A 64,737-nucleotide genomic window follows, 5' to 3' on the forward strand; every position below is an offset into this window, starting at 1 on the left:
AATAACAGTAATGGCAGAGCCTCTTATACAGTAGATTGCTTTTAATATGACATACACGTAACACAGTTTTTACCACATGTAAAAACCTGTTCGTGGAAAGGAAACTACACACGTATCGTTATATTTTTAAATAAATACGTTAAAAAAAAACATACATAAATTCTCATTAAATCGTTAATACATGACAGTGGTTTTCCAGAGTGTATTATATACTAGTAGTGTGAAATCATCAAAACAAGTAAACGTTTTCCTCAGTACGCTGTAAAGTAGCCTCTTTACCATTTCTTCTTGTTCTCAGGGAAGAGCCACTTCCATTTGTCGTTCTGTAAGAGGTAAATAAATTCATTATAATACTCATAATAAGTATGACACACAAAAGAATTGTTTCTTTTAATTAAAGTGCTTTGAAAACATTACAAACCTTAAATCCCCAGGACGAGTTGGTCTGTTTGCGTCTCATGTCCTCCAGAGGCTCGTAAGTGTTGCTGCTGGCTTTAGGGTTGATTGGTTCCTTGTGGCTGCGAATCGGCTCATATGTGAAGTCAGCGGGGGCTTCGCCAGGGACCTCGGCATACACAGAATCTGTGCGCTCCTCTGGTATTGACAATCTAGTGTCAAAGGACGTAGTGTGTGGGCTCCCGGGCCTGCCAGCCAGGTGATAAACTGCATTATCACTCAAGTAGTCCAGGCTGTGACTGCTGCTTGGTCTGCTGCCCAAATCTGTCCTCTCTGACTGGGAGCTGCTGCCGTTCCCTTGTCTGACTGGCCTGGGGGAAAGTCTCGGAGGGGTGTCGGGAGGTGCGTTCAGTCTGTAAGACTGCTCCCCGTCAGAACTGCTGTCCAGGAGTGGCAGAGACCTGCTTTTGCTGTCTAGGATGCTGAGCTCCGAGTAAACGGTCTCTGGACGTGACGGAGGACTGCATCTGCCATTGATTTGATCCTTGGAAGTCGAACTCAAATTAGGTCTGGGTAAACTGTCCTGATGCACGTGTTGGTCTCTGGGTGTAACCCTTGGCGACTGCTTCCTGAGCTGGGCGTACAAAACCCCCTCATGCTCGTTGATGGTGGCACTATCGAGGTGCCTGCTCCTTCGAGGCAACGGCGGACCTTCCTGTTTTACAAAACAAGTTTCTAAAAGTCAGTGAGGTGAAATAAACAATGGAACTATTTTCAGCACATTAGTTTGGACAGCAGCTCTATAATTTATTGACTGTATTCACCTCGTGCGCCCTGTTGCCCTTGGGTGGCCGTTTAGGCTGCTCATCTAAACTCGAGTTTATCTGTTTTCGTTGCCTGTTCTTCACAGCGCTGACAGCGGCAACAGGTTTTTCTTTGGGGCTAATCTGGATAACATCATATAGGTCTTCATCCAGGGCCTGAAAGAACAAAACATCACTTGGACCTCTATCTTTCACCTTTGGCATTTAAAGAAAGAACTCAAAAGAAGAGTTTTGTCTCACCTCAAAACACGAATTTGTCAGGTACTCTCCATATGGTTCAATGGGGCTTGTTTTGTAGTAATCTACCAGACTGGGCACTGTGTCGTGTACCTCGGTGTCTCCATAGACTACAAACTGCCCCATTTCATTCTGGTTTATCACAAAGTGTCGACAACGATCCCTGCCTCTGCAACAACAACAACAACAACAAAAAAGTTTGTTAAGCATTGACACATTTTATAGTTGGAGCAAGCTAAAATAACATATATTCACACGACTTTCTGACTTTTGAAACATGAATATCCTCCAATAAAATAAGCCACCAAACAAAAGCTTAGAAGTGGGGTTAGAAAATAGATAGATTTGATGGATTTGACACACATTATCTTTAAGACACTTTATATATACATAAGTCATAATTTCTGGAAGCAAAGCAGTTTACCTTCAGCACAACAACACTACACAACTCCTACTTTAGTGTACTTTAGACTAAACCACCACTCACCTATAGGACAGGATGTACCCGATGGCCTTTTCACTAAGACGGATCAGGAAACAGCCGAGCTCCCTGTCTTTAAGAATTTCTTCAGCATCCCTGTAGACAGACCAACAACAGCTTTAAATTCTCCAAATCCTAACTTTAAAAAGTGTTTCAAAGACATTTGGAGAACATTTACAGGAACAGCCTGGTAGATTATGGGCATAGCGAGGTGGATTGTGTGCTGCACCGTGGAAATTCTATTTCGTTACAGTCCCTTTCCATAAACTTGCCACTGCCAATCACGTAAGTGTGCACTGAATGTGGGTGTGTGTGGGAGGAAAGGCCAGTAGGTGCCAGTGGGTGTGTTACAAAGTGGACACTTTCCATCAGAGGAAAGGTTTATTTTTATTTTTTTTTAATTTTTTGGATACATTTTCACAATATGACCAAAAATAAAAATAAACACATGAACAAAAAGCCTTGTGTCTTTTTACATTACTACATTATATGTTTTTAAATTATATGTAAAGAATTTTTTTTTTAATGTGGCTTTAGCAGCTTAGAGGATATGATTTGGTTTTAGAAAAAAAAAACTGGGTGTAAAAAATGATTATTTCTTAGTTTGCTATTTCCATTTTTTTCCTTTTATGAATCCTTACCGTCTTGTGATGAAGCCCAGGAACCAAGCTGGAAGGAGTCCGTTGCTGACCATGAGTGGCACTTGAGTCTCTATGAACCACTTTGATGTCAGCTCCCTGAGTCTGACTTCAGTCCCGTCTGCGTTAGGATCCCCTGTTGTGTCCCTTTGCTCCATCCTCGTCCGATCCTGATTAAAAACACACCGTCATCCGCTGAAGACAACCAGCATTTATTCCCCAATGTTTGCTGTGTGGCAGCATTTTAACAGTCTAATTTGCTTATTTTCCAGGAGGCGTCAACCACAGCCTGAAAGCAGCTCAATGTTCTCCTAGCTTTAAATGAAAGTCATTGGCTGCTGGAAAAGTACGGTTACACCTGTCTGTGTAAAGCGAGCTTCTAGTTTAGTACACAGCATTTATTTGCTGTTACATGATATCTGATGTTTTAGAGAAAAAATATTCAAAATCCACAATGTTCTTGTTTTACTCAAATAATACTTTGAGGTTTTATAATCTATCTCGAAGTCAAACATCACATAAAAGCAAGTTAGTCACTAAAACAGTCAGCGACTAGTTCGAAAAAGATTTGTAAGCAGTTCTTACCTTGAAGCAAAATTTTAAATAGGTCCTAATGCAGGGAGATTTTGTCTGTTTTTGATCCTTTGGTCTCGACTGTGAAACGCGGCACACCTTTTCAATTCTGGGATACTGTTGTCTGTAAAGTAAACAGCAATTCCTTTCAATCCCTGGAAAGAAAATATCAGAAAATTAATTTAATTATGAATAATTTAATTATAAAGTTCATACAATATTCCTATAAAGTATTTAACAATGGCGAGAGTACATACCTTTCCTTGAGATTGTCACTGTGTGGTTTGAACCCGGTGTCATTTCAGCAAACATTAAAATACTTCTCTTAACTTCTGAACCGTCTCTAATCTCCACCTGAAAGTGTCTTGAGGGAGTATGACACTACATGGGAGATATAGACAGATGACATTTACAATTACACATATTTTTCCACTGGTCTGGAAAGTAGAGGTACATGGCAACGGGCAAGGCGCAGTTCAAACAGTTCATTTGCATCAAAAAGACAGCTGAAGGCTGCTGAACAATGTGAGAGCTTCCTGAAGAGAAACGGAAAGTAAGCTTTACAGAAACTGTGGTTTGTGTGCACACGAGTGCATTGGTTTGCAAGAGGAGATGTTTAACCCACGGAGTGTCTGATTACCAGAGTAATGGGAGATAAGTTGCGTCAGCAGTTGATCTTTTGTGTTTTCTGATCTGGGTTTGAAGTAAGTTCAGATCATTGTTGCTAAAGCTGGACCAAATATGTGTAGGAATGGAAATGTTTGGAAAGACTGTGTATGTTTGAACAGATTTGGAGGGTAGAGGGCGGGGCAATAAACAAAGCCCCAGTAAGACGAGGTATTTCCAAGCTTGTTTTTCAGGTTCACGTACAGTAAATACCTGCTAACTCATTCCCCCCATTGGTTGGGACAGGCGTCATGAATCACCTCCAGCAGTTTTTGCTCTGTGGGGAGCAGTAGGAACTCCCACTGGGGGAGATGCAGTAACGAGAAAGAGTCTGTGTCATAGCGAGCAGGATGAGATGGGATTTCACAACTGGATTTTAACATCACTTACAATTTGGAAACATGTTTCCTGTTTATACACAACAGATCAAACACTTGGGTATTGTGTACAGAAATGTCATTTAGTGTAATTTAATTTAATTTAGACGGATGATCGCAGAGCCAATAACTGAACTGTTATGTTCCACAAATGAGTAAGAGCTGCTGTACAGTACCATGGCCTAGAATTTCAACACTCTCTTAAGGCGGCTCTTGTTGTTCTTTGTGAGTCATTGTGTGCTCCTCTGTGGGAGTAGTAAGGTTTGGGGTTAAATGTTATCACCGGTCCAATGAATCCAATGAACATTACATTCGACCGATCGCGCTGTGTGCTGCACGTAAAAGGATCGGCAGAAATTTATTTTATCTGCAGCACATATAAAAAAAAGGTGCCAGACAGGAGGATGTCTAGGCTGATATTTTTTTTAGCCTAACACATGTGGGTGTGGGTCTTATAAAAGGTCACAAGTCAGTTTAACAAATGCAAAATGTCATTGCAACGGAAGCACATCACCTTTGTTTACAGTGTCCTTTGAAACCTCAGGGCAAAACATGGATCCTAACATCACAAAGAGACTAATACTTCTAATTGTAAGAAAACTAGCAGGTTACTGTTATTACAGTATTACAGTATTGCATTTTGCTTTTTTAAGATGCAGTTTTATCTTTGACATCTCAAGTGGGGAAACATCAGGTGTATTTCCCAGCATAAGACAAATCATCCACTGTTTACCCACAGCACTGGGGCAAAACTAAATCATATTCACATCTGCAACCATTAGTCACCAAAACATCCTGAACATGTGAAACTTCTGCCAGCTCTGAATCCAGGAGACAAATTTCCTGTAATCACTTCAATATCTCCTCTTTCGCACTCTAGTTAAGCGAGCTATGGATTCGACTTAGTCACATATATGCTGTAGGTTTTATGAAAAGTGGAAAGGTACGTCATTTCAGGTGGTGATATTTTATTGGAACATTTCTTTACTTCTTTTTGACTTATCACTTAAAATGTAAATAATGCCACTATTTATGTATTTATTTTCATCCATTATTAGAACAGATTGAGAAAAGTGACAGTGAGATAGAAGAAAGTTAAAGTAGGCTCACTGTGGTTACATGCACTTTAGCACTAACCCAACACCCTGACACACTTTATGGCATCTGTGGCTTTATACTTGCTGCTTATTTTGGAGGTGAAAAAAAATCAACAAAGTATGGCGAGGGTTGTTTGTATCTCCAAAAATGTTCATTTTTAATGCTCTTCAGCTCAAAATCTCTGTGCATTTCTAACATTAGATCACTCTAAACACCTCTCTTAGCCTTAATAGGGCTTTGACTGTCATGTAAGCATGGAAATGCTAAAAACTGGAGGAAGATATATTGATATTATTTGTCATCTTTTTAACCGTCAGCTAGGCAATACAGGCAGCTACTCTGAGGTGACAAAAAGCTCCCAGTGGTTTGGATTTCCAGTAGATCTCTGACCTGCTCACTGTTTATAACTCAGTCACCTGTCAGTCCTTCAGGTGGAGATCTGGTAAATGTTTGTCATTGTCCTAAGGCATTGTAAAACCTGCTTAGATTTATGTTTTTATCTCATGTTTTAGCACACTGAATCTATGTATAATGAAATGTGCTATCTTAATAAAATTACCTGAGCTATTTATTACGTTTTTTAAAATTTACAGCTGCATCCTGACATATTCAGTGTCTGTTCGAGGTAATAGATACAAATTGTGAAACACACACCGCCATAAACAGTACAAAGCAGTTGAAATTAGCATAACAAGAACAAGAATTACAAGATCGGCTGCGTGTGACACGGGCGTGGGTGTGGGCACCGCAGATCATTTTGTGCCGAGGGCAGATAACAGAACACATTTTTATTTCTCTTTCCTATGTAGGCCTCATATCTTTTCTTCTATCTTTTGATTACAGTTTTTTCCTTTACAATTCGTTGGAGGATTGCTGCTCATTAGCCCTCAAAGCTGGCTGCTCATCTGATCACACACCGCCACCTAGCGGCCCACAGAGCCGCTATACTCCACCCCAACCAGCAAACCAACCACGTCATCCCCGGAGCTGAACTACATGTCCCATGCTCCTCTGTCAAAGAAACGGACAGTCATGTGGATGGAAACAGGAGTGGGCATCCGCTGTGCTGCAAGAAGAAGAAACTTCGAGGAAAGATGCACGAAGAGGAGGATGGCAGCGAGGCGCACTCCTGCACGGCTTCGCGATTCGTGAACTCCAGGTCCGTGGATGTGGCCGACATCGAGGGAGCGAAGGAGCAGGCCTCCAAACTGTGCGGCTACTTGAACAAACTATCCGGCAAGGGGCCCTTGAGGGGGTACAAGCCGAAGTGGTTTGTGTATGATCCGAGGAAATGCTATTTGTATTACTTCAAGTCTCCCCAGGATGCCCTGCCGCTCGGACACATCGAAATATGCGATGCGTGTTTCAGCTACGATTTGGACGGGGAAGAGGGTCAGTTTGAGATCCGCACGGCCGACAAAGAGTTTCTACTTAAGGTAGGAACTTTTCTTTCTTTCATTAAACGTGTGTTGACAGCATTGCAACGAGGTCTGCTTTTCGTGTCATTTGTCACTTCCTTTCTCGTTTGGAAAAGGCAGACACGCCCTTCTCTTCTTTCCTTTAAAGAAAACAGATTTAGACTCAGCTGTTTTTAGGCAATAAAGTACATATTTCTGCTCGGCAACAACGGGATCTGATGCGATTCTGACGCGACCAGAAGAAGAAAATCTGTTTGTTTGTTTGTTTGTTTGTTTTTTTAAAAGCCAAATCAATTTCTCGCACAAACCAAGCGCTTAATCAGCGCATTCTCCCAGCTGATTGCCTGAAAACACCGTCAGTCCTCTGTTTTGTGTTTAGACATTTTTACACAGGAGCTCATCTGCCTTCACGGGTCACAGCATCTCATGTGACGGTGTCCTGGTGCTGTCATATGACTGTGACGGGTTCAGCACCAAGACAGGTGCCTCTGGTTTCACTCAGTCAGTTCTAGTCTGTCTTATTTTTTTTAAGTGTCTATGCTTAATACCAAGAGAGAGAGAGAGAGACAGAGAGCTGGAACTGAGACTGAAACCAGTGTCTGTGCTCATTCACATGACAGATCCTAATAGTGTCAAGTTGTCCTCATTTTCCCTTTCCATTTGTCGCTGCCTTGATTTCCTCATGGAGATGCCTTTTAAAACGTCATCTCGCTCACTTTGCTGTGTTTAAAATGGCGTGCTTAAAGATTTCAAAGATCTAAAGTCTAATTGAGTGTGCGTTTGTGTCCTTCTAGGCTCCCAGTAAGCAGGTGATGCACTACTGGCTGCAGCAGTTGCAGCAGAAACGTTGGGAGTACAGTAACATGCGAGGCACTGGTCAGAGAGACAGCTGGAACTCCCCGACGCTGGCCTATCCTCACACCGGCCTTGTAGGCAAAGATAATGGTAGGCAGGTTCGCACGCACTCACACATACAGTGGATATGTTATCAGTCGGTCATTTCATCATATCCGGGCAACAACTGAAAGTTTACACAGGCGCTACAAATCACAAGAGTCTCGGTATTTTGTTACCAAGTTTCTGCAGGAAAGTGTTTGAGTGTTTCGAAAGGGTAAAAGTTCAGATTGACATCATTCGGCTTGTGTTTTGTTTTAAGCAGAAAGCTTTTTGAGCTGTGGCTGTGAAGCCAAGGCGCTGGTATCGTAACCTCACGTCTAAACAAATATAAAGTAGTCAGTCAAGTAATGGTCTGTGACAAAAATGATATGTTTATTTGTTTTCCAATTTTTTTAAAATCTAAATTGTTGAGAGGAGAACAACCAGACTCATTTGAACTGATGGGAAGGAAACAGTAACAGAAGAAAATCCAAAGGATGCAGACGATGGTCTTTCACTTCACAGCATGTCAGATTGACAGGGTCAGAATTTGTCATAAACACCATGAAAGCAGGGTGTCATCTTGCCTTATATCAGTACAGCCTGCTGCGGGTGGCGTTAATAAAAACTGAGTATTGTTTATACTCAGGAAGGCCTTCCTGAGCATTGTTCCTGAGCATTTCCATCCCTTTATTACCACAGCATTTCAGAACACAGTCACCGATGGTGGCTTCCAGTTTGATTGTGTGACATGTCTCAAAGCTCGCATCATGCAAAGCTGATGATTTAAGCGTTTGAATGGTCTTGAAGATCTCAGTGAGTGCTCAAACGTGCTCTCAATCCAACAGAGCACCTTTAGGATGCGCTGTAACGGGAGATTTGCATCATGTGTGCGCAGTAATTGTGTGATGCTGTCATGTCAGCATGGACCAAAATCTCTGAGGAATGTTTCTTGTTGTTATGTAGCTCTAGAAGCAACATGGTGGCCAGCGTGGCCTAGCAAGGTGTACCTAATAAAGTAGCCGATGACTGTATACGCCAGTGCTGATATGTTTGAATGAGTATCTGTTGGACTCTATATAAAATATGAATCTCATTTGTTATCCAGCAGAAGTGGAAAAGAAAATATGTACATTGTTGTTGGGCAATGGACACACGCATTTTTAAACCTGCTTACATTTGAAAACAGGGATTCTTCTGCATGCTTTGTGATTAGCTGAGTGAAACGACCTGTGAATCCTGTTTCCTTTTCCTGTCCATGTCTTTCTTTCCCAGAATGTTCTCGGTGCACATCTGTCTTCAAAAGCAACAAATGCCTTGGTTATCACCGCTTATCAGTGCTGTTGTCGCCGTGTTTCGTCTAACACTCCGCGACTTGTTGATTTCTCTGTCGATTCAGAATGAACACTCTTTTGTTTCTTGTTCTCGTATTTATTTGCGTTTCGCTTTTCGGTCTCGCCTTGAACCTGCTCGGTGCAGTGAAGTGCACGAGAGAGCTGTGAGATCAGCGATGTCTGGCGTCAGCTCAAACCATCCCTCGAGCTGTGTTTTTGTGTCGCACTTTTTATAGCAAAAGACTAACATGCCCGGACTTAGCAAGTCTAAGTAAGCGTCGACTTTTGAAGCTGTAAAAGGAAAGCGTGCTGCAACGTTCAAAAGTTAAAACTGGTTCAGAAGTAGACATAGTAACACATAATAAAGACATAATAAATTAGACATATAAAGGACGTTGGTTTTTATTTTCATTCTTGGAGATGCCACTTCAAAGACTTCAAAGATTTTATCAGAGCCGTGCGAGTCTGATCATAGGTGCGTGGCGCTGGCTGCACTACATGTTGTTGGCCATAGTCTGTGTGTGAAGTCTCACAGCATTATTAATGTCACTACCTCGATGATTTAAAGCCAGGTGTGGCATGGGTCGATGAGAAATGGAGGCCTGCCGCACACTCATATGGAAGTGATTTGTCACTCGCAAGGTAGGCCAGCACATCCGCTGCTTAGTCATCCTTTTTATTTTTTTAGTCTAACTGGAAGCATAATATATGAAAACGAAGCAGTATTCATTGAAGCTTAACAAATAGAGCCTGACATCATGAACTCATCAGGAAAGTGTTTACTGAAGTCACAGACAAAGGAAGCAGAAAGAGGTGTTTTCCCACAGACAGACTTCATTTTTCCAAGTATGACTCAGACACCCCCTGCTGGCAGTTTAAACCACTTCTGCAGTAGCATCACTTTTTATGACACATCTAACAAATAAAAAAGCTTCTTTTTACTAATTAATTTCATGTTAAGAAGGGGGTTGGTGGTCTCAGAAAGAAGCAATCGTTAGAAAGCAGGTATTGACTCTCATAGGTTTCACCCGGCTGTGCATCTTCTTTTTGGGAAGTCAGTCTTTGGTGTCATTTTGATTTGATTTTTGTTTAGTTAGAACAGATAATTAAGTTCTTTTGGTCTTTTTTTTTTCTCAGATGCTTTCAGCTTTGAGAAGCCATGTGAAACCATGGAGAAGGTCCGCAGTGATTTTTCCATGGACGACGAAACAGAGGGCGCTGGAATGGTGGGAGCCCAGACAGCCAGAGGGCCCTCCACGAACCCCCTCAATTTCTCCCTGAAAAACTTTGGCACGGAGCTCAGGTAAGTGTAACGAAAGCTTTCCAGGAAATAATCTGTACCCAGACGGGGTTTAAAACGCAAGTATACAGCTCTATAAAATCTTGTTCTTTTTCTCTTTTTTTTTAAGGTCGCCGCCAAACAGGCACGACTAGTTTGTCTGCTGTGTTGAGCAAAGAAAGCACTTCTTAGTTCATCCAGACACTGGTTGCAGTAGAGGAAATGGTTACATCCATGGTTCACTTGTTTTTCTAGTATGCAACCATCAGCAGTTCCCCTTTTTGAGATGTACAACACATCTATTGAAAAGAGGCAACATGCTGCAATCCTAAAAATGTGACATGTAGACTGGAGTTTGCTTTGTATGTGTCCCTTATTAAGGGAGTCATGGAGTCCCAGAGTTTCACTGCTCCTAAACCCACACCACGGTGCCTTTTATACACAGTAACAAAGGTATCAGTATAGTAGCTGCCTGATATGTGACTGAATCTGCGAGAATTGCAGCTCTCGGAGCTAGAAACCCCTCCCCCTGATTAGAAAAGAAGTGGCTTTAGAATACTTCAGTACTGTGATGTTAACTGCTTTTATCACATTTATACCCATAAAGTTTGAGAAAAGCACGAGTGCTCTTTAGTCACTTTGGTTTTGCCAGGTGGAAGTCAGAAACGTGTGGTTTAAACACATCCGATATCTATAAAAATATATAGAGAGAGCTGATGTGTGAGGCAGACTTGCGCTTCATTGTGTTGCATACAGCAGAAACAGTTGTTGACATGTTGCAAGGGTGAGGTGTGAAAAACAAGTTTGACACCATTAGCTTTACTTTTTCCTCCAAATGTTAGTTTCTTGCAAAAATGCCTTTGTGTTTATTATCTTTGTTTTTTCTCTGTTTGTCCGACGCTGCAATCTCGTCGGCCTTTCGCAGCAGCATCAGTTTTCCTCTGTGGTTCATCGTAGATCTCTGTGGATTTGTCACTTTTCATACCGTGCTTTCTTTAATCTCTAAAGACCCTTTTTTTTGTTGCAATGAAATGTGTGAGAAACCTGTGAAATAAAAAAAATAAAATAAAAAAATAAATGATCTCCTTATTTCTGTCAGGAACTCCATGTCTCACCTGCGTGGGGGACGACGCAGCGTGTTTTACACTAGCAACAGTCCCTCGGAGGAATGGGAGCTCGTGGATCCGCCAAAGGACTTTACTGAACAGAAACATCATCCGGACACACACAGACGTACGTCCACTCCCACCCACCCTTCTGCCAGGGTTTAACACTCATCCTCAGCGTACATTTTTCCCAAGGGTCACAGATAACAGCTGATGGACTTGTGTTTTCCCTCAGATTCCTTTGGATCGGCGTTTACCTTTGATTTTGTGCGCAACCCCTCACGGCCTAAGAAGCTTTTGCTGGGCTCTGGAAAGTTAGGCCGCAGTGCCGAAAGCTCGCCGGTGGAATGTAACGGCAGCAAGTCTTTGGAAATGCAGCTTCGCCTCCAGAGCCAGCAGCAGCAGGAAGAACTGAGTCGCTTGCAGCAGGAAGAGGCTAAACTCAAGGAAGAGCTGGCCACCCAGAAGGTATAGTTGGATCTCTTCTACTACTGTTATTTATAACAGCATAACACATGTCTATGGATTGGATCGGATAAAAATGTAATATTCTGTTTCTACTGAAAGTGAATGATCCCTGTTTGTAGTGTCAGACACCACAAGCCTAGGTTTGTGGTGTCTGACCAAGTGCCTTGGTATAATACTGATACTCTCACTATTACGAGAAGTCAGCAAATGATTAGTCATGTTTTAGCAAGAAGCAAAGAAACAGCAGACAGCATTCACAGCTCTCGCACTCCTTCCCTTTATTTTCTGTTCTCTTTTTTTCCCTCTATTTTAAGGTTGGCTGATTGGTCAAAACCGCTGTGACTAGGCAGAAGAGTGAATACTTGCTTAGTGAATACCTTTTTTACCGCTGTGCTTTACTTCCTGGTCAAAAGATTGATAGTTGTTTTCCCATGAAGTCTGTACCAGGAGCATGATAACGAAAAAAAGTGTAACAAATTTATGTTTTCTGTAAATAATAGGGCTGCCACAAACGATTATTTTTGCGATTAGTCGACTAATCAGATCATGCATCCATTGGATGTAAAACGTACAGCTTATTGACCCTGTGCACGAGAAAATGCTAACTTCCTGGTTTGAGACCGGATGTGGGGTTGTACATTTACGGTAGCTTTACTTTGCGGTCAATCACTACTGCGAAGATATACTCCAAAATTGATGTCCAAAACTCGAAAACGGAAAGATCGCGATAAGTTACAAGAGCAGAAGGTGGGAACACTCACCACTGTTGTGTCATAAAAAAATCTAATGATCAATTTTGACGTTTAAAGAGTTTAGATCGATCAGTTGTTTACATCACTCAACACAAGCAGAACTGCATCACTGCAGCAGAAGACACATCGTCCACATTCAGAAGCACATCTCTGTATAGTGACTGGTCTTATGATTTAAACAGGCAAATGTTCAGCATTCAAACTACAGGTGAAGAATAGTCAAACCAGATGTTTCCCGTTATGTCGATATCATCTAGTCAAGTACACACCCGCACAGCATGTTAACAAACTGTGAAAAAAGCCACACAAAAAATGAAAGATTGCTGGTAAGGGTTTCTCTACATTAGTATTTACGAAGGGTATGTTGTGACTTACCTTCAAAATTACAGTGGTCACGTGGTTCACCTTTCACCTCGCTGTTTCGCGGATTTTTTTAGTGCAAGTTTGCATGCTTATTTTTGTTTTTACGTCACATTGTGTCCTGCGTCCCGATCGCTGCAGACAATCTCCTCCGTGACGTCTCTCCTGTACAGTACAGAATCGCTGCATCGATCGCTAGCAGTGTGACTCTGAAGTGCAGTACTGTATGTCCACGATGTCCACGAAACGTTTTGCACCGTCAAAAAATAAAATTGGCTACTTGATTTCACCTATCTCTGGTTATTTTTAGACTATAACACCCGCAATAAACAAGGGACAGCTGAGAAATATAACATTTGAATCCCTTTTCTCTTTTGCCCTGAGGCGTGGGGGAAAAATATGGACAAGTCGATGAACATCATTTACAGATATATTGGGTAAATGCCCGAGACATCTATAGAAATGTAAATCGCTGCTTGATTTATTCATTTGCTTAACTTGTTTTGGACCGTAAACAGGGCGCGAGTGGACACCGGAAACAAAGCTCCCCACAGGAGTTTTCGCACCGGAAGTAGCATATGCTAACGTGCACATAGTCAATTGCACCAGCATGCATCTGCTCTTATATAACTATCATTAGCTTACAGCTTTAAGTGTTTAAGGTATGTGCTAACTAAAATTAAAGATAAGATGATAGTTTATTAAATTTTAATGAAATTTGCAGATTGTTTTGGTAAAGTTTAATAAACTCCTTGCTATCTAAAATATAACGGGACACCGGAGTATATTCTCGAGCATCTCACACTTCTGATAATCAGTTGTCTGCTTGACGTTTATTCAGCTGTGTAAAAACTATAACTTTAATCTCAGCCAAACCGATTTACTCAGGAACAAATAAAATACTAAAAAAAGCCAAACAATAACATTTTTAAGTTATCTAAGTGACTTATATATGTTTAACCTGAGTAGCGTAAGACAGCGGTGGGTTTGAAAACGATTAGCCGGGAGTCCGGTGTTCTCACGGGCTCTAGTGAGCCTTGCCCCCGGCTAGCTATCGAGCTAGTGGGTAACAGACGTCTCTGAAAACGTCGGAGCACTTATGTGGTGTCTTGATAAACTGAGCAGATATTTGAGGTTTACACAGTTACATTCTCGTCTGAAAATATGTTAAACGTTTATTTTGTGACCCAGAAAGAATAATAAGAGTAATATTAAAACTAACTAGCTGCCGCCATTGTTGGAAACTGAGCTGGGCTGCGCTATGAATTCTGGGACAGAGCTACTTCTTCTTCTTCGGGGTTTAACGGCAGCTGGCATCCTTGTACATGCAGTGCTGCCATCTTCTGTTTTAGTCCGTTATTACACTCTTAAGTCCCACTACTTATTCCTGCGTCTTTTGTGATCTTACAAAGCTTCAAACGACGCGTCGACTATTAAATCAGTCGTTGACGATTTTGATAGTCGATGTAATCGTGGCAGCCCTAGTAAATAATATACAATGCTGAATTTACAGTAATGATGTGTTATCATCCAGGAGCTGGTAAGGCTACTGCAGCAGACTTTAAGGACCTCCCAGAGCGAAAGGCCCGCCGGGTGCCGTCCAGCTTCGTCTCCAGATTCGTCAGCAGTCTCAGACCAGACCCGAACTTCCGTACCAACTCAGGAAGAAGTTGCACAGCTGGAGGATCTGCTTAAGGAACGAGATGGTCAGATTCAGTCCATGTGCGGTCACATGGAGCGTCTCGCCCTGGAGAAGGAGAGTCTGCAAAAAGAGCTGAAGAGCCTGAAACTTAAGGTGGGGGAGATAAACGACCAGCTTGGAATGATGATGGAGACCATCCAGGCGAAGGATGAGATCATCATGAAGCTGTCACAGGAAAACTCCGAGCACAGCGGAAATGCAAACGACGCTGGATCACCACCACCTCACAAAGAGCTGCAGGAGCTGAGCATCCTCAAGGTAGAGATGGCAAAACTTTAAATAAGATTCAAGTTATCTTAATCTTAAACTGCCATCAACATTGATTTTCTTTTTTCTGTAGCTTTTGAAATTCTGCCTGAACATCTTGACACCCCGTCTGTCTTATTATTCACCTTCAGGACAGTCTTCAAGGCTACAAATCCCAGAACAAGTTCCTGAACAAAGAGATCCTGGAGCTGACGGTGTTGCGCAGAAATGCAGAGAGTCGAGAAAAGGCTTTAGAAGCAAAGGTACTCTCTTGTGTTTTATATTTAATGGTGCATTGTCCTCTTAATAGAAACAGGAAGTTTGAGTAGTTTTAGGGGAAGTCCAGTGTGATGCTCAGCTGGTGCTTCTAAAACTTAATTTAAATTTAAAGCTGAGACTTTATTTTGCCCTCTTTTCCACAGTGTACGGCGCTTGAGGCCAAGCTGTGTCAGGTGGAGAGTAAGTACTTGGTTCTGCTTCAAGAGGTGAAGAACCCGGTATGTTCGTCTTCAGAGCAGAGCCCAGCCCGGGAGGTCATCTCCAGATTGTTAGAAGATGCACTGCAGGGCGAGAACACAGACCAGCAGGAGCACACGATCTTCAAACCAAACACTGTCAGGTATGTGCCGAAAGCCTCGTTAACAGATGCTTTGGAGGTGATTTGAAAAGAAATTACTTAAAAAACGGCTACTAGATCAAAGTTTTAGGGATGGAAAAAGAGAAATCTTGAGTTTTGATAAGAGGTTGCGAGAGCCCACACGTCTGGTTTCCGGCATTTATAGCAGATGTGAAAATAAATGGCCAAATGTAGGTGTTGTTAGCACAACTACGTGTCATACTCAGTGCTGTGGCTTAGTAAAAAAAATTCCACTGTCAATCATATGAGGGTCAAAAGTAGCAGATCTTTATTAAATAATGTTGAGCAGTTCTAGCATTTCTACCAGAACCAGCACCATACCAATTCATCAGAGGACGCACTGCTTTTTTTTTGTTTTGGTTGTTGTTGTTTTTTTTACTGAAAGAGAAAATAAACTGTACTAAGAGTCCCTACGCATGTTTTTTGACTGTGAAAACGAGCTCTGCTAATCTGTATTTCTGTTTCTGAATTCTTTGCAAGCCCAGGCATGCCATTTTTGGCTCATCAAAAATGTATTTACACATTCTGGAAACCCCTCAGTGATGTAAACATGCAGAAGCCAGGATGTGAACATGTTACTGTTGCAGCTTTGAGCGGCTTTCGGAATTCACCTGCATCACTGATGGATTGTCTCTCTGTCTCGATGCAATCCTAGCGAGTATGACGTGTACGGCTTCAAGACTGTCCCCGAGGAGGAGGAAGAGGAGGAGAAGCTGATCGCAAAGGTGAGGGCCTTGGAGCTGAAGTCGCTGTCCATGACGGATCAGGAGGTTTCCGTCGGGGTCAAGTGGGAGAACTTTCTGTCCAGCACCATGAACAGAGACCTGGTTCACTCCCCTGAGCTAAAGGCCCTGATTCGTTGCGGCGTGCCACATGGGCACCGCTCCAAGTTGTGGCGCTGGTGTGTTTCTTTCCACGTGAAGAAGTTTCGTGACCACTTGCCCCCAGACTATTATGACACCTTATTAAACGTAGCAAGGGAGAAGCCCAACCCGGCCTCGAAGCAGATCGAGTTGGACTTGCTGCGTACTTTGCCCAACAACAAGCACTATGCCTCTCCGAGTGCAGGTGGCATCCAAAAACTCAGGAACGTCCTGCTGGCTTTCTCATGGAGGAATCCAGATATCGGCTACTGTCAAGGACTGAACAGGTACTAGAGCTGATCTACGTTCTTTCTGTCTCTCTTTTTCTGGCTTGTAACCATTAACCTTCTTCTTGCATGTTATTTCTTCAGGCTGGCAGCAATTGCCTTGCTCTATTTAGATCAAGAGGATGCTTTTTGGACCCTTATAGCTATTGTGGAGGTCTTCATGCCAAGAGACTATTACACCAAGACTCTCCTTGGCTCACAGGTAACAAAAAAACAGTTTAATTTTATTGTACCATGAGACAAGAAAGGACAAGGTACTGCTTATTTATTAGATTTGGCAAACCTCCCTGGTGTCAGTGATATCATATTCACGTGACTGCTGTTGATGACTTACAGAGCAGGAATGCAGACATCAGCAGTCTTTGTTTTTCTTTCCGTCTGCTAAATTTGACCACCTTAGAAAATAAAGCCCCCATAAAAACACAAGCCCTGGTTTGATTCGTACAGGTTGACCAGCGTGTGTTCAAGGATCTGATGAGCGAGAAGCTACCGCGGCTACACGCCCACTTTGAGCAGCACAAAGTCGATTTTTCCCTCATTACGTTTAACTGGTTCCTGGTGGTGTTTGTGGACAGCGTGGTGAGCGACATCCTCTTCAAGATCTGGGATGCGTTTCTGTTTGAAGGACCAAAGGTAAGAGGCTTGATTCTGCTCTCATAAAGCTGAATTCTAGCCTCAGCAGGAAACTGTTTTAAAGTTAATGACTAACCGGTGACGAGAGATCACTTATCAAGCTACGTGCCGGCACACAACCGTGCATGTTTGCCAGATGGATCCAATTGCACGCTATTAAACCAATTATTTATTGCCACCAAGGAACCAAAATTCTTTAGTTTAATAAATCGTTATTTTTTGTGTACGTAAGCTAAATTTTAATGGATTGTTAACACGACCCCACTCTACACCCCTACAAAGTTTTGTATTTTTTCAAAACTTTTCAGCTGAATGACATGCAAAAACATTACTTCCTTGGCCAAGGTAAAAAAAGAAAACACATGCAATAACCGATTTTGACATAGCATCCCCTTATAGAATTTTTAAGGGAAGCATTTTAGCAAACTTGTTAAAGCAAAAATGTGCCCTATTGTGTGTTGATTGAATGATACAAGTTAAAACACTAAAGCTGTGGAGCCTAACTCTTAACAGAAACCTGATATGAACCCAGTCAAACAAAACTGCCTCAGATTATGGCGGTATTGACTATATTTGGAGGACCTGCTTAGGGAACAGAAGAAAGGTCAGATGTTCCAGAGTAAATATTTTCATGCTACAGTCACACAGGACTTTACGCCATTTTTCTCCACAGATCATATTCCGCTTTGCTCTTGCGCTCTTCAAGTACAAAGAAGAGGAGTTTTTGAAGTTGCAGGACTCCACAGCCATCTTCAAATATCTCAGATACTTCACACGCACAATCCTGGATTCAAGGTACGGTAGCTGCACTGTTTTCATATTTCCAGTCCTGTGGAAGAATGAAGTTTCTGTGGGCAGAGTATCTGCATCACCTTGAAACAGCTTCCCGGATCTCCCTGAACTGTAGCTAAATTGTACGATCACATCACCCACAGTGTATCGGCTTTGTGCCTGTGCAAACTTCATTTCTCACACTGCAGGTGTTGCAGCAGCTCTGTGAGACGGTGCTTGAGCACAGCCATGGTTTGGACTAAATGCGGCATGCTGAGATGCAGTTGTTAAATAGATTGCTATAGGTAGCAGCCCTTACATTTAAAATTGCACTGTGCATGCTTGTTTTATACCATTTTATTGGTCATTGAGACTCTGTTTTGGAGCTAGCCTCAAGTGGCCATTTATGGAGCTGTAATAATAACCTACCTATTAATAAAGTTTTATGTATCAGCTCCAGTGGTGTATGCTTGATGCTGAGAGAAAGATGTGTGGGTTTACTAAATTTCACAGACATAAAAAAAAAAAAAAATCCAGGCTCACAGGATTATGCTGTTTTTCTTTCTTCTAAAAAAAATCTTCCAGGAAGCTGATGAGCGTTGCCTTTGTGGACATGAACCCATTCCCCATGAGGCAAATCCACAATCGGCGCGCCTTCCACCTGGAGAAAGTCCGTCTCGAGCTGACGGAGCTGGAAGCGATCCGACAGACCTTCCTCAGGGAGCGAGAGACGAGTCAGGATAGAAGGAGCTTTGTCAGCGACGACGAGGAGGAAAACTGACCTCGGGCTTGTCGCATTTCTAGGCCGAGTGGCTAAAGCACGGAGACAAAGAGATCATCTCCGCAGAGCGCCGCTGTTCTGCAGTGATGAACGGAGCGCTTTCCCCACACCTAATCGTTGGAGTTGGTCTCTGCATCAGAGCTGGAACTATCAACTTTATACGTTTTTAGCAACAACCACATCAAAAGAACAAAATGTCACAAGCCCGAAAGGGCCTATCAGTATTATCAGTATTCCTGCCATTTCTTTTTTTAATTAAATCTTGTAAATCCTCTGTTTTCTGTACGCTTACGTGTTCATGCAATGGCCAAAACAACCTGCAGCACAAATCAGTATTTTCAAACAAATGGCTGCGATCCATTTCCTTTTTATAGCTGACTTTTAAATGTGTTGAAGGAATTATTGTGTCATTCATTTGTGCTGTCATCTTCTACACTCACACAATTTTTTCCTCCACTAAATTGCCACTGAGACGTGCGTGCACACAAATCACTTATGCTGAAATGAAAACGTTGCTGAAACTTAAGTCTTAAGGCCTTCAAGCGTGTATGTAACATTTTCAGTTGAAGTTTCCTTCAAGGGATGCGTCAAAAGCCACATTTTCACGGTATTATCAGTTCTAGAAAGAGCATCTGGAACTTGCTGAGCAGCAGTGCACTTTCTATAAGCCATCAAACTAACGTGAGCCAGTATTGTCTGTTTTGTTTTTTTAAGCATTATTAGTTTATTTTTATCTGGGAGGTTTTTATTGGCTATCGATTTTGCCATTCGTGTTGTTGAAAGTAGTTTAGGAACTGTTCACGTTCTCACAAAGACATATCTAAAAAGTTGCACTGGATTTAATCAGTTGAGTATCTGGTATTGGCAGGATCGGTTAATCCAGTCACGCTGTTGTGGGTTACGCAGTTTTTGTATGCTCTTGGTTTGTCTGTGTTTGTGTTACATGTTTAAATGGTCCAGTTTCCTTGTGCGCAATTTGTTTTTATTTGAGATTTTTCTGAGCCCAAACCGCTGGTGGAAATGCTGATTGTAATTGCATTTGTTGTCCTCAGTGTGGCAGTGTGACATTGGTTTACCTGGTATTTACGCTTAGCTCACAGGTACCCTCCTCGCAGTTTGACTGCACTTGAAGTGGCTGTAAAGTCATGATGATTGTTGTATTAAAAGAAAAAAAAATGGAAATATGATGTTAAATATATGAGGGAAGCTTTTCACCGTATTGCCAAATATCTCTGCCATTTTCATTATCAGGTACTTTAAAGTTTCCTCTTCACTGGGATCTCCTGTTTCGTACAGCAGCGTGGAGGAAAGCTGATATTCCAAGCTTCAGACGCTGTTTATATTTGATCAATCAGCTGTTAAGTGAAACTTTTCAGTCTCCTTGAATGGGATTTTGTGCACTGATGTGTTGTTTACACCCTGCTCGAGTTTTACTTTTAGATTGCCTTGAGGTGTTTACAGAAACAAGAGATCTGCTGTCAGTTGCAGCTTTGTCAGCTGTTCCCATCCCCACTGATCACCTGATACAATGAACAAATGGCAACAACAACAAAAAATTTTTTTTTGATAATGGAAACAAATGAAAAAGAGGCATATAGTTGTATTTCTTCCTTTGTGAGAGCAGGTCTCTCACAAAGATCTTGATTGGTTTACAGTTAAACTTGCTTTTTTTAATATATAAATGTCCACACATCGTCAGAAGGCTCATACAGTAAGATTTTATGTTTACTCAGTTTCTCTTTTAAGGCTAGTGCCCCCCCCCCCTCCCCCCCTCACAGAATAAGCTACATTTAAAAGTCTTCTCTTTCTTCCCTTTACTCTGTTTCTTTTTCTGTGTGTTGCTTTTCCCAGAATGGTATTGCACAATTTTATTGGTAGTATGACTTCCGAATATCATATCAGCACTTCACCTTTTTGTATGCATATCTCTCATCTTGCTCATTGTTAACCTTTTTCACCTAATGATGCAAAAAAAAAAGTTTGTAATATTAGTTCAATAAACTATTTGCTGGCTGAATGTGTTGTCTGCAGGTTTTTTCTGAATTTCCTAATTCAAATGCTCATTCAGACACGTCTGTTAGGACGCACCGAGCAGTTATCCGAGCTATCTTTACTGACAGCCTGCCACGCTCGCGCTGCAGTTTCATAATAGAGCCATCAGAGGGAGGGACTTTACGCGCACACAAAAGCCTGATGGTGATACCACCGGTGACAGAAAACAGCAGCCATCCACCCCGGAGGAGCTGTTTTCTGACCCCAGCTGCAGCTATGAGACGAGGAGACCAACTGTAGGAGACGTGGACACTGATGCACCTTTATCACCGGCTCTGCAGCTGACTGAAGGTAAGACCCGGTGTTTTTAACTGCAGCCAGTTTTGTTGAGACACTTGCGAAAAACTCATGAAACTTGCCAGAGAGGAAGTTTGTGGTATTTCAGCTTGTGAACATCTTTTTTTTTTTTTCTCTGTCTCTCTTCACATTTGTGTATACATACGTGTTCACTCCCATGCTGCACAGTTACCATTTTATCTCTAAATCCTTATTCACAGTTGTCACAATGGCCATGTTCTGGTATTTATAAAGCCTGTGTAACTGCCATTCTCAACCTTTTTAACCAGATATAATGTTTCACAACAGATGCCCTGCCCTAATTAGCCAGAAATGTTCTTTTCATTTGTAATCCTCATTATACACTGTTATGCTGCCCAGACGCTGTTGTGCAAGTTGTAGTTTAAAGCCTGTAATACTAGTGAAGAACAAAGAGGACCCTTTTTTCTGTGCTGTGTTACGGTGTTAAGGCTTTCCCAAGAGCAAGGTGAAAGTAGCTCTAATTCAGTAAACGAATACCTTACAGCAAGCTGCAACTTGTAGTAAACATTTTCATCACTGCGCTCAGAAACCAACTCATCTTTGTGTCTGCAGGGTTGGACTTGTGGTGTGCAGGAAGAGTACTCCCGGGGAGGCACAACAACTGGCTTTACTGGAGCATTCCAAGGAGGCTCTTTTACATATCTGTTTTACATATTAAGGAGCTACATCAATGAGGACGCCCGGCATGGCGGTATTCAAGCAAGAGAACGTGGAGGATTTTTATGAAATTGGAGAAACACTGGGAAGGTGAGGATTTGTTCACGATTAGTTTTTACGAAGGATGTAAATGAGAGGTTATTTGATCCCCACCTCTTAGAAGATGATCCTTCACAGTTTGTGTGAGTCAGAGGGTGAGTCAGTTTCCCTTGCAAGTGCTTGATCCGGTGGTCCTCCTCCTGTGTATGTAGGCATGCAAACAGCTGGCCTGTCTAAGCTTGAACTGGGGAGTGTCGTTGGGTTAAAGTGGGCTGAATTCTACAGCAAGAGATAACGTTCCAAAGCTAAACGCACTCGAAGAAAAGAAAACAGCTGTGTTTGGGGGTCAGATTTGTCAGTCCAGGAACGCAAATGAATTGTGAGCGATTTGCTTTGCATGGTCTGACTGTGGGGCGGTGGATCAGGGTGTCGAAGTGCTGCGAATAAACCCGGTAAAGAGCAGACGTGAAGGAAACTGAGGAAATAAGTTACAGGAAGTTGGTAGATTACAATATGGATTGAGGAAGCTACGCCAATTTTGCACGGAAGGACAGCTTGGGCATGTGCACCACTCGATAACAGATTGAGCGAGTGTAAAAGCAAAGCATCTGACCTGTAGCCTTTCACCATTAATCCCAAATGCACTGTGTCCCAGTCTTTGTTGGGCACACCCTGATCCAGACCTGCTGTTGAAATGACTCCTTCAGATCTATAAAAAATAACCCAAACAAAAAACAGAAGAGGAAGACTTTTCAGCAAAGGCCTCGCGTAGCATGAAAAGTTCAAATGTATAAATATGAAATATTTTTTACAGTAATCAGGCTTTGCAGTAAAGCACTCACGTCTGATGGTTAAAAATAATGATTCACAGTTAGCTGATCAATAAAATGAATAAATTATCTAATACTTTACGTAGTTTGCAAAGTAAATAGATTGTAAGCACCGTTTGGAAAAGAAAAAGTACTGTCATTGATAATTGCACATGAAGTTGTAACATTGGAGGGATTTTCCACAGACAGGCAAAGAGCAAGAAGGCAAAACAAACACGGCTGTTTGCACAGAGGCAACTCAAAACCTGCTCATATCACCACAAACTAGTAGATGATTTATTAGGTTACATCAAGCCATACGTTGCAAGTTGGAAATTCCTTTAAAAGACTTTTAAAAACTTATATTAAAAAAAAAAGCTGAAATACCCTTTAAACCCCTGCAAGACATGGCACACGTGGGAATGTGTTGCTCAAAGCTGAGCTGGTTTTCATGAGAAAACCTGAAAAGCAAAGGGGACTCTGCTGTGGGCTGAGTGCATGTTTAACATCAGCATGTCGAAAATATGTGACCCTTTAAGCTACTGTGGTTAAAAGCCCTGGTTAGCTTTCTGAGTAACCAAACCTGTTACATTTTTATCTTTCTGCAAAAGACTTTTCACTCACAGTTTTGTGAGCCTCGGGGGACGTGTTTTAGCCCACCCACAGTTTTGACAGCCTCACTGGTTCAGAGCCCTCCACTCACATACCTCAGTGGAACTGTTACTCAATTGTCCTTTAAGAGGGTGGGGAAATTTGGCGGAGGGAGGCAAAAACTGTGTGACGTATTTGAGATGCCCTGTGCTGTGGTACTGTTGCACCATTTCTGGAAATTGAATTAATCATGTTGACAGGTTTTAATGTCTCACAGCTCCGAAGAGCAGTACTGAGTGGCTGTTTCCACTAATGACGCAGAGTTTTGGGTAAACCTGTCAGCCCTTTGACATGCGGGGCATGCTGTGACAAGTGTACCTTTCTTTCCATTCGACTGATGACACTTATGACATCATACAGTACAAAGTGTAAAAGTCTGAACCAAAAGATGCCTTTAACAGGAAGCGGTGAGCTGTAACTGAGCATCAAGGTAAGGCTGAGAAAAAGGTCTTCATCTGAGATGCTGGACCCTGTTTACAAGTGAGCTTGTGTCCTTGTTGGCTCATAACAACTGATAGCTTTTAGTAGATAAGTAGTGCGTAGTGAGTCAGTGTGAAGAAACTACCCCAAAATTTGAATGCTGAATTTACTTTACACCATGGTTTCACTCTGACTTCGTGAATGCTTTCATGTTGACTTCTAATGGTAATCCCTTGACTTTTCGTCTAGCACCACCGTGTCTTTATTGCTATGTATGAAAGGTACAGCGAGTGACGTGATCCCAGGGTGAACTGTATGACTCTGACGATGCCTTAAATTGAATCTGGTTTGTTAATGTGTGGCTTCTTACAAAATACCCGCAGAAACTCACAAGACACCTATACTCTGTCTTGACGGTGAGATGGATATTTAAACATTAGTTATACTGACAGGAAGGAAAGATTCCTGCAGCACAGCAGCATGTTTGTCACTGCTTAAGTTGACATCGAGGTGAAAACTCATCTGTCCATTGACACAGGTTCACAGAGTTTTTGCTCTCGAATCTGTAAACACTGCAGGAGCATCTTCCTGATATGCAAAATATTTTTCCAGTATCTATGTGGGTTCATTTAGGAGAAAATGATTCGGACTAACCATTTTACAAGTTTTCTTTATGGAATATCCAGAGGGCAGTGATGCAAATTTTAGGTTGCGGTGCTCGAACAATAAATGCGTTGAAGTGAAAAGAGCCCACAGGGCAGGCACACAGCTGTTTCAGATTACCAAAAAGTACTAGAATTACTCTCTATAGCTCTGAGACATCCCTGCTGTTGTGTAAGTTGGGGAAATAAAGAGAGAAGGGAGTTTATTTGCTGCAGCCTAACTGAAGGACCTCCATGTTGACCTTTTGGACATCCCCCAGAGTTCCAATACTGACAGAAATTGTCCCATTACAAACAACGCTAATGCCTCACAGATGCCAGTGTGTGCGTGTGCGTGTGTGGCTGGACTTAAATACCAGTGGGAATCTAGAGATTACTTTAGGGCTTAAATGCGGAAAGATTTCACTTACAGCATAAAAAGCAGAAAATGTGGCCGACAAATTGGGTTTTCAAGCACCGGTAGAATTTTAAAAGTTGGAGCTGCGTCCCTGCAGCCCTCAATGGCATTTGATTAGTCGCCTGGTTAGGAACAGCTTTCTGGGTCAACAGCGAAGCTGGCACTCTTCGTCATCCTGGTGGTTGCTCAGTTGAGAAACATGTTTAAATATTGGGTTGGCGCCACTTGTCCGAGCATTCCTTCAACCTTGGCTGTGGCTAATGACCTTCAGCTGTTGGAAGTGGAAATTCTGCGGAGAGATGGCACTTTCAGACCGCTGGTCGGCTTAGGGCTGAGACAGACGGCACGCCTGACCTTTTGTGGAATACCACCCCCCCAGCATCTCTTTCCGCTGTTACTCTGCACTTCGTAACAATGCTGGAGTAAAGCCCCTCTGCTGACATTTGTGTTGGGTGCTTTTTCACACGTGAACTACAACTATCATCTCAAGGGCTTTTTCTATTTGCCATTAGTTATCAGGCAAATCAAGGGGACTGCTCATGCCCCAGTGACGGATCAGTTCCTCCCCTTGGGGTAATTGATGGATGTTTTTGCAAGTGGAATTCACTGAGTGACTTCCCCACCTCTTCAGTTAACACATTATCATAACAGGGAGGACTCGAGGGTGGAGACGTCCTGTGAATAGATCAGGCAGAGGGAGGATTTGAGATTCCACGAAGCTGTGCTTCATCACTCCACCCGCTCTCTTTTTATTTTCCTTTTAAGGAATGTGCGTGGGATTCTTTGTGGATTATTGCCTTAACGTATGTTTCCCCACTCTCTCTTTTTTTCTCCCTGCAGTCTCTGCTGGGACATGTTCACACATGAATTAAATAATCTCAATAATAACTTCAAGGGCTTTAGGCTTTTAATGTGTCCAGAACCTGAAAGCTATAGGAAATACATCAAATCAATCTAAAGTTAAAGATTCCCTTGTCTTATTAGACGCACAGGTGAAACAACCACATGTAGTTCAGTGCAAATCCCCTTGCATCAAGCACTGCAGCACTTTAAAGAAACTCATACGCTTGTTTTTTTTCCCCCTTGTGTATCAGAGATGTTCAGTTTTTTTGTTGAAGTGCTGCTGTATCAGACTGCGTCATATTTGTTTAAAGGTTTTAGACTTAATCTCTTCATTGAGGTTGTAATTGAAATTCTGGGTTTATGTGGTCCCGCATTTAGTTAGTTATATAGTTTTATATCGTTATTTTTGAGCATGTTTCATAAGAGGCTTAGCATAGTCAATGTAACAGCTCCTAGGTGTGATCACAGAGCACCGGACAGGGTGTGCCACAAAAACGTGAAAACTGGCTCAACCATCTCGCACCGATGTATGGTTACAGAGTCAGTAGCTGGTTTAAAACCACAAAGATAGTATTTAATCCCTTAATTTGTTTCTGGGTGCACATTGTAAACACCCTGAAAATACAAGTGTGAACTGTAGTGTGTTGTGGGTGTACAGCTCTTCCTTGCACACCTCCTTTCTGCCCTTCTTTCTTTTCCACTCCTGCCGTTCAAGCGGGGGCTCTCACTCACCAACAGCAGAAGAAATGTGGCAGGTAAAGCAAGACTCTGTTTAAGTCTGGCTATTCTTAGCCCTCTAGACACAGATTGGACAGCCTCTCACAGCCACTCTGGAATTTCTGTGTGGACAGTTATGTGCAAAATTCATGAAATGCCTGCCAATTATTGTCTTTCCCCCTCTTTGGGAATTTTTCCCTCCACAGTGTCACAATGTGTCTGTGCTTCAAACATGAAAATTCTTCAGTCCTCAAGCTTTAATGTGTTTTACCCAACCATTCCCTCCTATTCAGTAAAACTCTTGCCAGCTCTGTCACCACATAAGCCCTTGTATGTCGTTGTGGCATCACGCAGAAGGATGAGAAGCTTGTGTTCACAATAGGGTGGGCAGGTCATCCCCCAGCACCAGGAAACAACAAAGCAGCAGTAGTATCACAGCAAGCTTACTCAAGTGCTGCTCTGATATTAAAGCCACAGAAATTCCCCTCATATGGAAAATGGTCTCATATTTCTTGTTCAATCTGTCAGTAGGCAAGTTATGAGTGTTATGATTTATGTTAGGGATGAGTGAAAACAAAGGAATATATTCCACCAGCTGGAGTCAGTACTGAAGCTCATTAATAATAAGATGCCATTAAAGATGTCGTAAGCTCATGTCTGACTATCCCGTCTATCTAACGTTCAAAACAAGAACGCAATGATTCACTGAACAATATTGTCAAAGACACACACCTCTATTGTGTTTGCTTTTCTTTCAGTGGAGTAAACACTTGAGCTTGCTCCACTAAACGTGGCAGGAAGTTAAAAGGAGTAGGAGGGCAGAGGCTCTCTCAGCACCACCAGATCATCTCATTGTCTCGCCAGGAAACAGGAAGTGATGGACCATACCACAATTTGTCAGTCATCTGTGTACCACAGCTTCCTCACCAATATCCTGTGGCTAAATGCAAAAAATGTTATTAGTTCTATTCATTTAAAAAAACAAAAAGATGGTAGATACTACAAATCCTGATGCACGTAAATCAGTTGTCACGTTGAATGATAATGGGTGTAACAAGAAGAGTGTTCAGAGATCACATCCTCCACCAAGATGCAGGATGTTACTGCTTTTCCCGTGCTCTGTATGCTCTCTTGGCACCTTTTGTGGTGATTGCTTCTCTTTTGTCTGCAGTGGGCAGTTTGCGATTGTCAAGCGATGCATAGAGAAGAGCACAGGCAATAAGTACGCGGCCAAGTTCATCAAGAAGCGCCTGAGCGGGGCCAGCAGACGGGGTGTGAAAAGAGAGGAGATTGCGAGGGAAGTGGACATCCTGCAGCAGCTCCAGCATCCCAACATTGTAGCGCTCCACGATGTTTACGAGAACCGCACAGATGTTGTGCTTATCCTCGAACTGTGAGTCACCGCAAGATTCTGCAATGCATTGCAATATCCACACACTCATAACAATAACGTTTTATCATGCTTTACTTCTTGAAAACTCCAAACATCTATGTACAATAGATAAGAGCCTGCATAACATAAAATGTGTTTTATTGGGATTGAAAAGTTATGTCAGTGCAGTCTTTTGAATGTTTGGCAGGAATACTGTAAAACTGCAAAAGTCCACTCATCTGTGAGGGTATTTCTGTTTGTTGAAGCTGTGTTTGCTGAAAACCATTTGCCCCTGATCACGTCTGCCAGAAAGTACCAAATGTCGCTTGCAAAGTCAATAATGCTTGTGCTGAAAAGAGGCCAAAAAGGGCCCCCGTCTGGGGTCACTGAGTGCCGAGAAACATGGCAGGCCTGATTAGGACTAATTGAAAAACTCAAACAAAAAAATATGACTGATGGCTGCAGAATGACGCACTGTCCTTCATTCTCATTTTTTCTGTATGAATGGTAGAGAACATTGTGCTTATGGGCCAAAGTTTCATACCATTTTTTCAGTTATGTTTATGGAAAAATACATTTGCCCATAAGTAGGGCAAATGGACTAAAAACAGATGCAAGTTGGCACCACAGACAAACATATCTCAGGCATCCAGGCTTGTGCATCCAATTTCCTGAGAACACACTTTAGATAAAAGTGCTAGCGAGGGCTTGCTCTAGATTGTCTGAGCCCACAGTCACCGAGTGTCAGTTTGTGTGTGTTTGTGCATGTTGCAGGGTTTCTGGAGGAGAGCTGTTTGACTTCTTAGCTCAAAAGGAGAGCCTCAGTGAGGAGGAGGCCACTCAGTTTATCAAGCAGGTCCTACATGGAGTGCAGTTCCTCCACTCCAAGAAGATTGCACATTTTGATCTAAAGGTAAACGTGCTTCTCCTGTGCTGCGCATCTTAAACTGCATTTGTTTTCTGTGAAACAGTTAAACTCTTTACCTCCATAGCAACTGTATTACTACGCACAAGCAATGCCATAAAGACCTTATGTATATGTATCTATCTATCTATCTATAGCAGGTGTTTAATGTACGTACTGCACAGTTCTGCTATTCTGATTGACACATCCTTCCTGTTTTATGTGGCCACCATCCAAACTCTCAGATGCCGACACCTCAAGGTTATCTCTTTAGTTTCAGAGCTGTATCGCCCACGTCTCTATCTGAAAGTCGCTATCCTGTCTGATTTTTTTTCTAGCTGTGCATCTACGTTCCCAAGGTCTATTTTCATCAGATCAGTCAGCTATAACACCCATTAACCCTCCTGTTTAACCCCATTTTGACTTGGAATTTTACTTGGGAAATTCTTATCCCCCTTTTTGATTAAAATAAAGCTTCAGAACAGCTAAATAAACACAACCCAACCCCAGCACCATAACCCTTCAAAGTCAATGTGAATGGTTCTTGATTTGCAGGCCTATTATATTGCACAGAGCCAAAGGGCAGCGCTGGGAAACAGGGAGCCCCTTTGACAAGTTTTCACAAGAGGCCACATCTTACTAATTGAATACAGAACTGGGTGATAGTGTTCCTTTGTTGTTGTTGTTCCCTTTATGCCCCATATGAATCTGGTGAGCATATAACAGTAGAAATGTAAGAATGGCTCGTTGTGAGTCCTCTTCACTGCTGATGTTTTTGCGTTGATAACTGAAGGTGGATTAGGTACGCAAAATAACAACGCACTAGGTGCTTGAGTCATTCATGCCTGAAGCCTTGATTTTCAGTTCACACTGACACACCTTTGCACTAATTGGCTGATTAATTGTTTTTCTCTAATGCTTCCACAAAAGGAGGATTTCTCCAGGTAACTAGCTGGTTTTGTCTGTATTACTGAGCCCTGCTATTAGTGGAAATCTGCTGACATACATGCTTTGTTTCTTTATTTGCATTGCTGCAGCCTGAAAACATAATGCTGCTGGACAGGGATGCCACCTTACCCCGCATCAAAATAATAGACTTTGGACTAGCACACAAAATACAAGATGGGACGGATTTCAAAAACATTTTTGGCACCCCTGAATTTGTTGGTAAGTTTTTCTTTCTTTTCTTTTTTCTTTTTTATTGAGCTCGACGATTTTAATGAGATGCTTGATGTTTGGCCAGACGCTGTTTGTGATGTTGAGTGTGTGTTGTCTATTTTCAGCTCCAGAGATAGTCAACTATGAGCAACTGGGCTTGGAAGCAGACATGTGGTAAGAGCTTTTAATTACCTCTGACTCTGCTGACATCTGCACAACAGGTTGCAGCGCATAACTTTGGATTAATCTTGCGCCTTTTTTCGCAGGAGCATCGGAGTCATCACATATATACTGTAAGTTGAGATTCACAACGTCCGGGAATTTTAACGTATCTACGATTATCGACTGAGTCACGCATGCAAACGTTTGTGCTGTTGTTTCAGTTTGAGCGGCGCGTCACCTTTCCTCGGTGACACAAAGCAGGAAACTTTAGCAAACATCTCAGCGGTGAACTACGAATTTGATGAAGAGTTCTTCAGCAGTACCAGTGAGCTGGCCAAGAACTTTATCAGAGGGCTCCTGGAAAAGGAAAAGAGGTAAAAGAGAAAAAAGAAGAAGAAAGAAATTAGGTTACTAACAAATAGGTCAAGGCCAAAGGTCAGGTTTGAAATTTCATTACAAAGCCCAGTACCAGGCGGGGCTATGCTTTAATAAATCCTGATGAAGTGCACTCCTGACCCACATGAGAATAAACAGCCAGCCAGTAAGGATTTATTTCTGCTACACGGTGTGATATATAAAACCAGAAAAGAAAACTATTACAAAATGTTGCAAAAACACTTTCTTTGTAAAATGTGATCCTCTTCTTACTTTCTGACATGTGTTTCCATTTAAGTGTTTACGTGCACCTTCGGGAAACTCAATATTCCTGTGGAAGTTTGGTCTCGCTGTAATCCTTAGAGAGTCACCGTCTGCTGCATGACTGACCTACGTGCCCTGTCTGATGGAGTTGTTCTGGCATATTTACACAGCTGCATTTTCTCTTTTAGAAAACGGATGACAATAGAAGATGCACTGAATCATCCTTGGATTAAGGTATGGACATGATTTATGCAGTAGTGTTGCATGGTTTGTATAATCTGTGACTGTTGTCAGCACTTCATTCCCCCCTGACCCCCCTTCTATGAGGAGTAAAACCTATTGCAGCTAATGTCAAAGGTAACACACGGGGTAGCAGGATCTTTTTTTTTTCCAGTGTTCACTCCCACTAACTGTGTACTTGTCCTGGATAGATGTTTCCATACTGTCCCACAGTTAAAGTATGTATATTGTTCCTGTTTGGGAATTTTTGTTTTTCCCTTCACATCTCACACTCATCTCATCCATCTTCATGCCATCTGCAATATTCCTTTTGTCTACAAAGTCAGTGGTCTGACTCTTGCAATATCTCGCTAATTGTATTTTAATGGAATGGAAACTTAACATTGTGCTGTGGTGAAGCCGTCTACCTCCCACTCACGCTGATGAAATGCATGTGAGTGGTGTTTTGCTGTTAAGTCCTCATCCTGTTTTGATGCAAGCATGGATCCAGGAAACCTTACACGCTCACCAGGAATGTTTGCTGTTTTTTGGCACCCCTTATCAGCCGTGGCTTGCGCTCTGGGGTCACACACTAATCATCCAATGCCACGTCTGCTGGGATTTTTCATTGCTATACATGTTTTCGAGATGCAACAATAAGACATCCTCTCACTCAGTCTCCCTCCCCCACCCTTCTGTCTGAAGTCCTGCGGCCACATGGAGGAGGACAGCGCTGCCTCTGAGAAGAAAGCAAAGCAGTTGAAGACAAAACTGCTTAAAGAGTACACTATCCAGTCGCACTCCAGCATGTCCCAAAACAACACATATGCCAACTTTGAGCGTTTTGCCCATGTGGTGGAAGACATCGGATTAATGGAGACGGGATTGTCCGAGGTGGCGGAAGCTTACCGCACCCTGCAGGGTGACATAGAAGCACTGCTCTCCATTTACAATGACAAGGAAGCTTGGTACAAGGAGGAGCGGGATACCGCAAAGAAACAGCTCTCGCAAGCCTGCCACGAGTTTCGCAAAGTGGAGGCCACCAGGAAGCTGGTGCAAGAAGACATGAAGGCAGTAGATGTTTGTCTGGAGAGCATCAGCAAGAGGTACAACCACAGGCAGGGCCAACTGGATGCTCTGAGGCAGGAGCTGAACTCTGAGCTCCAGTGGCTCCAGGATCTGATGGGCTCTTTGCATCCTGAGGGAACCAATGGTAGCATCCATAACAGAAGTCTGAGCACACATGTAAAGAAAGCACTGGAGGACCTGCTGCATCTGACTTGTGACGGAGAAGTCTGCTCTGAGGCTGAAAAGCCCCTCACTGAGTCTGGCTGACATAAACCATTGAAAAATCTTCTAAGAGTCAACAATTTTTCTTTTTGTTTTTTTTTTTTGTTTTTTTTTTTAAAAATTGCACTCTTTAAATTTTATTTATTTGTAGATTTTCTTTATTGTTTAAACAAAAAAGATAAAGGAGAAGACGGTTATATCAGGTTATATCAGTTAACATGTCTGCATGATTAATCGTTAGCTAAGCTTAGCAGAAACACTGAAAACAGCGATAAAGCTAGCCTGGCTTTGTCCGAAGGTTAAACAAACATAAACACACATTATAAACACTATTTTCTGCATGTTCTTCCTCTCCCTCCCTTGGTTCGTCCCACAGTCCAAATACATGCACATGTACATGTAATTCTAAACTGGCTGAAGGTGCCACTGTGAGCGTTAATAGTTGACTCTCTCTAAGTGTTAGCCTTACGACGGGCTGATGACCTGTCCAGAGTGTACCCGGCTTCAGCTGGGATAGATTCCAGTCCCCTGAACTGGATGAAGAAAATGGATAGACATGATCAATTATAGAAATCTTAGTGCATTAGGTTTTGCCATTATTTTAAACAATTATCTACATTCTGGGAGGAGACCGTAAGGCAGACCTAAAACATTCCGGAGAGATTATATCTCTTAGGTAGTTTGTAATGCCTCAGGTTCCTACAGAAACCCCCATTGAACCCTAACCCCCAGGTGACTAGAGAGAGGGAGGTTTTGCCTCTGCTCATGGACTGCTGCCCCGAGCGTTGACATCTCTTTTGTTGACTTTTGACAGAGTCAGCCTGCCTTTTTTTCTTTAGTAGGCCAAAGATAAGCGAGCTTAAATTTCTTACCGGCTCTGGAATGCTTTTTAAATGACAGACAAGTATTGATCTTAACAGCAGGTACAGCAGCAAACATGATTAGTCCTTTAACTGGGATAAGTGGCACAATATTTTATTTTATTTATTTATTTATTTTTATGACACATGGATTTATTAAACTACGTTTATTTATTAATTTGGTATTTTCTGCCCTAGCATTTAGCAGTTTATTTTAGCTGATTTAGTAAAACTAAACGAAACAAATGTACTGTGCAATGGTTCTCACAGTGGAGTGAATGATAAGTTTAAATGTTTTTTTTTATTGACTGATCTAAGTTTTTTTTAATTGCAATTTTCTTTTTTATTGAAATGATAATTAATCCTATTTAATACTCCATGTGTAAATGATAGTGTTTTAAAAGAAAGGATCTTTTTTATGGATTTAAATGTGCTCCATTGCTGAAGGTTGAGTTATTTATTTCGAAAACATTTTCTATTTCTTTCTTTGAGATGTTTTTGCGCTAACCATAAAAACAACATCTATGATAAGATCTTATCTGTTTAAAAATTTCTCACTTCCTTTGCCAGTATTAGCGTCTCAACACTCAGCACTCTTTTGTCTTTGTGCGCTGACATTTTACACTGTTGTCAACCATAAAATAAATGTTAATTAAAGATTATGACTTTTTTTTTTTTTTTTTTTTTTTAATTTCTGTCATTCATGATCTGAAATGTCTTCATGGTATAGCTGATTATATTAGACAAGCACATGCGCACAGCTGACGTGAGGGACAGTTCTGCTTTCTGACATCTCACTGTGTTTCTGCAGCCTCTGAACCCCAGACAGGCCTTGGTGAAGAGACTATCAGTGGTCAACTTGGAGAACTTCAAGAGACAGTACGCTCGACGCAGGTGGAAGGTAAAATGCAGCCCTAGTACCAACTTGGACTATTACTTAAAGGGAGATTGCATTAAAAAAAATTGCACGTCTTGCTTTGTAACCCATTTCTTTTTACTTTTGTCGGTTTCAACAGCTGTCATTCAGAATTGTGGCTTTGTGCAACCACCTAACACGAATCATGAAGAACCATAAAAATGAGAAGCTGCCTGAGGAGGACGGGGTAGGTTGCCGTGCAATGGTTTACATTAAACTGACACACATTGAGCTGCTCTCATTTAGATTGCTTCAACCAACAGCTGATTAGTTTAACTTTGCAAATACATTCCCCAGATACTTTATTGGGTACATCTTGTTAGTGCCAGATTGAACCCTTTTGACTTCTGGACTGCCTTAATTCTTGATGGCAGAGATTCAGAAAGGTTTTGGTCCATGTCGACGTGATTGCATCACACACTTGCTGCAGATCCATGATGTGAATCTCCCGTTCCACTACATTCCAAAGGTGCTCTATTGGACTGAGATCTGGTGATTGTGGAGGGCATTTGAGAACAATGAAGTCATTGTTATGTTCATAAAGGTAGTTTAGGATGATTTGACCTTTGTGACATGGCAGCCATGAGGAGATGGGTACTCTGTGGAGATGGACATGATCAGCAACAATAATAAAGCGGGCTGTGGTTTTTTTTTGGGTTTGTTTTTTTTGTTTGTTTTTTTTTTTAAACGATGCACATTTGAAACTAAATTATGCAAAAAAGTTATCCCTACATCATTAAACTACCAGCCTAAACTGATAAATCCGTGCATGCATGGACCTGTGCTTTCATGTTCTTTACTCTAAATTCTGATTCTACTATCTGAATGTCACTGCAGAAATCTGGACTTAACAATGGGCAATGATTTTTCAATCTTCTGTTGTACAATTTTGGCGAGTCTGTGTTTCCTGGTCAATAGGAAACATTTTTTTTCTGGCCATTCTCTGTAATTCCTAGAGATGGTTGTGCAGGAATAATCTCAGCAGTTTCTGAAATACTCAGACTAGTTTGTCTGGTAACAACAATCATACTACATTCAACATCACTTAAATGACCTTTCTTCCCCGTTCTGATGCTCCTGTTGAACTTCAGCAGGTCGTCTTGAGCATGTCTACATGCCAAAATGTATTTGTTACGTTCTTAGTCTAGGCAAGTATTGAACGCAACAAGAAGTTGGCCCACTCACACACCACCTAAGCAAGAACACAAACCACAATATCTTTTTAAAGTGCTAAGCAGACATTTATTTTCTTCAGCAGTGAGCAGTGCCAAAAAGAACAAACAAAACTTCCTAATGGTCCCTACGTTTTCCTACACAAAATGAAAATGAAAACAAAAGACAATTCACTTACCTAACTTCCTAAATAAAAAACAGGAGAAAACGTAATCAACAAAAATGGCTTCTCACGCCTACTAGGCTGCTGCAGTGAAGGATATATACAAGGTGAACAAAATACACGATTGCTACTTGACAAATCTATTTACAGCTATTTACAAAATTGAGGTACTAACGCCAGACACACACACGAGGTTATACTTGCAAATCACTTTGTCAAAGAAACTCTACACAGCAACCAATCAAAACACAGGTTCTTTGTTGGATGGTGGAGGTTAGGAGAGAGGGGGCCAGCTGGCTGTCATCTGGTAGTTAAATACTGGAGGTGATTAGCCAATTATCCAATCCAAGGACAGGAAGAGACTCCACCCAGCTACTCAGCAGGCACGCCCAGGTGTCCACCTCCTAAGAGAGAGGGGAAAAAACCCACAGCCATCCTCTGGTGGGAGGAGTCACACATAAAACAAACACTGCCAACATTAGATCATAACACATTGCACCACACTGCCATGTGGCTGGCTGATTAGATATTTACTTAATAAGCAGGTGCACTTACTAAAGTGGTGATGAGTTTCTATTTATTGTACACTATTTCCACAGCATTTACAGATGTAGATGTCTAACTATTTCTCTGGGAGTATCTTTACAACAGACATTGTGTTCCACAGTGTTGCAGTGTAGCAAGCACAGTTTTATCCTGCTATATGCTGCTGGAGCTAAAAAACAAAACAAAAAAACAACAACATATATATAGATATGTAAAAGAATGCTTAGATTCTTTGAGCTGTCGCCAGCTGTGGAGACTCACAATTGTCACAATCACCACAAACAGTAACTATGTTACAACTGTTTCCTAACTGGGATGTGTTGGTCTTGTCAGAGGAATTGTGAAAGCGACCAAGAAGAAGAAACTATGAAGAGGAGACCAAGGACCAGAAAGAGAAGCAGCACTTCCTGAGAGCAACCCTCAGAGTGTCCGTCAGACATGCATAACAGTGACTTTGCACCTTTATTTAGGGCATGCTCTGCAACTGTCATACGCCACTAAGCATAGTTACAATATATTTTGACATGACAGCTGTAAAAGTAGATTTTTTTTTTTTTAAGAGTTTAAGGCAACTTCTTCATTCTGAATCTGCACAACTTCTGCTGTATGTCGGACATCGTTCCGGCATGTTTAAACATGTGCTAATCTTGCACTAGCAGCTATAGCTTGATTGCTGTTGCTGTTGACAGGAACTGTTGTGTATGTTAGCATATATGTGAGCATATATATATATATGTATGCTATAGACAGCTTCTGTCTAAAAAGTTCTCAAGCTGTTGTTTGGCACAGTATTGATACAGATTGATTGATATATATTTTAACAGATGTTAGCATCCAGAGTGTTAAATTAAAGGGTTTAGCGCTGCAGGATAACAACATGACAGCAGATCTTCAAATGTTTACGTGTTGTGCTTAACGATGTTTTATCATTTACTGTTAACCTCAAGATATAAGCCCCTAAAGCATCTGTATACTATATGTTTACATAAGATATTTTAATTTGTGCAAATTTTTCTGAGACTGTAACTGTGTTTCATTGACGAGTTCACTGACTGCATGTATCTACGGTATGCCTAATATGTGAATCTAATTCTGCAGTTTTAAATGGAATTGATAGGTCTTGCAATACTTTCATGTATTTATAAATAGATATACATCATGTCTTAAGTTCACTTTTGCCTGCATCTTAGCCTTCAGTGTTTTCAAGAAGCATTTTACTTTCTTTATATGTGTATAAAGTGTAAATTGAGAATGTGTTAAATAAATTAATGAACATTGTTACTTTGACCGTTTTTATGAAACCAAAACTTGTTGATTTGATCTATTTTCTTAACGCTGTGGAAGGGACTGGTGCCTGTCTGGGCTGGTGCTTTGCATAAGGCAGGTTACACCCTGCACAGGTCACCAGCCTACAGGGCTTACACAGAGAGACACACAAGCCTTCATGATCACATCCATACCTACAGCCAATTAACACAACATGCATCCCTTTAGACTGTGTGCACAGAGACAACATGAAGTTCAAACCCACATCCTCCTTGCTGTGAGGCATCAGTGATAACTACACCCTGAGTCCTGGATATTAAACTCTCACCATCTCCTTTCTTTTAAGGCCAAGCAAAGTGTAAAATGATTTTCCCACACAGTGAAAGTGTGATTGTGTCTAGATGACCCAGAAATCCCAACCATAAATATGCCAAACACACTAAAGTAAAAAAAAAAAAAAAAAAATACAAAGCAGCTCTTGACGAGGAATAATAATCTCAATATCAGTGTGTTATCCACCTACTTTGTTGGCTGCTGCCATTTCTTCTGGCCACTGCTTGGTTATTTAGCCTCCCAACAGTGGCGCCGTTTGGACTCAGCTTAGCTGAAAGAGATTGAAGGGATAATTTGGCCTGACCTACACAATTTGGGCCAGCTCAACACAAAGACTGAGAAAGGTGTCACAATCAACAAGTGGGTCAGTCTGAAAACAGTGTGCCTTTTTGTCCTTCTCTATAGCAGCACAAAATATTTAGATTCACATTTAATTCGCTATGTCAGACAAAACTCCTGTAGTCTGTTTCCATGTTAGCACATCTCCCGTTATTGTTTAATGACAGCCTGTGAGTTACTGGCCTTTGATGAGACAAGAGAAAACATTTAGTGCGCGTTTGGGTCACTCGGTCTATTTGCCCTGAAGGGCTAAGCTGGTGACTGTAAATATTCCTGCCATGTCTCACTGAAATAAGAGCCGAGTCCTTTGTAGACAGTGATATGACATGCTTTCCAGTCAGCCGTTACAGTGAGGTCTGCATCTCATGTAAGAGAGCCACAGCTGGTATGGTGGGATCAGTTCTGTGGGATCATGGAATTCCAGCCGACTCACGTTGGTATGATCCGGTTGATGATCCATTCACACAGACAAATAAGGTGGGCTGTCAGCTCAAAGTGTGTCCTTCAGGGTGTCTTTGGAACAGTGCTTGACTCAGAGATGTGTCAGTGTTAGCACACGATGAGCATAATAGGCCCTTTTCAGCTACCCAGCCATTCTGACATGGAAACACAGGTGTAATTATTTACATCATGACCCTGTTCCACTTAAATGAGTCAGGCCCCTGGTGCTACTGTGGCCCATTATTAGTATTCTTCTTATTATTTTTAATGGAACATGAATGCTGCTGTTAGTGAGCTGTAGATAAATAATTTACCATAAAAAAAACAGTGTGTCTGCGATGTTGAGGCCATTGCAGCAAAAAAGTGATATGCTGTGCTTTTCTTTTACTGTGGTGCCATCTAGTGGGCATAACAAAAACTACAGCCATATACCCTGAAATAAATAGTTACAAGAAATTATTTTAGGGAAAAGTAAAAAGACCTGGTTTTTCACACGCTATCATTCGTGGATTGGCCTCCCCAGAACCAGGAACTCAGCATTACCGAAACAGTGTGAGATCATCTCAACAGACGATTGAACAAAAAGCTGCCAACATCAAAAGAAACACTCTTTAAGAAGCCTGGAAAACTATTCCTGAAGACTACTTAAGATATTCATGCATCAGGAATTTTAAAAAAAATAAGTTTATTTTGTAAATTAGACATCAAAAAAGTACACAGGCATTTAAACAAGCTACATAAAAATCATATCAAGTGATAGGTTGGTGCCTAAAAAGCATTTACATATCAGATAAAACAAAATACTACAGCTTTATTGAAATTAACGTGTTTTCTTATTCTTTATATCTGCTCTATGATATATTACAGCTAGTTTCGTTATAGGAACAAAGCACTGTGCTGACTCCAGTAAATTATGGTGTATCTTATTTTCCTTGATACACCTGATGCTTTGTGGTCAGTGCGCATCAGAAGATCTGATGGCAGAGGCCGTGTAGCTGTGGAGACAGACCTGAGGGCATTAATCATGAATGCCAGCCTCTCACTTTATCTGTGTGATCATTAGGCCGTACTTTACTGATGATCACTCTCTGGAAATGAGCTCCTGGAGGCTGCTTTCATTATTCATACCTACAAGAGCACAGTCTGCCCCCTATTCTTGGAAATGAGACTTAATGGGTGGGTGAGTGTGTGGGTGGTTGTGCTCTTGATATGTCACTGAGTGGCGTGTCTTTGTCAGTGATCTCATCTCTCTCACTGCTTCATCTTTAGCGATGTGCATCACAGGTACATTTGCAATTAGACCACAAGGAGGTGACAAGTGTTGCTCATTGTGATACCGAGAATGACAAGTCTTCCCCTTTAAGGAAATTTGATTGGCTGACCTTTTCATCAAAGCTAGTATGCTTTGCACCTGGACAAACAACTGTGGCTCACACAAATATCTAGCATCGTGTTGCTTTTTTTGTTTTTGCCAAAGGCATGTTATTATGTTCTTAATACAAATTACACGTTCCACCTTTCTACATATCCACATAACCCACTTTAACAAGTCGATTCAAGCCTCCCATGAACTTAAAATAGACGTCTGATTGTGTGAAGTGGTTGTTGAAAGTGTTGTGAACCTTTATATATGAAAGTATTCCCAAAGGCACGCTGCTATAAGGAACACTTTGCCTCCTGTCACGTGTAGATATCTGGAAACAGACCAGAATATGAAACTAAAGGACTTGCCAGATTATATTTCACATATTTCAGGTAAGTCTATACAGGAATCAGTTCTTCTCCTCAGCTACAAGACTAAGTGCAAACAATTAGCTGGCAATATGTGGATGATGGTGGAGGTGTCAGGGCGCGATGATGTTTTGCTCACATAATTAGTCTCTGAGGCCTTGTGTTGAAAAAACAACAGACTTGTCACCATAGCTATCATTCCTGCATCAAATGTTTAAGTATCACATGTATGAGCCCAATCATTTCTGCTGCGAGCATGCATAGCGTCCTTGACAACTACTTACAGTTTTTGTGATGAAGCTTTCACATTATGTTCAGTCTTTTAAACGTTTTGTTTTCTGAAGATGTATTTCAGCATTTTGCTGCTGATGTTTGAAATATTAAAAAAAAAGGTGCTGCTGGTAAAACCCACGGCGGTGGTGCTGTTTGAACATTGTTTATTTTTTTCTGAAAGGGCTAAGGATAACCTTCTGGAGACAGGAAAATCAATAGCGCTGTATTGAATTGCAGAGACCCCTGGTGTCTGCATTGATGTACTTGGTGGTCATTTGGCTCTGGAGACCAGAATGTTCCCAGTGCAATATCAGTAAAAAAAAAAAAAAAGAAGCAAAAACAGCATCATAACAACAGCAGTTAGACTCTATAACTCCTCAATCACGATGTCATAAGTCACTGGACACTGTGAACATCCATCCGTATATATGTATGTATATCTATACATATGTATATTTAGTGTGTACATGTGTGTGTGTACATGTCTATAAACAGGAATAGTAGTGGTACAATAGCTATATCAAGCTATATAGTTTATGTCCAACCATATCCATAATCACATACTGTGTATGCTACCATTGTATATAGTGTATTATCTTACTTTTTTTCATTGATTGTACTTATTGTATTTTTGTATTTCCTTCTGATATCTCTACCTGAGCAGAGGTGACGCAAAAATGTCCCCGTTGTGGGATCAATAAAGTCTTATCTTATCTTATCTTATCTTATCTTATCTTATCTTATCTTATCTTATCTTATCTTATCTTATCTTATCTTATCTTATCTTATCTTATCTTATCTTATCTTATCTTATCTTGTCACAACAAACCATACACCAAATTCAATTTCAGGTTGTGTAGTGGAAGATGAGACAAGAAGTTCACATGGAGGGTTGATAAGCAAACCGAGGACTGCGGAGGAGCAGCCATGGATTGTCGCAGCTCTTTCACGATTTGTATAACCTGCTCTTCTAATAATTGGACGGGGGATATTTTGGGTTCACAGGTCTCTTAATTAAAAGCGCTCAGCCCTCTGACAGATGAGACCATTATTTCTGTGGAGTGTGAATGAATCAGCCGCAGTTCATAATAACATAATGAGTCAATTTGTTGCTTTGCACAGCCCAAATCAAAATCCGTGACAGTCACACGCAGTCACACGCTGCTCACCCGCCGGTGCAAGATTTGTGCACATTTTTTAGAAAATCAATCATTTATTTATAGATTTTGCACTTATATGATCCCGTGAGCGACAAACGTGTACGGCTGTATTTCTCTGTTTAGGTCTGACATGCTGCTAGGTCACAATATGCTGATGGCAGTTCAGAACATGTAATTATGTAATATCTGTGATAATGGTGTGATTGGGTCTTTTAACACTACAGTCTAAAAGAGCAGAGCCACGGTGAGCATCAGCACAAAAGGAATGATTACATTACAGAAGGTTTGAATGCTTAACAATTTCATGAAGCTTTTTAAACGATTACCGCCATCAGCGGCAGTCCTGCAAATATCTGCGCTTTATTCACTACCTGTACTGCTGCCGTTGGCCTTTCTTTTGATATCATGAATTGACTGGATTGTTAGTGATTTCACACTCACCACATCTGGCTCTTTCTGGATGGGAGGATTATAAATACAGTAGGTGTATAAATAACCACTGCTGGGGGAAGCTCTGCCACCTTAGCTGTGATTCAGTCTCACCCCCTTTGTCATTTTAAACCCAGCTGGAGCTCAAATCAGGGCCTTTTTACAATAAAAGAGCAGCTAGAGAAAATGAAGCCCTATTTATTATTCCTTGTGGCTTTTTGTGACTGGAACCACAGACCCCTTGTCCACCCTCTTTCTTCTCTCCCACTCGCCTTTGAATGCTTCTGATAAAAGGCTCCAATGTCTGCTGCTGCAGTAATGATTAGGTCTTTGTAGTTCTGCCCATACATACAAAAGAAAACAGAAAAACACTCAGACATCAATCAGTTTTGTGCAGCATAACCTCTGTGGACCTTTAAAAAGGAAAGCAATGAGATTTCTTGTCCATGGTAGAATTGGTCTATAATGTTATCTGGTAACTCTGGTACCGCTTTGTTGAACATAATTGAATTAAGGATCTAATTTGCCATCACTTTGATGTATTCTGGTACTTCGTTATTTTTTGTGCACTTACAACTTACCTTTTCTTAAACTCTCTAGTAGAGTAGGCAGTTCTTGATCTTTCACAGTTATTAAAATGATTTTAAATGAGAAATTCTAGTCTTACTTTTTGAGCATGTTCTCGTAGTACTTTTAAACTCACCCATCTCAGTCTGCAGAATCTTGCATCTACTTACTTTTATATTCATAGCACTTTGCGCTCCATGCACTTTCCCGGCACATTACATCACATCGCAAGTTCATTATTGGCAGGGTGTTTATATTGAGAGTTCTGTCGTTTGTTGATGCAGCTCTTCCTATCATTCATAACAACTTCCGTTTTCTGGGCGATCTGTGCCAGCTGTCGATGGACACGGACGCTGTCAGGTCATCCGTGCACGTGAGTCCAGACCATTAGCCTTTTCCCGAGAGATGAGATCTGGGGCAGCAACGCTGAAACAAAGCAGTGCGGCTAATCGACCAAATCAACCCTTTCAGCTCGGAAAAACAGACACGTGCTTCGCTGATGTGTAATTTAGTGAAGCACAAATGTAAATGGGGTATATCGCTACCATTTTTTTTTTTATCTCCTTAACTTCCTGAACGGTTGTTTTCGAGGCTGTAGAACTCCCACATGCTTCTATTTTCAGACCTCGTGGACATGACATGTTCTTACTGACAGAAACAAAATTCGACATGAGCTGAGTGAAAGTGAATCCACAGTCAGTGGTATCAGTGGTTTCACAAAATGTTCAGAAGTAAAAATTGGGCCTAACAAATAAACTAAAAAAAGCATCTTAAATACATTTTTTGTTTCTTTTTGTCAAACATGAGGCATTTGCCTGCTGGATAGCAAATATTGCAAATATGTTCTAAATACATTTAGAAGTGGAGCTAACTGCTTATATCGTGGCCACACACGAGAGTATAAAAGACTTGCTTCTTGCCTTTTTCATGAACTAATCTGCAAATCAAATCTGAAATCTGGCACAGGCAGAGCCATTCTCCCTCTTTCTTGCAGGTTGTGAAAAACTGTGCGCTTGGAATTCCTCTTTGTCTACACAGGCATGTAAAAACACAGCGTGGCAACACTTTCTGAGAAATGTGAAGTGATACTGAGCCGTGCAAGCAGTAATTTCACTTTGCCTGTACAGCACAACTGAGGTAAAGAAGATGAAACCCTGCCCTGCAAACAATAAATCTTTTTATTCCCTCAGGAAGTAGGCTCGCTTTGAGTGACTCACCCTATAATTGGCCCAACTACGACATTAATCAGAAAGCACTCTTTTCTTCTTTCTTTGGGGGTCTTTGATGCATAATTGAGCGGGTTTAGCTCTTGGTTGAGCATTATTTTCAGGCCATTGTGTATATTCTTTTTGCTTATACGTCACCCTTTGAAAAAGCCTTTGGTGAAAACCGAGTGTGTCATATTGAATACCTGGATTTTTATCAGGTTTTGAGACCTCTACATCATCAGTGATTGTTTTTCCCTGAATAAGTTGTAGTATGCAACAAAAATCTATAAATTAATACTCATATATACAGTTTGTTGTTTAAATTCTTCTAATAAAGATTTGTCAGAAGGTTCAATAAACACACTATTTTTTTTTAAAATGTGAATTTTCTTGCAATTATTTCATGCTTTAGGCTTTACAGTGTTAAGAAATTTCACAACAGAAGAATCTGTAGCCATTTGTTTTGCATCAAACAAATATAACCACATTTATTTTGAAAGTATAAAATTTCACACTGTAAAGGCCACTTTTCAGGGTAAATTGACAACCTTCCTGTAAGATTTACACAGACAAAAAAAGCTTGTCCATCTCTCCGCTGGTCCAACATACTGTCCAGTTCTGTGGCAAAAAAAAAAGAAAAAGAAAAAAAAAAAAGCTATTGTTCTGCTTCACCACAGAAAATAGTTGGCGAGATCTGAATAACTTACTCAAAACAGGAAAACGGCAGGAGAGTGAGAATTCCTGATTTGTACATCCCACAGAGGACAGAGGAGCAAGGTTTCCAAACGGTTCTCTCTCTTTCTCTTTATTAAACCAGCTTACAGGCACAGCTTGACGTTACAGGCACTGTTTGCCTTCTACTGGGAGACTCGAAAAAGAAATCTGCAGTTGACATTCTTTACACTGGCACCAGTCAGGCCACGAGAGCATCCCCACTGAGACAGCATCCTCCATTTGTAGAAGCGGGGAGACTTTGCGCTGCAGACCTTGTCGTCAGAGGCCATTTGGTGGCTCACCGTAGCTCTGTCGAGGTGTCCTTACTTTGAGCATAGTGTTCACATTCTTACTCACTAACCGTGACGTGGTGCTCGCTGAGGTAGAACAGTTGTACCAAAAGAGTTATTTATAAAGAATACAAATGAGTAACAGTCACATCAATAAACTTAAGAGTGGAGTCATGGGAGGGGAGGGGAACAACATCACATTTCACCCACATTTTCAGCACAACAATATGTAGATCACTGACATATCTTCCTTCCTTTCAGCACAAACCTTTCCTTCAGTTCTTTCCCTTTCACTCGTAATGGCAGCTTCACAGATACTCAGACTGTATTTTTTTTTTTGTTTTGTTTTTTTACATCTACAAGCCAGTGCGAACAAATTCAGTTGTGAAAATACTTTCTCCGGTATCACGGCATGTGAAATCTATCCTTCCAACTCTCACACACGCTGTTGAAGAGTGCAAAAATAAAAAGAGAGAAGAGGGGGGGAAAAAGGAGAGATAAGTCAACAAAAAGGGAAATAAAGCAGATAGTTGTCATGTTAGAGAGGGTACACCGCCGTACAGAAAAGTCACATTGTTCATCGACACCGCTTCCATATTAAAAGAGGAATCGGTAACATCCCTTTTGAAGGCTCTCATCTCTCCTGAAGGCTGGAATGAGCTAAGTGAGCTGATTGGCTCCCTGCAGGGTGGGCAAGGCGGGGCTCCTCTGCGCGCTGCTTACGGCCGGACACCGAGCCCTCTGTGTGGACTAGGACCAGCTGCTGTCCGTCAAACGCCCTGTTCCCTTACGTGTGATGATGCTGTCCGTCGATTTTAGAAGCCTCTCTAGACAGGGCGCGTTGATTTTGCCCGGCGGCGGGCCTCTGGGCACCAAGTTTGTCTTAGTTTGGCTGTCTGTGCTGGAGGACACGGCGCTGTCCTGCGTTAGGTCTCTGTCACTGGGGGTCAGCAGGGGCCTGGGACCAGCCTGGGCCTGCTCTGCTGTGGGAGAGCAAATGGGTGACGTGTGGAGCCACTTCAGATTATTGGCAGAGTAAGCTCCAGGAGGAGTGAGATCTGTGACTCTCAGGGCTTTGGCGGTGGCTGGAGGATCGCTAGTGGTGATGGCGCTCGCTGCTGCAGATGTGGTCACTGGAGACAGCTGTTGAATATGACAAAAAAAGTTTTACTATTCAGCGATGATTCTAATTGATTACCAAGACCTAATTTTCATTTGCTGTCCATCTAGTTATTATAAGGACCCTGAAATATAAATAATATATTCATCTTGCAGAAATCTGAGTGAGGCCCAGATAATGGAAGGGCTGAAAGCAACACTAAAACGGGAAATGGTTAGTTCTTTTATAGCGCTTTCCTACTCAAGCACTCAAAGCACTTTATACCACAAGCACTTTTCTCCTCTAAGTGCTTTCCATCGAACGTTCACACTCTGATCAAGCCACCAACCTTCCGATTAGCAGATGACTTGGTTTACCTCCTGAGCTACAGCCACCCCTAAACACACTGCAGGAGCCATAAAAATGGCCCGAGAGCAAATAAGCTCCAAAATCTGGGTGGGGCGCTGCAACAGTGTATTAGCGCCTCAAAATGATTTAATTTCCTCTGTTTAATATCTAACATTAGGGGTAAACACTGGCATTCATTTTGAGTTTTGTTTCCATGTTTCTAAAATATTCTATCTGAACCGTAATTTGGCCTCCACTAGTACTTGAGGATCTTATTGTTTAGTTACTAGAAGCCCCAGCTTGTTGAAAAGCTACTTATTTTGTCTGCCATCTGGTGCCGGACACTAAGTGTCCGATGAGATGTTTTTATCCAGAAAGTAAATAACACGCTGAAGAGCGTGGCAGAAAATTATGAGCACGGTTCTGAGGGGGATAATTCTCTGTGTATTTGTTTAAACACACGATTTTTAGATAATCCGTGAGAATTCCCCCAGTTTTCTTTTCTCACACGTAGCACAGAGCAAGACATAGTCCGCGTTCAGCCACGCTCGCGCTACTAGAAATACTTGAATTGGGAACCTGCTCCGATTGAGCTGCACCACCTGCATAATTTACACACTGTAGCAATCGGACTTTGTAGTAGGGATCTGGTATGAGCAGTATCGATCATAGTGGGTGTAGTCAGTTATAAAGAATAAAAAAAACCTAATGTAGATCATAAAATCCTGTTCATGACAGGGTGTGTCAAGACTAATTCCTCACCAATTAAATGAAAAGGAATGTTCTAAAGTATCCTGACCTTTCTTATCCCCTTAGGGACACTCCTCCAAAATTACCTTTTCTCCTCTGTCATTGTTCTTAGTGAACCTGAGACTGCAGTAATACCTCAGTAAAAATAGCTTTTAATCCTCCTGTCCCTGTTCCAGACCTGTGATTAAATAATAATAGATATTTTAGTCGCTCTTTCGCTGCGTCGTCACCATATGTTCTTGGCAGCGGGATTTATCTAGGCGAAGGGCTCTTACACAACAGCTTCTTTTTTTTTAACTTTACCTTCAGTTTCTTGGTGGGAGCAGCTTCCTCTGTTTGGGTGACAGTGAGTGGGTGTTCTTGAAGCTTTACATTAGGGAACCAGCTCTTCAGCATTTCTTCCATTTTAAGAATGATATTAATGTACTTCTCCCTGGAAGCAGAGGTGGAAAAAAGAAAAGAAACAGCGAGTGAGAGAGAGCTATTTACTCAAGCTATTGCGCGCGAATCTGAGTAATCGAGCAAAAATCTTGGTAACCTCTTCTCTGAAATCTACCTCCCCATCACGCTCGCACAGGAAATATGCACTCTTGAAAAGCAAGCGAACACATTCACTCGCTCAACAAAGCCTGCTCTCCGTGTGTGGGGAGGGGAACATTGTCTTAAGTACATTTCTCACATGCTTTGAGCTCACACGTGGACTGGCGTATAATACTCCCGCTCGCCTCTAAATATAAACGCCAAAGCCACAACGTTCTCCCACAGCGTCAGTGTAAAAATAAAACAGTTGACGCAGTTCACGTCGGAGGTGGGCGCAGTCAGAATCCCCCTTAACTGCTGCCCGTCAGAACCAGATGGCGAGCGGGGATTAGCCTGGGCCGTACGATCGGGACCTTCCTGCTATATTCAGTCCAACCCATGTTAAATTCATGTGAAAGATTATCCGCCACAGTGGCTGCTAAAAAAAAAGTCACTTTGATCCTATCTACCATTGTGTTGCTCCAGGGGCTGCCAGCTGGCAACACAGAGCAGACACCAGGAGAGACACGAGGGAGGGGTTTAGTCCACCTTCCAGCCTCTGCCCTGGCTGTCTGCAGGGAGGCTGCCACACCCACTCTTTGTTTCCCTTATGGAGGCAGCAGCTGGTAGGTGAGGGCTCCAATTAGTCTGCGCTAGGCTCAGGAGCACTTTGTCTAATATCAGTATACCTTGATGCAAAGCCTCGTGCTAACTGCACTCCAAAGATTCCTATTCAGTTTCACAGCTAAACTGTACACGATGCCGGGATTTCGTTTCAGTGTAATCAAATAGTATTGATACGATCGCTGAGTGCAATCGCTCTGTGAAATTATGCTCTAAAGTGATTACTCAAATCAAAAACTCAAAACTTTCCAGCTTCTCAAATGTGACAGTTTCCTGTTTCCAGATAATTGAAACATATATTACACGAGTTTGTGGAATTTTTTGATAGCAACGTTCATCAGATATGGAAGTTTTCTATTCAGCGGTTAAGAAAATGCACAAATGAATGGACAGATATTCTTTTTTATATGTGTGGGAAAAGACTTGCACTAAAAATCAGATCATAAGGACTTGAGAATTGGTATTTTTTTTTCCATTTAACAACGTGAAATATCAAAACATTTTAAATTTGACTGGGAAACAGGGACTATAAGAGTTTCCCCTTGAAAGGGGTGATAGCATATTCCATTATGCTGTCTGGCCGGTGGAGAGCTAATCACACAGACACAAGTGGGCCGCTCTCACCGTGAAGCCTGATACATTTTTAACAAGATGCCCAGCTTTAGTGAGAGGCAGACATCTCTGCAGTAAATTTATCCTGAATGTGTGGGGGTAGCAGCAACCTGCTGTGAGCCATGTGTCAGAAAGATAACGGAGACCACTTCGACCCACAGATAGCAAGCAGTATTGGGTAGTCCTTGTATATGTATGCTGGGGGATGCACTGTGGTTCTCACACGGGTTTGACACCACAAGTGAAAAGAGCACACAGATTTTCTACGCTGACACATTTATGTCAAAGTACCGATTATCATTGTTTCATGTAGGGCAGAATGTGGGTCACCTACCCCATGTAGGGGTTCTGCAGAACACCCATGATCCTCTGAATCCGGTCCATGGCGACACTCTCCTGGAAACTGCTGAGTCCTGGCAAGAAGAAAGTTGTAGCATGAGCCACATGAACTGTGTTGACAGCAGGGCTGAGTCTGTTCAGCAGATGGGTAGTGTGAAATGTGTGTGTGAAGGAACAGACTCCCTGCTTCTGTGGCCAGGAAGTGCTGGGTCACACGAGGTTCGGGTTTGACTAAGATCCCAAACTAAGCAGTTTTTGCGCCCGCCTGAACACGGTGCTCTCTTTCAGAGATCCTCATAATGCCTATCTGACTCAAGAACTGCATCGCTTTACGCACACATGCGCACATATACAAGGAATGCTTGTGGTTAGATGACAGTCCTACGACAACACATGTTTCAGACGTCTCACGCTCATATCTCAAGGACGCCTATTCCACAAAGACTTGCGTAGTCTATGCGCTCTATTGTTTTTTTCTTTCTGAGACAAAAGAGACCGTGAAAAACAGACTCAACTAAGACATTTTGTGTTCAATCGGGTCAATATCTTGTGTGTGAAGCAGAAGACATATTAAATGCTGACTTACTTTCTTTGTATCTCCCTGAACGAAGGCCATTCAAGATTGATGACAGTGGATGAATGTAGCATTGTAGCTCCATGCACTGAAAATAATAACAGATTTATTAGTGTTAGTGGGTAATAAAACAAGTTAAAAACTTTTTCTGTTAAGCTCATAATAAATCAGTCTCCCCCCAGTTCATTTTGTTATATTAATTGACAACAACTTTCCATGACTAACTAGCTTTGTTTGACTTAAGACAGAAAAAGTCTAGTTCTTTAGAAACGGATAGCAAATAGGGGAAGGTCATTTTTACTGGAAATGTCATGCAGGAAGCACTCTGTAAAACCACTACGGGAGTCAGTCTGGGTGACAGGGTACGTACTAGTTTTGCTGACACTGTCAACCACTGTCTGTGGAAAGCACACATGAACCACAGAGGCGCTCACCTTGCTGCTAAAAATTCTCTCTTTCTCTGACATGTTGGCAATGAGCTGCCGTTCTTTGCATTCGTCCTCTGTAGAGCCGCGAGGTCTCTTCAGTGCCTGCTGAGTGTTGTTGCCGTTCATTCTTTCTCCTTGCTGTGTTTTACACAGTCCAGTGGCGGTGTCTCTGTCCCATTTTTCCATGCAGCCGGGAGATCCCCGGCTGGAGACCTCCCTGACCTCGCTCCAGTTACCGTCGCCCTCCTTCAAGTCGCTGCTCCAGCGGCAGCTGCTGTCAGTCGGGCCCAGGTGCGAAGCGGCACAGGGGGATAAAGGAGCTTCTGTCTGGCTGTGCTTTCTGGTACAGTCAGGCTCCTGCTCGTTCTCATTATCCTCATTGTCGCTAGCCAGCCAGTCAATGGAGTTGTCCGAATCTGTAGCAGACATCCTCAGCTGCAGGGTCTAAATAGCACTGACCATCACCGACCTGACAAAGAGAAAGTCGGCGTTATTACATTGCAACAGCACGAAACATATTAAAGGGAGCAGCGATAACAGACGCGGAGACGAGAAACGGTAAATTAAAAATTAACTACATCAAGGCCTTTAGCCTTATATAATCAAATGTAGTGTTCTCGAGCAAAAAGTCAAGAAAGAACAAAAAACTCCAGCCAAGCAGAAATAACAATAAAGACAGAGGAGGGACAGCAGTGTACTCTGAGCAGATGGTGGCAGTGAGATAACAGTTGTTGGGACCACAATGACCTGTTTGTTTTGCAGATGCAACACCTGAGCCAGTAAACACAGGCCAGCCACCATCAAAAGCAAACAGCAAACGGTCCCGTGCCCCATCCAATACTCGGAGGGTGGTGGGTGGAAGGCTCACATCATTTGTCCCTCCAAATTTATTTCACTGCAACCCTCAAACGTCTTCACATCACAAACAAACAGATTTCCAAATTTCACAATTGCTACCCTGACTATCCCCCCCACCACCCTCACTCCGCTTCTGTCAGCTGGCCTGCCAGCTGCTACCACCACATTCATTCATACACTTCGTTCGCTTGCTTATTCAAAGGGCCAGAGGTCTGCCACCATGACAACTAGTAGTTCGACGAACCGCAGACCTCCCATCAACACAAGTGACACTTGTGGGGTGAAAAAAGAGATTTAAGAAAATGGGACGCGTTCTTCAGCAATGAACGCCTTCTGAATAAAAATAAATAAATCCAACTAAAGGCTCTTCACGGAGGCTTAATTGCAGTATATTCCCTCTGTGTTTATTACAAGAGGGGAAGTGAGCACAGCGTTTTCAGCACAGAGATCATTTTAGGATTTCCAGAGTTAAGGACTGCCATGTCTCCTGCCTCCTGTAAAATTTGAGGGTAGAGGGGTTAATTGCTCCCTGATTCTTTGTCGCCTTCTGATCTTATTGTTACAGAGGAGGGGTGGAGCGGATATTTACTGATATACTGAATAAAATGCAAAACATATGCATCATCATTGCTCTAAATCAAAGCAATGATTTACAGGAACACGTGAGTATTGAGCGCCATAGAAGAGATTCAGCAAAGTCCCAAAGAATCTTGAATCTAATTCCAAGCTACTGCAATGTCAGTCTGTTTTGTGTTGTGTAATACTGTATTACACAACACAAAACATGCACAGACACTGCAGTAGCAAAAAGAAAATCGAATTTCTCTCTATAATTGTATAAAAGTCGCCCTTCTTATTAATATACTAACTCTAAATGAATCCAATAGCACTGAGAAAATATATCAACATATATGTGCCATGACTAGCTCCACGGTACTACTAATTTCTTTCTGTGATAAAAACAGCATACACATGGCAAGCTTACTAAATATTCACTTGCCCCGGGCCTTTGCATGCGCATATAGGCCTACAGTTATATTCTGATAACACTTTAAATAGCAGTAGGTACTGATAACAGCTAACACCGTGGATTTCTGAATCAAGGGAAAGGTGGTCCCATAAAGCAATTTAAAAAATATATACACCAGTTAGCTTCCGCGACCTCGACGTCTACATCTACCTGTGTAGGTGGGGCACCTGAATAGAGATGCCCACCGCTTAACACGTACGCCGATATGCTGGAAATATAAGAGAATATTTCAGATATTCATACGTCGTTATCTCTCGCCAGAGAAAACGAGCATAGGAAGATAAGGTTGCAGGTCTGATCTGTCCGCCTAAATGCGGGTTTCACATCAGTTGGGTAACAGACACAATAGACTTCCTCATCAGTCACAGTACATTTGGCAGCATGCTGGATTAGTAAAATATAAATATATATATTTAAACAATAAAGAAAGAAAGGAAACAGGAATACCAGTCCCTGTCACAGGAAGGCTACCATATCGCAGCATTAAACACAACCGCGAACTCTTTGTTTTTCTGACCAGGTTGTCTGTGTGAAATGCCTCTGGATGATTTAAAATAATAATATTACTAGGATATCGCTTAGTCCCCTCAGAAACACAAAGTAAGTTATATTTATCGGGAGGCTCTGGGCATTAAAAGGAGATGCGGATGGGTGCCTACCTTCCCAGGATGGAGCGGCTGGTCGTTCTTCCTTTGTTTAGCGGTAAATCCAGTAGGACTGTCGGCAGAGAGCAGCTGATGTGCTGGACGTGCGGCGTGAGAGAGAGGAGGCAGAATATCCAGTGATCGGCCCGTGTTGCTTCTCCCAAGGCAACGTGTCTGGGAGGGCGGGACTAGCTTGAGCATGCGCTCCCATTTGCTCCTCGAGCGGCTCCGACTGTCCAATCGGCTCCTCCGTTCAGTGCAGCCGCGGAGCAATAGGCGAGGCCGGTTTACATATGCAAATGACATGGAAATGACACAAACACGTGGACACGCGGATCGGTTTCATTTCAGCAGCTGGGTGAAAAGTCAAGCCAGGACTGGCTGTGGTCATTCTACAGGCATTCTTGGGCATTATATCATCTGGATGATGATGCTTGACTTGAGGCATGTCAGTAAGCTGAGCGGCACTGCTAAAGGCGCAGTCAGCAATTTCAGGAACAAGTGTGAGAGTTAATGAGTTTGCCCAAGGACACTTCGGTAGAGTGTAGCAGGCACTTATTTTTGCAAAAAATAAAATAAAATATGTTTTAAAATATGTTTGCTAATGGTGGTGGTGTGGTGTGGTGTGGTGAATTTGGGGGGGGGAGACAAAGTAATTAAAGGGCAACTGGTAAGATCGATTCACATGTATTTATTATAAGGAAGATTCTGTCCATGTAATAGATATTATTAGGTCATTTCTGACATTTAAATCTGTAATATAAGGCTACTTTGTTATCGTTTAACTTTATAAAATGATAACGCGCTTAATTTGAATGACCTGCAAAGTAACTAGCTTTTAGAAAATGGAGGAGGAATAGACGAGAGAAAGTACCTGCTGCGATACATCTATACAGTACTTGTGTAAGTACATGAATGCTTTCTGCAGACCACAAGACATTACATAAGATGTCTCCAAGTTGTGAGTGACTAAGTAAATAATGCATTAAGATGAATCATAGTGGAATTAGTCATTAATTGTTTCATTTTGCTTTTCTTGAGAAGGTAAATACACGAAACCAGAACCACTTTTCCACACGCAAAGCTGCTTCTTCTTGACCATAGCTCTGTATTTTTTTTTAAATTTATAATTTATTTTTTTCTAGGCACAATGATGGTAAAACTGATGACTCATAGGACCTCTGTTTGACTGCATGAGAGAGTAGGATTAGGTGCCCTCTGTCAGAGGCCAGACAAGAATCCTGAGCTTGGAGCCAGTGAGTCACGAACCCTTTCACAGCAAACAGTGGTGGGGGGCGGGGAGAGAGATCACGTGCGCCTGGGAGACGCCCACCCAAAAAGCACAAACGGCCTGGTCTCCTCATCTCCCTCAGTTCACAATGCGGATAGACAGGATTTGAAACAAAACATTTCCCCCCCTTCTCTCTCCAGAGTAAACAGGTCACATGCGAAAAGGCTCCGCGAGATGTTTACAGAGCCGTGGACGCTGCCCAGACAGTTTTAACAACCGGGTGCAAATCTGTCTGAGATATAATGCAGAAGGACTTCTTGGACTGTCATCTTTGCTTTCTATAATGAGCTTGTACCATTGTAATTAGATTGAAAAGGCAATTTGTGGTCAAGTGATCATAGAGTAGCATATGTGGCTACTTTTGCTTTATGTGCTGCCGTCACAATGAAGAGCAGGCAGGATGAGGGCACCAGCAAACACTAGCTTTGCTCTCTACAGATGAGCCTGTAATCACATCCTGCTGTGAAGAATGCATTCTAAAACCAGTCAAGGTGACACACCTACTGGCACGGTTAGACATTTATTTTGAATTTTAATTGTCCTCTAAATCACAGCGGTCTCTCACACATCCCACAAACAGCTTGCTGTTGTTCTGCTCCCCAGGCTCTGATCCCCCGGTGACCCCAGACTTTGTGACGACAGAGAGCTTCCTACAGCTTTCCAGCAAACTCTCATTTCCCTTATTTGTCTTAGAGGCTGTCACTGTGAAATATATATCACATTCACCTCAAAGCACAGGAAACAGACATATCTACATGCATTTGATGTTCAAAGAGCTTTTATTGGGCTCATACATTCAGCATTCTGAACCACGCACACATGGCATCGTACATATAGAAACCTTAGCCACAGATTGTCGTGAATGTTTCAGTAAATCTTTTGTGCAGTCGCCAATGTTTAAGTGTTTAACAACAATCCAATTCTACGGAGCCGTTCTCCAATTTTCACAATCTGTCATTCGCATAAAGAACAACAGCAGCAATTTGCAGTCTGTTCACAAAAGGGAACTCTTTTTATCTGTGCGTTTTCCTGTCAGGATCCAAGATGAGTCACACGACACAAACTGGCACTGCGATTTTCAATTTGTCAGAGAGGCAGGCTGAAAACATATCCCACAGAGACTGGATTTCTCCCGCTCTCATTCATAAAAAATAAAAGACCAATCAGAGACTCACACCCACTTTATTATAGGGCATACGCTGAACATCTGTCCCTGTCTAACCCTGTCTTCTCGAAAAAAGAAAAAATAAAGACGCAGCACGTGTGCGTGGGGAGCATCAACCGCACCTCACCCTATGGACTAAAGGCAACTCTGAACTCAAGTACATGTGTGCACGATTTACTGTATTGTAAAATCTGTTTCTCATTTTCAGGCAGCGTCACATGTCTAATGCAATGACTCGCCATCAAAAGCACTAGCCAGTAACCTAAACGGACCCGTGTTACACTTGCATAAAGTGAGGGAATGTGAGAGACTTTGGCCTTACTGGTAAATATGCTGCAAGTGGACGCAGGCATACATGTGAGAGTGTTTGGGTGCCATTTGCACGGGAGCATATTTGCATTTGTGTCTGTTTTATCAACATCTGTCGTGTGAACTGTGTATATGACTCAGCTGGGTGTACCCTGGCTTTGCTCCATATGCTTTGCCAAACTCAAAACCTGACCTATGGTGACACACACATGCATGGTTTCTTTAAATTGGGATAGCAAACAACAGACTTCCCACACCATTGTCCACGTTATGCCTGCTCACCACTAATAGCAGGAGTGCGACTCAGGGACAGGTTTTGGTTTGGAGCTCAGATGGAGGAGAAAACCGACAGGAATGTCCATAACTGTGTTAACGACAACTAAAGCTGCTGCAGGGAACACAAATGTAAACACAAAGGTGCACCAGACATTAAAAACGTCCTCTGGCTGGACATAATTGACATCGGTACAAAATATTGGGTCCTTGCAGTGATTCATAGACTTGTAATAACAGGATTACATAACTTTTTTTTCCTGTAATGTTTGCAAAGCCTTGGACTACCTCCCTCAAGTCTCAGCCACCAATTGAGCATGTCAGCTTTGAGCAATAAAACCTAATTTTCCCATCAATCTAGCTGAAGATGAACTTTGTGACTTGGATCCCGTTCTCTGCTTATGTGTTTCACAGTGATCTTCACAGATGTTCCACGTGACAATAACAGAATGCCTGAAATTGCTTTAGACTTTAATCTGAATCTGGGCAATCCTTCACCATGTCTGGACCCTGTTTAGCTTTAATCTTGGTTAGAAAACATGTCTTCCACTTCTCCCTAGTGTAGCATATTACTCCTCCAGATATGTCATCCTGTTACAGTAAATGCTACTTCTACAAATAAACCCCACCCACACACTAGAAGTGTAACTGCATGTACTGTGGGCACGCTGCAGCGGCGGGGTGGGGTGTCAGTTGTATGCGCAGCCAATCGCATTCAGATTTGATATTAGAGGTTATGCAGTCAGAGTCAGACTCATTGCATTTTTGTTGCTTTAAAGGGTTGGACTTCCGGCGCCCCGTCATACACCCTCCCTCTTCCTTTTGCACCTTCTCCCTCTTCCAACTTCAGTCACATGTGCTTCATCCAGAGAAAAAGCTCCCTGACCATTTTCCACACAGACAGTTCACATGCAGGCAGTTGAGAATGTCTGGCAGCAAACCACTGACAAATATTTTATGGCTCTGTGTATGTGTGTGTGTGTGTGCGTGCATGTTTATACTCTCTCTAGTGTCTGAACGGCTGCCAGAGCAGCTCAAGCGACAGTGGGATATCTATCTGCAGGGCTGAATGTTACATGTGACTGGGGTATATTTTAACTAGGTTATGTAAGTGCTCCAGCCTGCGTTCTCCAAGCACAGATGAGGAGGGCTACACATGATGCAGAGCACTGTGAGCTCACCACAAGCATTGAATAATTCCTGCACTAGGCTGGAACTTTGGCCAGGTTACACCTCAGAGAAACGATCTTTAATGTCACGTCAAAAAAAGACCTAAAAATATTAGCCTCCTGTGATTCATTGTTACTAGAGCTTTTCTTTGCCATGCAGCCATATTGATTCCAGATGATGTAACATTGTGAGTTAGTAGCAGCAGCGTAATAGCCTATAATCTTAATGTGAAGGTTAGGGTTATGTAAGGGGATTTTTGAGAGATTAAAAAAAAAGCACGAGTCCAAAAAAAGTTACCCGGCAAAAGCTTTGACAACTCTGTTCACACTCGTCTACTGTTGTTAAAAGATGTATCTGTGAGTTGTGATGACAAAACAAAACAAATAAAGCACATAATTGGACTTCCATTACATAGGTTGACCAATTCTGTATTTGAGGCTCCCTGTGGAGAGCTGATGAGACGAGTGACAACAGGCTAGCCGCCAAATTTATGTCCAACGTAGAACTGCCCACGCTCCCGCTGCTGCCACTTTTATGGAATCATCATGTGGGCGTTTTAGTGCAAGATCCTAACTAGAAGTGATGCGATATGGGCTGATAATTTCTTTGTAGCCAAGTATCTAACCTCACTTAGAGGATCATAGCTCTTTCATAGCAATGAGTTTCGACCCCAAACCTCCTCACAGGCCTCTTCTGACAGCAGCATGTGTCTTTTCAGAGATGTGAAATATCAGTTTAAATGATAAAAACAATTACTGCTGGATTATTAAGCAATCTGACTCAAGTGTAGTTCCTCAGGATTTGCTCTGGTGGCGTGTTTATTAAAGCTTTCAATGTCCCCAAGTCCTCTAGGGTTCGAGTGACTTTTGTCATCAGACGATGAGCTCTTGGGAGCTCCACATACATTTTTTGTGACTTTAGAATTTAAATTACAATTGTAATGCAATGCAATGCAAAGTCTTATTGGCCATTGTTATGTAAATTCCCATTCAGGTCACAAACAAAACAGCCACGCATGTGAATGCTGATTACGAAAGCAGACCCTAGTGGGCCCTAATGGCCTTGCAGATGCAGGAAGTATAATCAAGGGTTAATCTAGGCTTAAGTATTTTGGTACACAGTGGGCTTACCAGCCAAGAGAGTGCGTCTTGAAGGTTAGCCAACACAGGACTAGCTACTACAAGAATACTATCTATACAGGAGATAAGAAGGGGATGTCCAACAGAAAACAGTGGGTTTTATCATTTAAATACAGAGAATAAAAGGTTCTGATAAAGGGGATCATGGGGTGTCAGAATGAAAGAATAAGACAACAGTGACAAAAGATAAAGGGTCAAAGGTAAACGTACAGCTCTGTTATCACTTCCAACATAAATGAAGACAGAAAACTAAACAGCAGTGACGTCTGTAGGGTTACTGAAGTTTGGCTAGCTGGTATATAATGATGTGCTACGTGACCGCTAGCGACACAGCTATGTTAGCATAATATAAACAAGCTAACTTTTTTTCCACTCGATAAAAGTTAACGTGAGTGTTCTCGGTGGTCAGGAACAAATGTAATTGCATGGCAGGATGCTGTAAAAGGACCAAACTTCAGCCAGGAGAACAACTGTGATAATCTATCCACAATACGAGGTTAGTCATTCATATACTGCTGCATGGGCGGGCTGTAGTTACATCCTAAGGTTTTAAAAACTGAGCTTAAATAAATGATTAGCGGTAATAAAAGCAGAGGGAGGTCAACAGTGATCACTGACTGTTTTAGGAGCTTTTTGAGATTAAATAGAAGAAAATACAAAACATTAAACATGTTCACAACACAAAAGCCATATTAAACGCAGACTACTTTAGGCCCGGAAGTAGGATTCGTCACGTCATCACTTAACGACCGGGAATGTCCTAAGGGGGCTCTTTGTGTTTAGCGACTCCATGTTAACATGAGCACCATGTTAACATTAACTGTGTGACTGTGTGTCCTGGCCTTGGGTGCATCCCTCCTTTTACCCTTTGTCAGATCATCCTGTTGTTGTCAACCTCTTGTTTCTTACACTTCAGTTCTGAATTCCTAGCTTGTGTCACTCCTTTGTTGGACTTTGTGAACTTTGCCTTAATCAGTCAAGGTTTAGCTTTTTTATTCTATTTTAGTCTCTGTGCCCCATATAATTATTTTTGAACATCCTACAGTTAATTATAAATAATTAACATGAACTTTTTGGTCAATATTTAACTATCGAGGAAACATAAACACAATACTGCTTGTATTTGTCTTAATGAATTAAAGATATAGTCATTTAAACAGGGGATATAGAACAGCCATGTCAGTTGTCAAATGCCGTTATAGGAATATCAGGTAATTAAAGAATCAATTACAGCTTCCTCCATTACTTTATGACACTTAGAAATTAGCCATTATGAATGTGTTAAAGTCTACGCGCTGGCTGTTAAACAGCAAAGCAAAGATTTTATTACATTTCTCATTATGCGAATGATTAGTGAGAAGGCTTTTTAAATATGTAGCTTTGGAAGCATACTTCAGGGGTTACTTTGGACAATGCCATGGTGGATTCGAGCATTTAATTCCTTGAACGGTCTTCTTCAACCATTAAGCCAGTGTGATTTAGTTACGTTTAATGTCGGTAATATATTGCTCGTATGAGCTGAAATGGAGTCACGGGAAGCAGGATCTCATTGTCACAACTCCCTGGTGTAGCAGAGTAGCACACATGCATTAGTCACCCATTCAGAGTGCTCTACAGTGTGGTTGAAGAGTCAGGCTGAAATTTCCACACAGAACAAACCTTTAATAGCAGGGGTTGTTTGTGGCTAACACGTGTCCTTGGCCATGCCCCAGAAGTGAGGTTTGTGTTTTGCTCACCAATGGGGAACAGAAAAGCTTCAACTTTCCTTATGTATATTTTTTTATTATGCTGCTGCTGCAGTAATATACTTGCATAACATTGTGAGGCCCACATTAGGACTTGTGCTCTTTTGTTTGGATGTCATCCCAACCTTTTAAAGTGGGAAAAAAAAGTACCTGGCATCTCTCCAGCCTTCTTCTTCTGAGGAGGAGTAGTGCTGAGACTCAGAGGGCTACAGAGGGGTGTTACACTCCTACTCTCCTCCATCAGCTTCTTTGTAACAGAAACAACAAGATGGCACATTTAAGCAGTGACTGCACCCTATACTTAGCCAAGGGGCACTTGCTGGACCTGCTCTAATGCATGGTCATAAAAGAGTTTGTGTAATGGCTTTCAAATGCCAACAACATAACAGTAAAGTTAGTCTGCATCAAGCTCATGTGCACTCAGAATGTGGAGTATATATGTACAGTACTGTGCAGAAGTCTTGAGTCACCTCCTCATTTGCTTATATTTTGGTTCTGAGGAGCAAGACTTAATTTTTAAAAGCGGCTTTGAGCAATAGCTCTCTCTATCTGTCAAAGTTTTTCTTTGTACATTTTCTTCTTTTCAACTCATTTTCAGTCCAGTCCTTGTACCTGATCATTTTTAGTAGAATGTATTTTTTAACCCCTTAACATTGATCTATGAATCATTGAAGCATGAAAACGTCACCTAACTAAAGGGATGAACCTGTGTTGAGTCTTCCCACAACAGACAATTTAGCAAAGAACCCATTTTAAATTGAATCTTGGGCATTTATTTTTACTAGCAACCAGTCACAAAACTTTTTTTTTTTTCTCATTTTTTAGTTGACTCTACAAATACCAAAGATAACAGAGTCTGATGGGCATAAAATAGTATTTTTGCACCATCAATATGATTTCCAAAGATTGATTAGGTGAGTGTCTTTAAAACAACTGAGGACAAAAGAAGAAGTGACAGGCTCAAAAAACCCCCAAAACTATATACAGTAGATAACCAGTATCTGAAAGTCATTTACTAAACAAACAGGGAATAAAACAAGCAAATTTAGCTGACACAAGACCAGAGAAATGCATCTGGCCACTCAGTTAATCCATCTACTGTTCACTGAAGTCTCATCAGAAATGGTCTCAATATGGCTGACAAAAAGCCAATATTAGGAAATGGAAACAGGGAAAAAAGGCTGAGTTATGCCAAATTACACAAGAACTAGACTGAAGCCAGTGGCAGCAGTTCTTATGGAGATACAGTTTTGGTTCAAAACATCAATATGTGTGGAGGAGGTCAGGAGAGAGGTACAATAATGAGCATTTACAGTCAATTGTAAAACACGGTGGAGGCTCTGTCATGATTTGTGGTTGCATTTCAGTCAGGGGTCCAGAGCTATACTTAGCCAAGAGGTACCCACTGGACCAGTAATGTTGAGTTCCAGAGTCTGGACCTCAACATTATCGAAGCACTGTGGGATCATCTAGACAGAGAACTGAATGAAAGGCAGCCAACATCCAAAGAAGAGCTTTGAATCTCATTCAAGAAGTCTGGACAGCTAAATATAAAGAAATTAGGGATGACTCCAAACTTTTGCATGGTACTGTAGAATATGTATACATGCAAAGTTGAAGTCATTCAAATTTTTGTAGCGTCATAGACAAAAATTTATCAGTGGAGTGGAAATAAGCCTGAGTTACAGCAACAAAATGCTTCTGATTCGTGTTAGCAGTTTACACGAGGCAGGAAATTGTCAAGAGACAGCTAGAGCGCAATTCTCAAAGAGGACAAGGCTGCCTTATCTAACAAGGTTAGATAAGGCAAGCAAGAGGTGACGAAAGTGTGGACGCTACGAAAACTACATAACAATAATGGATTGCATTTATATAGTGCTTTACAATTCCACTATTCATTCACTCTCACATTCATACACGGGTGGAGGCAAGCTACAGTTGTAGCCACAGCTGCCCTGGGGTAGACTGACAGAAGCGAGGCTGCCATATCGCGTCATCGGCCCCTCTGGCCATTATCAGTAGGCGGTAGGTGAAGTGTCTTGCCCAAGGACACAACGACTGAGACTGTCCGAGCCGGGGCTCGAATCGGCAACCTTCCGGTTACAAGACGAACTGCCAACTCTTTGAGCCACGATCGCCCATACATGTGGAAGGAGCATGAGGAACCTGAGGGACTGAGGACCTGACTTGCTGCCGCTGTGTCCAGAGATTGCAGCACTCTATGCTTATTCTGGCATACACGTGACACTCTTGCAGTCTCCTGTCCTCAGCTTTCTCTCTCACTCACACATACCTCCTATCGTTCTGTATACAATTCGTGAATCTTGTTCCAGCCCCCTCACTGCCATTTCTGACACTTTCACACCCCTGTTGTAATTCCTTCAGTGATCTTCCAGCCAGACTTCATCTCAGAGCCCATTTCCTCATCCTGTTTACCCCACAATAGCACACATGCACAGTAGCATCCTTGTTCCATGTGAAGTTTAACATTGTAGTGCCACACAAACAGTGATGTGTGGCATCTTTCAATTTGTTAACTGCAAATGCAAAAATGCAGAAGTTTGTGAATCTTCTTAAAAATAGACAGCACATGGCTTATTACCAGAAGCGATGATGTAAGCTGCAGTGTGCCACTGTTTCTTTTTTTTTTTCTGTTAACACATTATGTGCTTCAGAAAGCAGTAACACTCAAGAAATATACTCAAGAGTGTGCTGAATGAGCCAGATGGCAATTTTTAGCTGCCAGTTGCAGCAGATAGCGAACAGGGTGACATTTTTCTTTAGACTAAATCTCCAGGCCCGTGACTCAGTGTTTGCTTTAAAAAGTTCTTATGACCCCCAGAAACTTAATTTATCCACATAAGAGTTTGCACTGTATCCATTTGTCAGTCTTTCCTGTCTTCTGTGCCCATACAATGGATTTTAGTTGAAGACTCTACAGTCTACAGATAATTATTTCTAAATTAAGAGACGCAGTGATGCATTATAACAGAACACAAAAACAGTCGTTGCAGGTAAAGCACAGGTTAAATCAGATCAAATCAGGCATCTACATTAGTAATGACAGATAGAGAGAGGCAGCGTACACAAGCACATAAGCACAGAGTCTAAATTTTACAGCTTATAAATTTTTCATCTTGTTATTTGATGCACATAAAATCTCAACTCAGTGCTACTGAATACCAGTATGTATATATTAAAGTGTTTTGTAAGTGTGTATGTTAGATTGTTTTACATTTCACATAAGAAAGTTATTGCTGTGCATCAGTTTTAGTGTCCCAGTATTGTTTATGCCGGCTCACTGTGACACCATTATGACTTACTGAGCTATTTGTGTTTTTCCTGCTATTGTATTTAACAATAATAACAACAGCTCAGAACTAGTATAAAAGTAAGCGCTGACATTGTAGCGCTGAGATTAGGACTAGTCACACCAAATCTTGGGCTTTTATTTTATGGGGTGTCTGTTGCCCATTAGGTAGAGCAGATCATCTATTAATCGGAAGGCTAGTAGTTTAATCCTTGGCTGCTCCCATCTGCATGCCAAAGTATTGTTGTGCAAAATACTGAGCCTTAAATTGCGTTCCCATGAGTTTAGCAGAGTGGGAATGTTAGATAGAAAGCACTCGGGCAAAGAAAAATTGCTTGGATGAATGAGGCATGTGATCAACTAGAAATGCGCTATAAAAGAATCAGTCCATTTTAACCCAACACTTAATAAACACTAATTTTCTGACACCGTAGTTGACAGATTTGTGGGAGATAATAAGCCCCTTGGTCCCTTTACATTGCAGCTCTTTACTCAGTACACATGTATAGAAGTGCACACAACTTTGAACTACAGTTTGATCTCTGCAACGCAATCTATTTCAAATGTACAGATGCAAAACTATTGTGCTGTTGCAGTGAATATCGTTGAGGTGTCCCTACTGCAGTGGGTGTTACCAGAACCAGATTTGGCCATGAGGACACACAGACTCATATTGCCAGCCACGTTATTGGAGTTGCTAAACATTTGAATTTCCCATAATTCCATGGGCATATCAAAGAGAAAAATGGGCAATTATCTGGGCGGAACAATTAAACAGCGCTTACTTGATACCGACACGAAAATATAACCCCATCAGACCAGTTTTCATGAAAATGCAAATATTGGGCAGATGTTGGGTGTCATATTTATTTACAGCCAGACCTGCCATCTGCAGGATACTTTTCGGTGAATAGAAATGATGGCAGTAAACAAAAGAAAACAACTGAAGAAAAGCTGGGATGGCTTTTGCTCTCATTTCATTAGTCATTGTTAATTTGATCAAATTGTTTTACCAGGGAAATCTACTCTCCAGTGATATTGCACATATTGTACACGCGCTACTTATTTTACCTTGAGTTTTTTTTTAAAGAGTTCCCACTAGAGGCACACTCAAATGAAATCTAGCATGTCTGAAGAATAATATGAACCTCAGTTTCACTCTACCGTAGTTTAAAATAATTGAAACCTTAAACATTTTCAAGAGACAATCAAGTAAATATGAAATGCATTTTGGAGGTAATTCAGAAGATGACCTCACTACTACAGGTGACCTCACTACTAGGCTTGGTGTTGTCAATATGTTATCAGGCTATTACGTACAAAATGTTCCTTCCGTGGTCTGGCTTGTGGACTGGGAGTGGAAGAATGGAAAATTCCAGGTTTTCTGGAGTGGAGCATTTGCGTGTGTGTGTTTACTCCTCCATCTCTCCAGCGACATTAACTAGGTCAAGCGCAAATGAATCTGCCAACAGCCTAAAGAGTAGTGGTGACAGGGAGGAGGGAGGCAGCGGTGAGGTGTTGTGTGGACTTTGGGCAGAAAGCTCATTGTCAGGATAAAACACCGTTACAGTAACTAATTTTAGCCTGAGCCCTCTCCTGGTCCATTACCTTTCAAAGGGCGAAATCCACTCAGTATTGTTTGGAGCCGAGCTCAGCAGATCTCAGTTTAACAGTTTGAAGGCCACGCGGGTAATTATGTATAGCCACAAACTAAGCCAGTCAGGGATATTCAGCATTACAGCAATTTATCCTGCAATTAATCTTCTTTCCTCTAGGTCTCTGGGATTTTGAATGATATATTTTCGTTTCACTGAAAGCACTAAATTTCCCCTGTTATAGCTGTTAAATGAGCCTCTGCTTATGATTTCAAACTGTGTTGGGCGGCCAGAGTTAAGCCCATCCTCTCTGTGGTATTTTCATATAGTCAGTGAAACGTGATGCAGTTAGACTGTGTGTTATTTTTCCAGATACACCTTCTCAACTTCCCCT

The 64,737-nt window shown here is 41.8% G+C and overlaps 4 protein-coding genes across 6 annotated transcripts; 2 read left to right on the plus strand and 2 right to left on the minus strand.

Annotated features, from left to right (window-relative positions):
* Positions 1–231: 231 nt before the first annotated feature.
* On the minus strand, positions 232–3,892 carry LOC102778405 (uncharacterized). The gene is made up of 9 exons (XM_006789296.3): positions 3,790–3,892; positions 3,407–3,530; positions 3,162–3,304; positions 2,580–2,746; positions 1,945–2,034; positions 1,461–1,626; positions 1,221–1,376; positions 422–1,111; positions 232–323 (listed from the first exon to the last, which is right to left on the minus strand). Exons 2-9 carry the CDS (start codon positions 3,459–3,461, stop codon positions 276–278), a joined length of 1,515 nt encoding a protein of 504 aa, XP_006789359.3. The 5' UTR covers positions 3,462–3,530; positions 3,790–3,892; the 3' UTR covers positions 232–275.
* Positions 3,893–6,330: 2,438 nt separating this feature from the next.
* Positions 6,331–20,814, plus strand: tbc1d2b (TBC1 domain family, member 2B). The gene is made up of 13 exons (XM_087843133.1): positions 6,331–6,726; positions 7,503–7,653; positions 10,056–10,221; positions 11,297–11,430; positions 11,539–11,771; positions 14,418–14,843; positions 14,984–15,094; positions 15,254–15,450; positions 16,124–16,618; positions 16,703–16,820; positions 17,066–17,251; positions 17,925–18,046; positions 18,608–20,814. The coding sequence occupies exons 1-13, from the start codon at positions 6,385–6,387 to the stop codon at positions 18,801–18,803; spliced, it is 2,877 nt and encodes a 958-aa protein (XP_087699259.1). The 5' UTR covers positions 6,331–6,384; the 3' UTR covers positions 18,804–20,814.
* Positions 20,815–21,006: 192 nt separating this feature from the next.
* On the plus strand, positions 21,007–37,057 carry dapk2b (death-associated protein kinase 2b). 3 transcript variants are annotated; one of them, XM_087843135.1, is made up of 12 exons: positions 21,007–21,146; positions 21,726–21,920; positions 27,540–27,761; positions 28,515–28,653; positions 29,682–29,811; positions 29,928–29,976; positions 30,069–30,095; positions 30,186–30,338; positions 30,792–30,837; positions 33,784–33,873; positions 33,989–34,075; positions 36,104–37,057. In XM_087843135.1, the coding sequence occupies exons 2-12, from the start codon at positions 21,844–21,846 to the stop codon at positions 36,179–36,181; spliced, it is 1,098 nt and encodes a 365-aa protein (XP_087699261.1). In that variant the 5' UTR covers positions 21,007–21,146; positions 21,726–21,843; the 3' UTR covers positions 36,182–37,057. The 3 variants fall into 3 exon arrangements, with proteins under 3 accessions (XP_087699261.1, XP_087699262.1, XP_087699260.1); XM_087843136.1 differs by lacking the exons at positions 33,784–33,873; positions 33,989–34,075; positions 36,104–37,057 and adding an exon at positions 31,528–33,593; XM_087843134.1 differs by lacking the exons at positions 21,007–21,146; positions 21,726–21,920 and having other exon boundaries at positions 26,000–27,761.
* Positions 37,058–43,989: 6,932 nt separating this feature from the next.
* ciartb (circadian associated repressor of transcription b) lies at positions 43,990–52,488 on the minus strand. Its single transcript, XM_006789294.3, has 6 exons — positions 52,362–52,488; positions 49,821–50,283; positions 49,399–49,474; positions 48,808–48,886; positions 47,022–47,151; positions 43,990–45,664 (listed from the first exon to the last, which is right to left on the minus strand). Exons 2-6 carry the CDS (start codon positions 50,241–50,243, stop codon positions 45,272–45,274), a joined length of 1,101 nt encoding a protein of 366 aa, XP_006789357.1. The 5' UTR covers positions 50,244–50,283; positions 52,362–52,488; the 3' UTR covers positions 43,990–45,271.
* Positions 52,489–64,737: the final 12,249 nt, after the last annotated feature.

This window comes from Neolamprologus brichardi, chromosome 7, assembly GCF_056152115.1.
Source record: "Neolamprologus brichardi isolate AB-2024 chromosome 7, ASM5615211v1, whole genome shotgun sequence".
NCBI classification, from domain to species: Eukaryota; Metazoa; Chordata; class Actinopteri; order Cichliformes; family Cichlidae; genus Neolamprologus; species Neolamprologus brichardi.

Excerpts from the sequence above, each read along its gene's own strand:
- LOC102778405 (XM_006789296.3), bottom strand. The coding sequence starts at position 3,461 with ATGTTTGCTGAAATGACACCGGGTTCAAACCACACAGTGACAATCTCA. Across the intron at positions 2,035-2,579 it reads CTGGGCTTCATCACAAGACG|GGATGCTGAAGAAATTCTTA; the intron begins GTAAGGATTCAT and ends GTCTGTCTACAG. Across the intron at positions 1,627-1,944 it reads GGGTACATCCTGTCCTATAG|AGGCAGGGATCGTTGTCGAC; the intron begins GTGAGTGGTGGT and ends TTGTTGTTGCAG.
- tbc1d2b (XM_087843133.1), top strand. The coding sequence starts at position 6,385 with ATGCACGAAGAGGAGGATGGCAGCGAGGCGCACTCCTGCACGGCTTCG. Across the intron at positions 16,619-16,702 it reads TACTGTCAAGGACTGAACAG|GCTGGCAGCAATTGCCTTGC; the intron begins GTACTAGAGCTG and ends TTATTTCTTCAG. Across the intron at positions 18,047-18,607 it reads CGCACAATCCTGGATTCAAG|GAAGCTGATGAGCGTTGCCT; the intron begins GTACGGTAGCTG and ends AAAATCTTCCAG.
- dapk2b (XM_087843136.1), top strand. The coding sequence starts at position 21,844 with ATGAGGACGCCCGGCATGGCGGTATTCAAGCAAGAGAACGTGGAGGAT. Across the intron at positions 21,921-27,539 it reads ATTGGAGAAACACTGGGAAG|TGGGCAGTTTGCGATTGTCA; the intron begins GTGAGGATTTGT and ends TTTTGTCTGCAG. Across the intron at positions 27,762-28,514 it reads GTTGTGCTTATCCTCGAACT|GGTTTCTGGAGGAGAGCTGT; the intron begins GTGAGTCACCGC and ends TGCATGTTGCAG.
- ciartb (XM_006789294.3), bottom strand. The coding sequence starts at position 50,243 with ATGTCTGCTACAGATTCGGACAACTCCATTGACTGGCTGGCTAGCGAC. Across the intron at positions 47,152-48,807 it reads CTGCAGAACCCCTACATGGG|GGAGAAGTACATTAATATCA; the intron begins GTAGGTGACCCA and ends CTCTGCTTCCAG. Across the intron at positions 45,665-47,021 it reads CTCCCACCAAGAAACTGAAG|CTGTCTCCAGTGACCACATC; the intron begins GTAAAGTTAAAA and ends CATATTCAACAG.